The following is a 69,875-nucleotide window of genomic DNA, read 5'->3' as shown; positions in this document are numbered from 1 at the left end:
AATTTAAGTGAAAGTCGTCATAGAAACAGATTTAGCCCAGTGCCTGGCTCCGGACAAACGCTCATTGATCTGTCTATATTTTGCAGTTGTTTGGCAGGCTGACTCTCTTTGCATTGAGCAGTGCGTCTAGAAGCCATCTTTTGACTCTGGGTGGCCTTGTGGGCTTCGTTCCACCAAAAACTGCAGAGGAAGTGGCCCCGTGACCTCTAGGCTGCAGAGAAAGCTTCCTTCTCTGAGTTCTCTTGGACACTTGCCCTAGGGGAAGCCATGAGGAGATCCTCAGAGGAGCTCGCAGCCAAAGCTGACATCACCTGCTGCCAGGTGCCTGGGCCACCATGGATGTCCAGCCCATCTGGACTCGCCAGGAGCTGCAGCTCTGATTGTCACCTGACTGCAGTCCCATGAGAGCCCCAAGCAAGAGAAAATGGCTGGACTTCACCTCCCAGTGTTCGAGGGATTTGTCACATGTGGTGGGTCTGGGGCTGGTGCCTGTGGGCACTGGCACAGAAGGGGTGATGCCCAGGGAAGCTGGGTGAATGTTGCACTGGCCATGTGACCTCCCAGCTCCCTGCTGTGCTGAGCTGCAGGTGTTCGGGGTGGTGGGGAGGGACCAGGGAGCTCCTTCCTTGTGGGGTCACGGGAATCCTGTGTGTTCGTGCCTGTAAACACTTAGAATGGCACACAGCACATGAAGCCACTGAAGTTTGTCACATAAATGCATCTCACGTCTCCAGTCAGAATGTCAACAGGTTTCAGTTTTAGATGGTGTCTTCAAAGAGTCTAACATAATGTTTTCAAATGAGGTGATTAGGCTTTTTTTTTTCCTGTGGATTTTCCAAGAACTGCTTCAAAAGACAAAGCATCGTTCCCACAGCATCAGGGGTTGCTTTCTGCATGTCAGTGGTGAATCTAGCTGGGTTCATTTTTCTGTGCCAACTACTCCATTTGAAATATAATGGTTTCATATCTGCTAGGTAAGAGCCCTCCTCTCTATTCTTTCCTAAATTTTATTTTTAATATGTTATATTTATTCTTCTGGGTGAAATTCCTTTTCATGTCCAAACAGATATTCTAATCCTCTCTCGTGGCTCCAGGCAGCAGCTGACACTCCCCATCAGCACTCAACACAGGGTGAACACCGACATACCCCAACTGTTCTGGACCCACACAACCCCTCTGTTTCACTTTCAGTACAGTATTCAATAAATTCCATGAGAAAGTCAATACTGTATTAGAAAACGGGCTTTGTGTTAGATGGTTTTGCCCAACTACAGGAAATGTACGTGTTCTGAACACAGTTGAGGTGATTTCCTGGTGGCTCAGATGGTAAAGAATCCGCCTGCAGTGCAGGAGACCCAGGTTCTATCCCTGGGTGGGGAAGATTCCCTGGAGAAGAGAATGGTAACCTGCTCCAGTATTCTTGCCTGGAGAATTCCATGGACAGAGTAGCCTGGTGGGCTGTAGACCATGGGGTGACAAAGAGTCGGACATGACTGAGTGACTTTCACTTTCTTTTCAGGCTGAGTTTCAACGTTTGGTAGGTTAGGTATATTAGATGCGTGTTTGACTTATGATATTTTCAGCTTATAATGGGTTTACCTGGCTGTAAGCACATTGTAAGTTGAGAAGATCAGTATCTCCTTCTTGTGGATCATTTCTTGATTTATTTGACTTTAACTGGTTCATGGGGACACCCACTCAGGAGTGTTCAAACCATGGACATTGTCTCGTTGTTAAAAATTGTTGTCTTCATAATACATTCATTCTCTCAAAAGCTTTAAATGCATGTGGGCAGCCATTGACTAGGCAATGGTTAGTCTCTCATGGCCTAGGATGATGAAAGAGACCAGAGGACATAGCCAACTCCTAGAATTTGAACTTGATGTTTTCTTCTGTGAACACCACACTGGGACCCAAAGATGTAATGATAACTGACTCATACTAAGGCCAATGGTTTTCATCAAACCACTAGAGCGGCCAAGAGGCTGACCAAAAGGGTGGACTGTGGAAATAAATGTCTAGGCCCAAGATGGGACTGCTCTGCTGAAGGTGCCGTGTCAGCAAACTGACCTTTCACATTCTCATAAATGCTTCCTTGGACCAGGAATGCAATATCCAATCAGTCCAACCCTACTCACCAAACCACCTCTGGCTCCATGCTTATTTCCTTGTTCCTTGATCTTTCTAAATAAAGTTAGATATGCAAGCCCAATCAGTTATGCCCTGTCTCTACATTGCTGCTTCTAATGCTCCAGAAACTCTCTCTTGACCAAAATCCCTTGAGAGGGTGTACCACTGTAACCCCTAACCCAAGGATATCTTCCCCTTGAATAAAGGATATAAACTTGCTCCTAAATTGTTTTGATTTTGTCATTTGGCAATCCTGTGGAAGATTGTCAAATCTTCAAGATTGTCTGAGGGAAGACAACCCACAGAATGGAAGAAAACATCTGGAAATCATATATCTGATATGGAACATGTAGCCAGAATTTATAAAGAACTCTTACAACCAGTAAGAAGACAACTAATCCATTTATATAAATAAATAAGCTCCAATTTTAAAAATTAAAAAATAACCCCATTAAATTTTTAAAAAGAAAAATAACTCAATTTAAAGATACCGAAGAATATGGACAGACATGTCTCCAAAAATGACATGCAAATGACCAATAGGCACAAGAAGAGTGCTCATCATTAGCCACTAGGGAAACGCAAATCAAAACCAAACTGAGGTACCGCTTCACACCCACTACATGATTATAATAAGAAAGACAGACAATAAATTAGAATCTTCTTAGATTGCTTGTGGGGATATAAAAAGGTACAGCTGCAAAAGGTTAAAGGTAGAGTTACCACATCATCCGGCAAGTCTACTCCTATATAAATGCTGATATAAATGAAAATGTGACCATAAAAAAAAAATACATGAATTCTTATAGCAATATTATTCATAGTATCAAAAAATAGGAAAAGAAAAAAAACCCCAAATGTCTGTCAAATGATGAACAAGTAAACAAAATGTAGTATATCTGTACACTGACATATAATCAGACAATAAAAGGAATGAAGTATTTATCCATGCTACCACGTGGGTGAACCCTGAAAACATTATGCTTTGAAAAAAGTCAGCAACAAAACCACCACATATTGTATAATTCTGTTTATGTTAAATGGCCAAAAGAGGCAAATTTATGGAGACAGAATGGAGACTAGTGGTTGCCCAGGGCTGGGGGTGGCAGAGAGGCGGGAAGTGACTGTAATGGGTAGGGGGTTGTCTTGGAGAATAATGAAAATGTTCTAAAATTAGATAGTGGGAATAGTTGCACAATTCTATGAATATACTAAGAACCATTGAATTGTACACATGAAATGGTTGAATTGTGCTGTTTGTGAAGTATATCTGAATAAAGTGGTTATTGTAAAAATTCACTCTAAAGTTACAATTTACCCAAACCAAATGTTTACTGTGTATTCTCTTTCCAATCCCAAATAACTTCTGGCCACATTTCCAAGCCTCAACAAAATTAAACAAGTACAGTCAAACAATTGTACTCTAATGACAAGTCAACCTAGAAATTTCCACCCTGACTGGACCTCTATTATCTCATTCCCAGGAAAAAAAGCAAATTTAAGATTTCAAGGTTAACTCCTCTTGCGAAATGAAGTCCTAAGAAATTGAAGTCCAAAGGAATTAAACCCCAAATAGAGTGCTCTTGTTCTCCTGTGAGTTAAAAATCCAAAGTTTTTTTTTTTTTTTTTTTTAAAGTTCATAATCCTCCCTAAATTTTTATTCAGCTCAGGCTCAGCCAGAATCTCAGCACTGGAGGCCTGGGGCTGAGTGCTGCCTGGGTGAAGTCCAATCTCCTGCAGCAGCTCGAGGTTGTTTCCCACTCTGATTGGACGAAGGGGTTTTATTTCCCCCTGTGATTGGACGAAGGGTTTTATTTATTTATTTATTTATTTATTGGATGAAGGGATTTTAAAGCAGCAATTCCCAAAATGTGGTCTTTGGACCGGCAGCAGCAACGCCTGCCAGGAATTATTTAGGAGTGAACATTCTCTGGCTCCGGCCCTTGCCTGCTGAATGATAAAGTCTGGGTGGAGCTCCATAATCCTGCTAATTAACTGGCAGGCAGCACCCTGGCTGGTCTCTCTGACCTCCATCTCCTGAGATTCTTGCCTTCATGTAATGCCTTTCCCCTGAATATGGGCTGGACTTGGTGACTAATTTTTGTTTTTTCGGTTTAAAAAATAATTTATTTCATCAAGTTAGTTTTAAAAAGACATAAAATCAGCACATTACACAAGATAATGCATTCAGTGGAACCAGAGCCCACCTTTATAAACAAATGAAGAAATAGACAAATAAGGTCTAAGCTTCAGAAAACAGGAAGAGCAGTCTGCAAAGTTAGGGCAAATCACTGATTTCCATCAGAATATTTACAACAATGTACCTTGGTGGCTCAGTGGTAAAGAATCCGCCTGCCAATGCAGGAGACTCAGGTTCTATCCCTGGGTTGGGAACATCTGCTGGAGGAGGAAATGGCAACCCACTGCAGTATTCTGGCCTGGGAAATCCTGCAGCCCTCCAGGCTCCTCTGTCCATGGACTCGCAAAAGAATCGGGCACAACTTAGTGACTAATCAACAATAATAGCAATATACAGGATGGCAGTGTCAAATTTTAGAGAAAACAGATCATCACTACAACTGCATCTGATTTCTTGGAGAATAAAGACGTATTTTTTATTTTTTTAAAAATATAATTTTATTTATTTTAATTGGAGGCTAATTACTTTACAATATTGTATTGGTTTCGCCATACATCAACATGAATCCGCCATGGGTATACACGTGTTTCCCATCCTGAACCTCCCTCCCACCTCCCTCCCCATACCATCCCTCTGGGTCATCCCAGTGCACCAGCCCCAAGCATCCTGTATCCTGCATCGAACCTGGACTGGTGATTCATTTCATATATGATATTATACATGTTTCAATGCCATTCTCCCAAATTATCCCATCCTCTCCCTCTCCCACAGAGTCCAAAAGACTGTTCTATACATCTGTGTCTCTTTTGCTGATGTCTTTTTAAAATGCCATTTGGTTTTTAGAACAGAAAGTATTTTTCTCTTATGTTTAGGTCATCTGCTACTCCAGTGAAAACACCCCACATAACAACCTTTTAAATTTTAAAACTTAAATCTTGATCCCAATATTCCTGACCTGTCTCTTGTTATTGTGTGAAAGAAATATTTTTTTTCGTAAGTTTCAATTCAGAATTTGTACAGTTGGTAACTAGTTTTGAATGAAAGGACGATAGCAGAAGTGATGACCATCACTGCCCAATCTACCCAAAATGTTTGTGGACTGCGGCTTCCAACCTCAGACACTGGCTGGCTCAGTGTGACCACAAGGACGCTTAGGTAGCCCCTGGAGAGATGTACAGATGAGGAACCGAGGTGGGCCAGCAGCCACATGGGGCACTTGGAAGAAGTCCCCCACCAGCCAGCGCCATCACGTTTGGCCAGCGCACTCAGTTTGGCTGTACCTGAATTCCTGGGGCACAGAAACTGTGAGATAATCAGTGCTCACTGTTTGAAGTTGTTAGTTTATTTCACGTGCCTGCAAGCTCAGTCAGGTCCAACTCTTTGCAACCCTATGGACTGCAGCCCACCAGGCTCCTCTGCCCATGGGATTCTCCAGGCAAGAATACTGGAGTGGGTTGTGATGCCCTCCTCCAGGGGATCTTCCCAACCCAGGGATAGAGCTTGTGTCTCCTGGATTGCAAGTGGATTCTTTACCACTGAGCTTCCTGGGAAGCCTAATTTGTTTCACAGCAATGGGTAACTGGGCTTCCCTGGTGGCTCAGTGGTAGAGAATCTGCCTGCAATACAGCAGATGAGGGTTCGATCCCTAGGTCAGGAAGGTCCTCTGGGGTAGGAAATGGCAACACACTCCAGTATTCCTGCATGGAGAATTCCATGGACAGAGGAGGGGCGGACTACAGTCCATGAAGGGGCAAAAGTGTTGGATATGACTAAGTGACTAAGTCCGGCACAATGGAAAAGGAGTTCCCCACCCCTTACGGGCTTGTGCTGCAGGTTAATGTTGAGAACTGTGGCTTCACTGCTGGAATGGTCAGTCTCCAACCGAATCAGGTTTCTCACTCCTCCCATTGCCCTTCAGCAGGATCAGGTAAGGTTTTGATGGTCTCCTGCCCTTTCATTAAGGAGTCCTTTGGTGTCTTCTGGTTTTTTGTTTGGTTGGTTGGGTTTGCTAGTGCCAGAATAAGTCAACATTGCTGTGAATTCATTTTTTTCCTGAAGCAAACCTTGATATCTCTTGAAATGCAAGTGCAGAAGAGGGAGGAGCCCAGAGACCTGGGGAGGTGGGGACCCTGAGGGCAGAGCAGCCTCCTTAGGATTTGAGCTCTGGGGCAGGCAGTAGTTAGTAGAGCCCTGCCCCCTTGGGTATCTTAAACTTTTAGATAGAAAGTCTATAGGACAAGTGCCACAGACCACTCCTCGAGTGAGCCCTGGCTATCACCAGCACCATCCTTTCTTCCTGTCCTGCTTCTCACCTGGACACCCTGTGGAGGACACCCACAAAGAGGAAGGCCTCCCCCATCCAGTCCTCCTGCCCATGCCCCACCCCACATCACTCTGAGGGGGGCTCACAGCTTCTCTTCGCATTCACAGGGAAGCAAAAAGCTGGGAACCATTATTTCCTTTGTTCTCAAATTCAAATCAACTCATGACAAATGTACAGAAGAGCAGCCCCTTTGTGGCTCCAAGCTGCCGACCAGGCCCCGGGAGCAAGTCACTATGTCCCAGTTCCCCCAGGGCCTCCCTGTGGCTGGTCTGGTTGCAGGCTTTTTTGTTGCTGCCCTGAACTGGCCGGTATCAGACTGCCTGTGTGATCTCTGATATGGAAGGGGTGGTGGACCCACACAGGATGGCCCTCCCCTCCAGTGTCTGGTGCTCATGTATTGGTACTACTAAGTACCAATACTACAAAGCACTACATGTGCTTTGACTGGAGCCTCTGTGTGTGGGCACTGTGGAGGTAGATTCAAGTCTGACTAGCCCAAGTTCATGTGGGTGGTGGGAGGCTTCAGAAAGTTTTGCTTGGTGGAGAACAGCTGAGGTGCCTGAAAAAATAAAGAAGGTAGAACATGGATGGATCAGTCTTTGGATCCCTGAAAGGGAGTGTCATCTCCACACCAAGTTTGATGTGTGATGTTTCTAAAATAAGCACCAGTGTAGGGCCTGACTGCCAGACAATGTGAATTGAAGAAGTAGAAATTTGGCTGAATTGACAGAGACTGTGGCAGAGACCCCAAACCAACTCTGAATGAAGTCGTTTCAAGGGAAAGCAGCCAGCATCTGCGTAGGAGTAGCCGCGAAGGCGACAGGGACAAGCTTGTCAAATTGGCAGGATCTAAAAAACCGTTTTGAAAAGAGCATTGGTAAACGTTGCCCAGAGTTGTCAGAATGAAACGTCTGGAGGGCTCCACATGGCGTGAGAAAGTGGCTCTGCCAGGACAGCCCCAAAGGCACCACAGGAGGAGCTCTGGCCAGGAGGGGTGGAGGGAGGCACTTGACTGGAGGGAGGTTGTGTGATCCCTTGCCTGATTTCATCCCAGGAGAGAACAAGAGTCCTACACTGCTGACTTGGGGGTGGTGTTGCAGTGAAAAAGAGGAAAAAGAGAGGAATGAGTTTTTCTTTTGCCCTTTCCAGAGAATAAAAATGATAAAAAGAATAGTGAGCAGGCCTGAGCATTCCTAGTTTTTTTACTTTAACTCCGCATGTCTGTAACTAAGTTTGGTTTTTCTGCCCCGTAACTCTGCAGGAGCTACAGTTCACATTTTCCCCTTTGACTCCATGCTAAATACATCCCCTATCTGGTGTTCACCCTTACAACACCCTTCCCCTTGTAGTTACATATCAGAAAGAAGGCCGCAGAGCCACCCAACTGCCAGACTCAATTATGGATTACTAACGCAAGTCGATGACTGTCTTCGAAACAATCCAAGAGGGAGAAATCCAGATCCTATCACCTCTGTTCCTCATCACCGATGACTGCGAGCCCCTCGTCTTATATAAACCCCCAGACTCCTCAAGGAGGGGGCACAGTTCTTGAGGTTTGAGCCTACTCTGTCCCCCTCTCTGCCACCTTTCTATTTCCTCCAAACTCCATCTCTGAAAATTCAGCTTCGGTGGGCAGAGAAGGCCAAGATTTTGGCCAGCAGCAGTGGGGGCAGGGACGGCAGGGTTCAGCCAGACTGAGGGATCCCAGCATAGGGATCCCTGCCACGCCCTTCGTGAACTTTGTCATGGCAATCTGAGCTCGGGTTGAAAAAGAATCTCCAGACAGAGCATTTCAGAAGGGACTGAGTTTATTAAAAGCAAAGAGTAGAGATAATAAAGGCGCTGCAAATGCAGCAGGCCAACCTCCTGACAGGCCGGGGAGAGCCGGCGATTTTCCGGCCAATTTTTATAGTCTCAAGACAAAGAAGCTCAGTTGGTAAAGAATCCGCCTGCAATGCAGGAGACCCCAGTTCGATTCCTGGGTTGGGAAGATCCCCTGGAGAAGGGATAGGCTCCCCGCTCCAGTTTTCTTGGGGTTCCCTGGTGGCTCAGCTGGTAAAGAATCAGCCTGCCATGCAGGAGACCTGGGTTAGATCCCTGGGTTAGGAAGATCCCCTGGAGAAGGGAAAGGCTACCCACTCCAGTATTCTGGCCTGGAGAATTCTGTGGACTGTATAGTCCATGGGATAACAAAGAGTTGGACACGACTGAGCAACTTGCACTTTCACTTTCAACACAAAGAAAATTCCTGCCGGAAGCCTGGCATTAGGTGACTGGGTATGGCACTATAGCATGAGCAGAGGGTGGGCATTTTCGCCTAATTTGGGGTCAGGCTGATGATGATTGGGGAGGGGAGGGGCTTTTGGCAATGGTCACCAAGGGTCTCAGTCAGTTCCCGACATGACCTTGTTTCTGGACTCCATGTCTGTGCCCTGGTGCAAGGCCTTGCACCTGTGGCCTTGGGGTAGGCTCCACAAACTTCCAGGGCTCCCCAGGCCAAGTCCAGGAAGAGGGAAGAGGCTGGGAAGGCTGAGTACCTGCCGGGGTCACAGCTGCTGTGTCACAGCCCTGTGTTCAGAACACAGGGACGGAACCCCGGGCTCCCCAGCACATGGAATTGGAAGCTGGGCAGGCAAGTTTGGCTGTCAGAGCCTTTCACCCCAATTGATTCTCCAGGAAGAGCTTTCTGGAGCTCTGGTCCTGGCATGAATCAGTCCCAGGCCAGGTAGCAAGGCCCACCCTGTGCCTGCATCTGCCCCACCTCTGGGATCTGCCAGGCACTGACGGAGCCCACGAGGCCCTCCTTTGCTGTCCCCACTCCTTGTGCTGCAGCTCAGAACCTGAGTCTCACTGCTGGTGACCAGGATGTCCGGACCAGGCCTTGCTCCTCAGGGACTCTGCCCCGTGATGAGGGAGAGGCATGGATGGCAGAGAACCGCTTGTCAGAGCCCAGCTGGGCTGAGGTCTCCACGATGCTGCCCACACACTGCCTCGTTCATCTTATCACCACCCTCCAGGCAAATGCCTGTGGTTCTCATCCTGTGGTTGTAGAGACAGAAGCTGACAGAAAGTAGAAATGTGTCCCTGGGACTGCAAGTAAGAACTGGAAACCAGACCCCAGCTCAGAGCCGTCCGCCCTGAGGGCCTCCCCGGTGGTCCTGGGCATGGCCCATCAGTGAATCCATGGAGGATGAAAAGGGGCACCTGTGTCTTTAGATGGATTGAGGCCTCACCTATTTGGTGGTAACATTTGTATTTTTGCCGCTTGCAGATTCTGTTGTAGGGCTTCTTTTTAACTTAAATTTGATGGAAACCTAAAGGGGATTCCTGAAGTGAGCAAAACTCAAAGTCACTGAAGAAAGAAATGAGGGGCCTCCAGGTAGGAGGAGAGGTGGGGCGGGGTGTGGTGGAGGGTTGCAGGGGCGCAGACCCAGCTCTGCCCCAGCTGATTCCCCTGGCCAACAAAGGTCACGCAGCTCCATTCTGAGGTATCTCTGCCTGTTCTTTTTTCTGCCATCGGGGACTTCAAGCACGTCCTTGTTTCCCAGCTCCTGGGAAGTCTGGGAGATCTCTGGCTATTTGGATGGGGCCCCAAGGGGAGTGTCAAGCAGGAGGTGTTCTGGAGACCCAGTGTGCGATCCCAGCAAGGAGACTCGAGATGGGAAAGGGAGCGGCCAGTTAGGCTAGGCCACGAGGACAGGGCACCAGGCCTTCTTGGAAGGAAGGTGTGGAGTTATGAGGTGGGTGGCAGGGAATGGCGGGGGCGGGGGGTGTGCTGGGGAGGAATGTCCTTTGTCCTGTGTAGAGATGACCGACTGCTCACCCCAGATCTCCAGAGAAGGGCTAGGGGTTGGTCCTGGCCCTGCTCTCACTCTCTGACCCTTAAAATCAATGCCTCTGAGATAGGAGGGTAGGCTTCATGGGTTCAGTCTCACTGCAGGGAGCACTTCCAGGGGGCTCCCTGTGAGACCCCTGAGGGAGCTGGGTGCCAGCAGCATGAACATGGGCACGACAGAAGCCCTGAGTCTCCTGGGAAACGGGGCCACCTGGTGCCCATGATCCTGCCTGGGGAGACAGAGTTCTTCCACAGGGCATCAGGGCAGCTTTGTAAAAGCGGGGACATCCCATCCAGACAAGAAGGATGCGTAGGCATCTTGAGAGAAAAGGCAGTCAGTCCAGTCCAGGTGCAGGCGGGGCTGGGTGCAGAGCTGTGACCGGAGACTGATGGACCCCACCAGGACAGCACACCGTCCGGGCTTCCCAGGCCCCAGCCCTGTCTGTGCCTACATCTCGGGTCCTCGCAGTCTAAGGTCCACATTCACCCTCTTTTTCTGGGTTCTGGTCTTGATGGTGCCTGTAGCTCTCAGTCTATGAAGGGGGCCTCCCCCAGACCACTATGGATCCAGGGGCTCTGCACCGCTTGTCAGGTCCAGTCGTGTCCACATGCCGTGACCTGGGCCAGCTGTGGCCAACCCAACCCGTTCTCCCCTGGACTGCATGGTGAGGACGCACGCTGGGCATGGGGATCCAAGCCGTGTGAAAGTAAGACTGTCTGTGGACACCTGCTCCGAATGCACATGGCTGCTTGCCTTCAGGACGTGACAAGACAGACTCCTGTTTTTCAGGCTTCTCCAATGACAAACTCTGAGTGGCAGCTGTGGGCATTCCTGGACTCTTTACCTGTCCAGGTATATCAGGACTCTATTCATACATGTCTCCACAGGCTCTTCCCCCTCAAATCCACTGAGATGTTGCTAAAATTGCAGCCAAATCCATCCCAACTGCATTCCTGAACACTCATTCTTGGGCGAAAAAGCACACTGACATTCCCTTCGCGGTTTCAGTGAACTTACAGCCATCCAAGAAAAGGGACAGCCTGTTGTGGAGTTTTTGATTTCACGACTTTGTGAAAGTATGATTGAGAGACAGAAGCCACACACATCCAATGTCTACACTTAAGAGTTTGGAGTTTGGGATCCGTGTGAGAAAGCTTGCACGTTCCAGGCCACAAACAGGTGACCGGCTCCCAAAGCGCCCTCCTGTACCTTCATTTTTTAAATGTTGTTCGTTTCTGGTATGGAAAGCACTCCACCTCTACCCTCTCAGCCCAGATGCACGTCCATGGCAGTGTCTCCAGGCCCTAAGTTGGACAGCACAGGTCCAGAAATTATCCATCTTGTAACTGAGACGCGTGTCCTCTGACAGTCTCCCCACTCCCCTCCTTCTGGCCCTGGGAACTCCCGCTCCACCTTCCACCTCTGTGAGTCTGCCTACTTTGGCTTCCTCACGAAAGTATAAGGATGCTTCGTGTTGCCCTCTGTCTGCCTTCTGTCACCATAATTTCCTCTTGGTCCATCCATCTTGGTGCAACTTCCCTCGGTTTTGAGGTTGAAAGACGGTCCAGCGACATGACCTCTTGGGAGTTTTCTCCGCAGATCTGGTTGCTTCTCATACTTGATCACATGGCCCCACTTCACTGTTGCAAATACTAAATGGCAAAAAGACATCTTCCGGCTAGGACTGAGTGCTGTGCTTGGAGATCAGGGCACAGTGACCACAGAATCTGCTTGAAAAGTAAAATCACAGGGAATTTCCTGCTGGCTCACTGGTTAGGACTCTGTGCTTTCATTGCCAAGGGCTCAGATTCTATCATTGGTCAGGGAACTAATATCCTGAAAGCCATGCAGCTGGCAAAAAGTAAAAAGAATAATCACAAAGACTCTCTTTCTTTGAAGAGGCTGGGGTGCTCACCTGTACAGAAACTAGGCAACAACATCTCGGGGTGGGGGGCATGAGCTGTAAGCAGTCTTGTGAATGTGGACACCCTGAGGAGAGAGAGGCGTTGGGTGGAGTTCAAAGCTCCCACCCCCTGCAAAGACCCCAACTCTTCCTCTCTTCACTCAGGCACCATCTGCTCATGGAAGCCGGGCTTCTGGAAACCCACTTTTTTCTCTGTCCCCAGGCATGGTATTCTGACTCTTCCCTTATCAGTGTAGCCCCCAGAAACCAGTCTCACGTCTGAAGCTCCAGCCCCCACAAGTGCCTGACTACTCAATGTGACTTTGCCCCGTCTACTCCCAGTAGACTCTGAACTGGGCCACCCAGAGTGAGGTCCAGAGACAAAGTTGGCACCGTCCCCTGGGAGCCGGCTAAGATGCACCTTCTCTGGGCCTGCCCGGACCTGCAGGGTCAGGATCCCAGGGATTGGCAAGACCCAGGGTCCAGGGAGTCCACAGGCCTCCATGGGTGCTGGGCCCCTCTGAAGTTCTCAAGTAGCTGTGGACAGAGCCTAAATGTCTGTTGTGGGAGCACAGGGCCAAAGTCTTGTCTGGAAAGAATGCTGTGTCATGGTCTCAGGGCTGCTTTGTGCCCCAGCTGGAGTCAGTGAGGGTCTCTTCTGTGAAACGCCCCCTCCCTGCTCACAGGGAGTTGTGTGCCACTGAGCTGAGGTCTGGCTTCCCTGGTGTCTCAGCTAGTAAGGAATCCACCTGTAGAGATTCAAGGGATTAGATCTGACGACAGAGGTTCGTAGCATTGTACAGGAGGCAGTGATCAAAACTATCCCTAAGAAGAAGAAATGCAAAAAGGCAAAATAGTTGTCTGAGAAGGCCTTACAAATAGCTGAGAAAAGAAGAGAAGTGAAAGGCAAAGGAGAAAAGGAAAGATATGCCCATCTGAATGCAGAGTTCCAAAGAATAGCAAGGAGAGATAAGAAAGCCTTCTAAGAGATCAGTGCAAAGAAACAGAGAAAAACAATAGAATGGGAAAGACTAGAGAACTCTTCAAGAAAATTAGAGATACCAAGGGAAAATTTCATGCAAAGATGGGTACAATAAAGGACAGAAATGGTATGGACCTAACAGAAGCAGAAGATATTAAGAAGAGGCGGCAACAATACACAGAAGAACTATACAAAAAGATCTTCATGGCCCAGAAAACCATGATGGTGTGGTCACTCACCTAAAGCCAAACATCCTGGAATGCGAAGTCAAGTGGGCTGTAGGAAGCATCACTATCAACAAAGCTAGTGGAGATGATGAAATTCCAGTTGAGCTATTTCAAATCCTAAAAGATGATGCTGTTAAAGTGGTGCATTCAATATGCCAGCAAATTTGGAGAACTCAGCAGCAGCCACAGGACTGGAAAAGGTCAGTTTTTACTCTAATCCCAAAGAAATGCAATGCCAAAGAATGCTTAAACTACCACACAATTGCACTCATCTCACACACTAGCAAAGTAATGCTCAAAATTCTCCAAGCTAGGCTTCAACAGTATGTGAAATGAGAACTTCCAGATGTTCAAGCTGGTATTAGAAAAGGCAGAGGAACCAGAGATCAAATTGCCAGCATCCATTAGATCATAGAAAAAGCAAGAAAGTTCCAGGAAAACATCTACTTCTGGTTCACTGACTACACCAAAGTCTTGGACTGTGTGGGTCACAACAAACTGTGGAAAATTCTTCAAGAGATGGGAATACCAGACCACCTTACCTGTCTCCTGAGAAATCTATATGCAGGTCAAGAAACAACAGTTAGACTGGACATGGAACAGTGGACTAGTTCCAAATTGGGAAAGAAGTATGTCAAGGCTGTATATTGTCTCCCTGCTTATTTAACTTCTATTCAGAGTACATCATTCGCTGGATGAAGCACCAATTGGAATCAAGATTGCCATGAGAAATATCATTAACCTCAGATATGCAGATGACACCACCCTTATGGCCGAAAGTGAAGAACTACAGAGCCTCTTAATGAAAGAGGAGAGTGAGAAGATGGCTTAAAACTCAACATGCAAAAAATGAAGATCATGGCATCTGGTCCCATCACACCATGGCAAATAGATGGGGAAACCATGGAGACGGTGACAGACTTTATATTTGGGGGCTCCAAAATCACTGCAGCCATGAAATTAAAAGAGGTTTGCTCCTTGGAAGAAAAGCTATGACCAACCTAGACAGCATATTAAAAAGCAGAGACATTACTTTTTCAACAAAAGTCCATCTAGTCAAAGCTATGGTTTTTCCAGTAGTCATGTATGGATGTAAGAGTTGGACTAAAAAGAAAGCTGAGCACAGAAGAATTGATGCTTTTGAACTATGGAATTGGAGAAGACTCCTGAGAGTCCCTTGGACTGCAAGGAGATCCAACCAGTCCATCCTAAAGGAAATCAGTCCTGAATATTTACTGGAAGGAGTGATGCTGAAGCTGAAACTCCAATACTTTGGCAACCTGATGCGAAGAACTGCCTCATTGGAAAAAAAATCCTGATGCTGGGAAAGATTGAAGGCAGGAGGAGAAGGGGACAACAGAGGATGAGATGGTTGGATGGCATCACTGACTCGATGGACATGAATTTGAGTTTGCTCCCGGAGTTGGTAATGGACAGGGAAGCCTGGCGTGCTGCAGTCCGTGGGGTGGCAAAGAGTCAGTAGATAGGATTGAACTTAACTGAGCTGTGACCGCGAGGCCCCCAGAGGGCGCCATCCCCCAGGACACAGCTCAGCTCCTGAGCACATGGGCTTCACGCTCTCTGCTTCCCCTTCACCCCTCCCCCTCCTCTGGTGACAGCCCCTGGACAAAGGGGACAGTGACAGAGGGGACAGCGAGGGCCCGCTGAGTGTCGTGGCCACCCCACCTGGGACACCTCTGAGGGAGGGTGTGTCTGTCAGCCGGCCAGGCCTCAGGCTGAGAACCCAGGAGCTGAGGGGTCATGTCAAGGGAGACTCAGGGATTCTGAGGGAAGCTCCTGGGTCCAGGACCTGCAAACCCTGCTCCTACCCGACCCCAGCACCCGCCCAGGGGCCTGGGAGCCCATGTTTCAGAACTCGAGGGCACTGGGGGCCACGGGGATGGGGGCACATCTACACCTGAAAGACCCCAGCCCTCTGCTGCTTTCTCGGTGGGGACACCCTTCATCCCTGGGCGGGCCGCCTCTGTCACCCACAGAGCTGACTGCAGGCCACTCATCCTCTTAGGTTCCGTCCCTCCTTGTCTCTCCAACCCTCACCAACTGCTGCGTCCCGGGACCTCCTTCCACTCACACTCCTTGCAACTGTGCCCTTGATTCAGTATCCAAGTCTGGGGCACTCCATAAGTCTCTGATCCCCCTGAGATGCTGAGGGGAGCGGGTGGCTGGGCTTCCTCCACGGTTTGTCCTTCCCAACCCACCCTGCCTGGGTCTCGCTCTCTCTCCTGGACAGGAGGCAATGTTATCAGCTCGGGATGGAGGAGGCAGGGTCAGACCAGAGGGGCGGACCAGGGGAGGAGTATATCCTGGAGCAGATAGACTGGGCCCACGCCCAGGGAGGCCAGGTGGGAGCCGGAGACGGGAAGGATGAAGCCTTGGTGCCTGGGGGCAGCAGCCATGATGGGCCGACAGTGGAGGTGCAGGTGGGCTCAGCCCTGGACCCTGCTCCTGCTTTTCCCCTGACAGACATGCCTGCTCAGTCCTGTTCTGGGAGACCAGTTGCTGGCTCCACAGCACCAGCAGCCATTCTCAGCTCCGAGTGTCCCAGGAGCCCTGGGTTTAGAGGAAATGCACCTGCTGCTCCAAAGGTCCAGAGACCCTGAGCAGCTGCATATTTTTAAGAGGCTCCAGGAGACACTGCTGCTTGTGGTGGGTGGGCCCATCTGAGTGGAGGCTGGAGCCCCTCCTACATTCCCCCATCCCATAGCTTCCCAGATCAGTGGATGTGTGTGAGCAAGCCCCTGGGCATGTGCTGAGGGGCCCAAGACCCTGTGTGGTCCCCCCTGCACTGAAGGTTGCCTGTCCAGCCACGCCAATGTCCCTCTAAGGGTCACGCTCATCCCATGAGGCCGGGACACAGCTCAGATGCACCTGTGCTCCTAGGTTGTGCCACCGGCAGCTGGCTCACATGTCTGAGCGGTAGACACGCATCCCCCGGGCTCAGCCAGTTGCCCTGCTGGGAGGACGGCCCCAACTACCCAGCCCCCACCCTCTGGAACCAGGCTGCACAAGGCTGCTTGCAATGCTGACGTTTAATGACCAGTTCTATGGGGTGACATGGACAGGGAGGCGTGTCCGTATGGCCCAGGTGTGACACCCAGACAGGTGCTCATCCAGAGAACAGAACCAGAGCCACTTGGACACTGAAGGGACATGACAGGGTGGCAGGGGTGCCCCCAAGGCTGAGGTGCGGTCTCACTCAGCGGAGCCTTCCAAGCAGGTGTCGTTCAGGAGTTGGAACTCTGTCTTCCAGGGTTCAGTGTCGACAGTGAAGAAGCAGGTGATGGTCTGTGGGAACAAGCACAGGGACAGAGTAGAGGGGAAGGGACTTGGGACGCTGGTGTCTCCAGCTCTAAAGCTGGCATCCAGCAAACACTACCTTCTTGGGTAGGCAGGTCACTCTGCCCTGCCAGGCCTGTGATCTCCAGAGACTCCTCCCCCTGACACCAGGATGTCCCATATGACCCATGTCCCCAGTGTCCCAGCAGGGCCTCTGACCTGTCTGTCTTATCCAGGGGCGGGGCTCACCCCCTTGTCACCTGGATCAGGAGCAGCAGGGTAGGGCCTGGGAGGGAGGGCATGGGGACTCAGCCTCCATCTGTCCAGCTCTGGGCAGGAGGACCACTCGGCCACGGACATGCTGCCCCTCCCTCACACTCTCCCTAAGGCGGGGCAGGGCAGTGGGTGACAACCAGGAAGGGGACATCTCGCCTTCCACCCAGGGGCCTGGACCACATGGTCAAGAACAGTCTAACCCTAGGGGGACCTGGGATGCACAGCAGAAATGGGACCAGTGAGTAGACAGGCCAGGGGCGTACAAGTCACCAGTGACCCCTGGGCTGGCCTGCCTGGCTGGCCTCCATGCTGCAGACGACCCTTCGGTGGACTTTGCAAAGGCGTCGTCATCACTCCCCACACCGCCTGCCCTGATGCAGTGTCCACGGCCCTGTAACCTGAGGGTGGCTGGTGTGTGTCTTACATTGTTCACGTCTGGAGTTGCTTGAAAAGGACAGTTGTCGATGTCTTCGTCAAATTTCTCACACCTGGTTCGGGCGAACTGCAGCTCCATGGAGAACACCAGGCCTTTTTCTTCTTTCTGTTCAGACTGTGAAGTGAATGCTTTCTCTTCCCATATGCACATATCCACACACACAGGCACACACACTCCTGCACACACAGGCACACACACATCCATACTCACACATCCACACACAGACACATACATATCCATACACACAGACACACACACCCACACATACATACACACACTCACACACATCCACATCCACACACAGACACACATCCACACACTCACACATACAAACACACAGATATACACATGCACATACACACACACACATACACGCACATATCAACACACACAGACGCAAGGACATAAGCACACAGGCACATTCACAGGGCTGGGACAATGACTTCAAGAAGCACCCTCCCTCTCACAAAGTGCACTGTCTTCTTCTCCACTGCCTGGACTTCAGGCCTCGTAGCGCCCCCCTACTCTAGCCCTGCCTTTATTCCCAACACCCAGAGTCAGTCTTGCACTCCAGGCCAGAGACTGCAGGCAGAGACCCAGTGAGGGCAGGAGAGCCAGGTGGGACCCACTCCTGTCCCTGGAGGGAAGCTGGAGCCGTGTGGAGAGCACTCTGCCTTCCTTCTGTCACTCAATCCAGAGGTGCAGAGAGGGTGTCGCCCCAGCATGTCTCCTCTCCCCCAGGCACTCACACAAAGCACAGGTACACATCCACACATGGCCACACACAAGACCGCAGAATGCTCTCAGCCTTTCTGTCTGCAGTGCGTGTGAAAATCGCACCCCTGGTCATGTTCTGCAGATTCCATTGCCATGAGAACATTTTAGGATTCAGAACATGGTCTGGGAAGAGTGTAAATCCTGCTTGATCCACGGAGGAGAAAGAGCCCGGAGCACATGGGGTCAGAGGAGAGGCCCTGAACACCCAGAGGCTCCTCAGGACGCGGGGCCTCCAGCGGCTTTCCCTGCTCTCTCTCTCTGTTTTCCCTAAAGGAGCCTAGTTTAATGTGATTTCCATTAAGTCGATTCTAAATCTCTAATCCAGGGTTTTCTGTCTGGCTCTTTTTTTTTAAATAAATAGTTTTATCCCCTCATAGTTTATATTTTGCTTATTCTTCATAAAACAAGGTGAAAAATGACAAAACTGAAAACACATCTCCCAGAGTTTAAAAAATTCCCATTATTTTTTTTTAATAAAAACTGAAACTAACCCAATAGGCTGTATTTCCCTCTGTTTTATGGTTGTCAAATGATGATCGAGATCCCTTGCTGACACCACCTCCTGACCCTAGTAACAGCTGGTGAGGCCAGCAGTGGGGAAAATATGGTACCTACCAACTCCAGCCACGACCTCAGTACACGCACCACTTTGTAGGCATTCATGTCCTGGCTCCTCAGGTTGTACATGTGTAAGGCATACTCCACGACGGCAGGAAGGTAAAGCTCCAAGATATTTGTGTTTTCACTATTCTTGTCCCCTTTGCGACGCCAGCCATGAGTCACCAGGAGCCGGGGACCTAAGAGAAGCAGGAGCAGAGTCCAGGGCTGAGCCCACCTGCACCTCCGCTGTCGGCCCATCATGGCTGCTGCCCCCAGGCACCAAGGCTTCACCCTTCCCGTCTCCAACTCCCACCCGGCCTCCCTGGGCGTGGGCCCAGTCTATCTGCTCCAGGACATACTCCTCCCATGGTCCGCCCCTCTGGTCTGACACCCTGTCCCTTCCCTCTCGTGACTCTGCCTCCTCCATCCCGAGCTGATAACATTGCCTACTGTCCAGGAGAGAGAGTGAGACCCAGGCAGGGTGGGTTGGGAAGGACCAACCGTGGAGGAAGCCCAGCCACACGCCCCCCCTTGGCATCTCAGGGGGATCAGAGGCTTATGGGGTACCCCAGACTTGGATGCCGAATCAAGGGCACAGTTGCAAGGAGTGTGAGTGGAAGGAGGTCCCGGGACGCAGCAGTTGGTGAGGGTTGGAGAGACAAGGAGGGACGGAACCTAAGAGGATGAGTGGCCCGGAGTCAGCTCTGTGGGTGACAGAGGCGGCCCACCTAGGGGTGAAGGGTGTCCCCACCGAGAAAGCAGCAGAGGGCTGGGGTCTTTCAGGTGTAGTTGTGCCCCCATCCCCGTGGCCCCCAGTGCCCTCGAGTTCTGGAACATGGGCTCCCAGGCCCCTGGGTGGGTGCCGGGGTCAGGTGGGAGCAGGGTTTGCAGGTCCTGGACCCAGGAGCTTCCCTCAGAATCCCTGAGTCTCCCTTGACATGACCCCTCAGCTCCTGGGTTCTCAGCCTGAGGCCTGGCCGGCTGACAGACACACCCTCCCTCAGAGGTGTCCCAGGTGGGGTGGCCATGACACTCAGCGGGCCCTTGCTGTCCCCTTTGTCCAGGGGCTGTCACCAGAGGAGGGGGAGGGGTGAAGGGGAAGCAGAGAGCGTGAAGCCCATGTGCTCAGGAGCTGAGCTGTGTCCTGGGGGATGGTGCCCTCTGGGGGCCTCGTGGCCACAGCTCAGGGACACACAACTCCCTGTGAGCAGCGAGGGGCCATTTCAGAGAAGAGAACCTCACTGCCTCCAGCCGGGGCACAGAGCAGCCCTGGGACCACGACACAGCACACTCTTTCCAGACAAGACTTCAGGCCTGTGTCTCTGCAACAGACGTATAGGCTCCGTCCACAGCTACTTGAGAACTTCAGAGGGGCCCAGCACTCATGGAGGCCTGTGGACGCCCTGGACCCTGGGCCTTGTCCATCCCCGGGATCCTTACCCTGCAGGTCTGGGCAGGCCCAGAGAAGGTGCATCTTAGCCGGCTCCCAGGGGATGGTGCTGACCTGACTGGGTAGCCCAGTTCAGAGTCCCCCGGGAGTGGTCGGGGCAGAGTCACATTGAGCAGTAAGGCACTTATGTGGGCTGGGGGCTGCGGGCTTGAGACTGGTTTCTGGGGGCATCACTGATCAGGGAGGTGTCAAACTACCATGCCTGGGGACAGAGAAAAAAGTGGGTTTCCAGAAGCTCGGCCTCCGCGAGTAGGTGGTGCCTGTGTGGGGAGAGGTGGGGCTTTGATCCTGCCAGCCTGTCCCCTTCCTGCCCCTGGCACAGACAGTCTCAGAGCTGGTGTCTTCCTAAAACTCAAAACTCATTCTCATATTTAGTCAATGCCTAAGAATTGAAAATTTTCTAATTACAGCTATTACAAGGAATCTTAGGGTGAAAATTTTTCTATACATTTTTTATTGAATTATAGTTGATTTAATATTAGTGGTGGGACAGGACTGAGCAACTAACACGCACACAGAGGTGTATATACATTGTTGCTATTGTTGTTGTTCAGTCACTAAGTCATGTCCAACTCTTTGCAACCCCATGGAGTGCAACCAGCCAGGCTTACCTGTCCTTCATATTTGTTCAAACTCATGTCCAGTGAGGTGGTGATACCATCCAATCATTTTATCCTTTGTTGCCCCCTTCTCGTCCTGCCTTCAATCTTCCCCAGCATCAGGGTCTTTTCCAATGAGTTGGCTCTTCGCATCAGGTGGCCAAAGTATCGGAGCTTCAGCTTCAGCATCAGTCCTTCCAATGAATATTCAGGGTTGATTTCCTTTAGGATTGGCTGGTTTGATCTCCTTACTGTCCAAGGAACTCTCAAGATTCTTCTCCAAAACCACAGTTCGAAAGCATCAGTTCTTTGGTGCTCAGCCTTCTTTATGATCCAACTCTCACATCTGTACACGACTACTGAAAAAAAACATAGCTTTGTCCATATGGAACATTTGTCAGCAAAGCAATATCTCTGCTTTTTAGTATGCTGTCTGGATTTGTCAAAGCTCTCCTTCCAAGAAGCAAGCATCTTTTAATTTCACGGATGTGGTCATTGTCTGCAATGATTTTGGAGCCCACGAAAATAAAATCGGACACTGTTTCCACTTTTTACCCATCTATTTGCCAGAAAGTGATGGGACTAGATGCCATGATCTCAGTTTTTTGAATGTTGAATTTTAAGCCAGCTTTTTCACTCTCCTCTTTCACCCTCATCAAGAGTACTCCACTCAAAGTTATTACAAGAAAACAAATGTATTTCCCTGTGTTATGCAATGCATCTGTGTTGCTTATCTATTGTATACTGTGTACTTCGTCTGTCTTAATCCCTTACCTCCAATTTGCCCCTCCTCCTTCTTCTCTGTACTGGTAACCACTAGTTTCTTCCTGTATCAATGAATCTGCTTCTGTTTTTCATACAGATTTGTTTGAATTAATATTGGGGGTTCCGCATGTAGGCTGACACAGAGCATGTTTCTTTCTCTCTCACTTATGTCTCTCAGCGTAATATTCTCTATATCCATTGACATTGCTGCATTAGAAGAACGGGGCCCTTTTTTATGGCTGAGAAGTATTCCATGTGTATTCATACCACATTATCTTTATCCTTTGGAGCATTAGAGCTGGTGATGGATGAGGTCTCTTTTGCCCATCCCAAGGCTCAGTTGCTATGGCGGCCACAGCACTCCATCCTGTCATGAGCTGGACCAGCGCCGTGGACTTTCTTCAAGGTGCCGTTTGACTAGTGATGGAAGTGGGAAATTGGTCCACAGGAAGGTGCTTCTGTGGATTTCTACACTTAGTGGGGACAAGTCTGTGTGCGTGTCCTAACGTGAGCAGGAACCTGGCTTGGTTACCCCCATGGTTCTGAGGTCCAGAAGGGACAGTGGCAGCAGCTCCCGCATGTGGGGAGCCCACTCTGTGTGGGGCTGAGGGGAGGGCATTGGGGTGACCCAGGTGGACAGGCTGGAGGAGGAGGGATCTGTCCTTCACTTTCATCCAGGGCTCCTGGCAACCCCCTGCCCGAGTCTTGTGCCCCACCCTCTCTTGTTAGCCTTCCCCCCCAGATGACACTCAGGGGTCCTTGATAATTATGGGGCTGAAATCACTCCTGGGGTCTTCACATGGCTGTCCTGATGAGCCCATGGGAGTGTCACGGACCTGGATGTGGCTTCTTCACATCCCTCGTCACCCCTTTGTCAGAGCTCTGTAACTGGTAGCACTCGTACCTGGCTGTGTTCATGATAAAATGACCAGGCACTGATAATGTGGTGTCTTTGGATCCCCTAGCTCCCTCCTCTGTCACTGACTCCCCTGGAATTTGATTCCCAGTCCAATGCCCAGTTTTGCCAACCCCTCTCCCCCTTCGAGGCTGCTACCACGGGCGCCCTTCCCTGGCCTGTGGCCGACGACCGCTGTCATCACCTCCTTCCTTCCTTGTGTCTCTGTCATGAGGCCAGTCTGCCTGCAGCAGGGGAGGAGCACCAAGGAAATAGAAGCCCAGGGAAGCCTGTTCCCTACAGAGACAAAGCCCCCACATTCCAGGCCAGTGATTCTCAAGCAGGCCTTTTAGAATCCTTCCCAGCCATTGCAGACCACCTTCTGTAACCCACAAGCTGACTCTGGGCCACTCATCCTCTTTGGCTCTGTCTGTCCTGGTCTCTCTGACCCTCACCTGCTGCTGTGTCCCAGGACCCTTCAGCATCCAAGTCTGGGGTACCCCAAAAGCCTCTGACCCCTGTGAAATGCCAAGGTGGGTGTGTGGCTGGAGTTTAGCAGCAGTGGACCCTCCTCCACGGTTGGTCCTTCCCAACCCACCCTGCCTGGGTCTCCCTCTCTCTCCTGGACAGGAGGCAATGTTATCAGCTTGAGATGGAGGAGGCAGGGTCACGAGAGGGAAGGGACAGCGTATCAGACCAGAGGGGTGGACCAGGGGAGAGTATGTCCTGGAGCAGATAGACTGGACCCACACCCAGGAAGGCCGGGTGGAAGCCGGAGATGGGAAGGGTGAAGCCTTGGTGCCTGGGGGCAGCAGCCACGAGGGGCCGATAGGGGAGGTGCAGGTGGGCTCAGCCCTGGACCCTGCTGCTGCTTCTCTTAGGTCCCTGGCTCCTGGGGAGTCACATCTGCGGTCCCACAGAGAAAGAGTGAAATGATGACCAGAGATTGTTGAAGAACTACCTCCCTGCCACCGTGGAGTATGTCTTGCACATGTACAACCTGATGAGCCAGGGCAGAAACGCCTACAAAGTGGTGCATGTACTGCGGTCGTGGAAGGATCCTGTAGGTACCCTCCCCTGCTGCTGGTGCATACCTGCTGTTAATGAGGGTCTGGCAAGGGTTGGGGGTGCTTAACAAGGGGCCTTGATCATCATCTGAAGCCCATAAAATAGAGGGAAATACAACCTGTTGGGGTAGTTTCAGTTTTTAGAAAAGAAATAACTTGGGAGGGTTTTAAATCTCCATCAGTTTGTTGCTGCTGCTGCTAAGTCGCTTCAGTCGTGTCTGACTCTGTGTGACCCCATAGATGGCAGCCCACCAGGCTCCCCCATCCCTGGGATTCTCCAGGCAAGAACACTGGAGTGGGTTGCCATTTCCTCCTCCAATGCATGAAAGTGAAAGTGAAAGTGAAGTTTCTCAGTCGTGTCCGACTCTTAGTGACCCCATGGACTGCAGCCTACAAGGCTCCTCCATCCATGGGATTTTCCAGGCAAGAGTACTGGAGTGGGGTGCCATTGCCTTCTCTGCTCCATCAGTCTACTCACATGTAAAATGTATTTTCAGTTTTCATTATATTTGAGCTTGTTTAAAGAAGAATGACCAAAATATAGACTGTAAGGGGATAAAGCTACTTACCTTTTTTTTTTTAACAGGCAGACAGAAAATATTAAAGAGATTCAGAAAAGATTTCAAGGAAATAACTTTAAGAGGTTAATTTACAAAACAGAGAGAGAGAAAAAGAAAGAGATAGAGATGTACAAATAGCAGGGTGGGGAGGAAAGCGCCTGGAGTGTCAGGAGCCAGGGCCCCTGGTTCTGAGGGGCCTCTGGGAGCTCACAGCCTCTCCTCGGAGTCCACATGCTGTGGGCTCCTTCTGGGCCTCCGTCTACATGGATCCAGTGTGATTTTTTAAATTAATGTATTTAATTGGAGGATAATTGCTTTATAATATTGTGATGGTCTTTATCATACATCAACATGAATCGGCCACAGGTATACATGTATCCCCCTCATCGTGAACCCCACCCCCACCTCCCTCCCCACCCCCTCCCTCTGGGTTGTCCCAGAGCCCCAGCTTTGGGTGCCCTGCTGCATGCAGCGAACATGCCCTGGTCATCTAATTTACATATGGTGATGTCCATGTTTCAGTGATCCTGTGTGATTTATAATCATCCCAGATGGCGTTCTTCATCCTAAAACATTCTCCTAGCAATGGAATCTGTACAGAATGTAACCAGGGGTATGTGGTTTTCATGTGGGCTGCAGACAGAAATGCCAAGAACATTCTGCAGAAGGAGCACTCCCGGTCCTGTGTGTGCTTGTGTGTGCCTGAGTGTGCATTTGTGTGTGAGAGCATACTGCAGCTCCATGGGGCTCCTTCCTCGCTGTAGGACAGGTGAAAGTAGTGACAACAGGGCGAAAAAGGGAATATCCATTTCTCAGCCCAGATTTATCCAGTAAGCTGGCAGTCAAGCCCCTCCTGCAAAGACCCCTGTCCTGCCCCACTGTGTGGGTCTACCTGCCAGGTACGTAAGGGGGCAGGAGGGCTATGTCCACTTCAGTGCCTGTCCAAACCCAGGTGGACATTGGCCTGGTGTTCTCCATGGAGCTGGAGTTTGCCCGAACCAGGTGCAGGAAATTTGACGAAGGCATCGGCAACTGTCCTTTTCAAGCAACTCCAGACGTGAACAATGTAAGACACACACCAGCCACCCTCAGGTTACAGGGCCGTGGACACTGCATCAGGGCAGGCGGTGTGGGGAGTGATGACGATGGCATTCCAAAGGACACCGAGGGATTGTCTGCAGGATGGAGGCCAGCCAGGCACGCCAGCCGAGGGGTCACTGGTCACTCGTATGCCCCTGGCCTGTCTACTCACTGGTCCCATTTCTGCTGCTACATCCCAGGTCCCCCTGAGGTTAGATTGTTCCTGACCACGTGGTCTGGGTCCCTGGGTGGAAGACGGGATGTCCCCTCCCTGGTCGTCACCCACTGCCCTGCCCCGCCTTCAGGAGAAGGAGTGTGTGAGGGAGGGGCAGCATGTCCGTGGCCGAGTGGTCCTCCTGCCCAGAGCTGGACAGATGGAGGCTGAGTCCCCATGCCCTCCCAGGCCCTGCCCTGCTGCTACTGCTCCAAGTGACAAGGGGGGTGAGCCCCGCCCCTGAACAAGCCCAGGTCAGGTCAGAGGACCCGGTTGGGACACTGGGGGTATGGATCGTGTGGGACATTCTGGTGTCGGGGGGAGGAGTCCCTGGAGATCACAGGGCTGGAAGGCCAGAGTGACCCAGGTGCGTCTGGGGTCAGCAGAGAGTCCCAGGTCGGGAAGATCTAGGATGAGCTTGGGGCTGCTCCCGGGGGCCACCCGGGGTAGGTAGGTAGGGTGGGTACGGCTTTAGAGCTGGAGACACCAGCTTCCTGAGGCCGCCTCCCCACACTCTGTCTCTGTGCTTATTCCCACAGACTGACATCTGCTACTTTACGATCGCCACTGACCCATGGAGAACAAAGTTGAAACTCCTGAATGACACCTGCTTGGAGGGCTCTGCTGAGTGAGACCACACCCCAGCCTGGGGGGTACCCCTGCCACCCTGTCGTGTCCCTTCAGTGTCTAAGCGGCTCTGGTTCTGTTCTCTGGATGAGTACCTGTCTGGGTGTCGCACCCAGGCCATGTGGACACGCCTCCTTGTCTATGTCACCCCGTAGAACTGGTCATTAAACGTCAGCATTGCAAGCAGCCTTGTGCAGCCTGGTTCCAGAGGGTGGGAGCTGGGCAGCTGGGGCCATCCTTCCATCAGGGCAGCTGGCTGGGCCTGGGGGTGGGTCTCTCCCCTTCACACACCTGAGCCACCACAGGTGGAACAACCTGCACAGGTGCATCTGGGCTCTGTCCCTGGCTTCAGCATCCCTGCCCCAGGGCAGCCCTTCAGAGGTAGGTTTGCTGGAGAAGCCCGTGGTTGCCTTGGGACTCTAGGTAGCAGTCGTGTGGTCCTTCTCCCCCCTTCCTTTCCTCCCTGTGTGGCCTGAGTGAGCATGCATGCTCAGTCACTTCAGTTGTGTCTAATTCTTTGTGACCCCATGGACTGTAGCCCACCAGGCTCCTCTGTCCTTGGGATTCTCCAGGCAAGAATCCTGGAGTGGGTTGCCATGCCCTCCTTCAGGGGATCTTCCTGACCCAGGGATCGAACCTGTGTCACCCGTGGCTCCTGGCATGGCAGACAGATTCTTTCCCGCTGAGCCCCAGGGAAAGCCCTTTGCCTGCGATCACCTCTCAGGTCAGTACCTGCTCCCGTGTGTGTGGCAGGCTTTCCTGGGGAAGGGGCCAGTCTCGTGGTGTGAGAACTCTTCAGCATGTGAGTGTCCTCCACCCAGGGTTGACTGGCTTCCCAGCCCGGGGCTTGGGCAGGGCTGAAGGGAGCCTGGCTTCAGGCATCCTCACTGTTGGCAGGCATCCTCACTGTTGGCGGGCACCGCTCAGTGTGGGCACAGCTGTGTGCTTGTCCCCTGCCACCTGGTCACAGACCCCACTGGTTCTTCTCCACAACCCTCCCTGACCCCTTCTTCTGCTCCTTCCAAGGCTTTTCCTGACTCCTGGCTCTTCCATCAAAGGAAGCTTTCAGGGTCCTTTAGGCACTGTGATCCCCATCATGTTTCCAAGGAATCAACCCCACTTTTCCCCTCAAGCAGCTCCTGGGAAGGGTCTCCCTGGGGTCACTCCAGAGTGGGGAAGCTGCTGGCCCTTCATGAGCTCACCCCTTTCCTGGGGCAGTGGCAGGGCTACCAAGAGGGGTACTTGTTGCCCTAAAGGTCCAGGAGCGAGCGATGAGATTGAAAACAGAACATGAAATCTGGTGCAGTGTCAGGGGACCTGCTGCCTCTATTGGACTGAGGTGCAAAGTCCACTCGGAGTCCAGCTTTTATTTCTGATTGCAGACTACAAGGCTTTCTTTGACCTATCTTTCCTAAGACACTACATTGACATAGTCCAGATCTCCTTGTTTTTACCCTGAGCTGTTCTCTTCTGGGAAATTTTTGGGAACAGTTAGCAAGTGCGTAGGCAGTGTTCATGCCTGATGCTGACCCAGTGTTCCAAGGTCCATGCTTTCATGATCCCAATCATACTCCCTTCTGGGTTTGGCCTTGGGGTCTGTAACAAGACTATTATTCTAAGAAAAACGTGGAAAATAATCATCAACACAGTTTCTTGATATATGCTGTTTTTCCAGGTGCTATTTCTATGAAATTTCCCAAGGCTGTGAAAGTACATTATCAGAAATTCCCACTATAAGTACTGAGGGCTTCGGTGTTTCCACTTGGACGACGCTGCTGCTGTCAGCCCACGGGAGTGGGGCTGTGTCAGTGGTCCTGCCTCCGCAGGGGGCTGCAGGGCCTGGCTTTGTCTGGCCCCACTGGCCCCACTTGTCCAGAAGGGAGGGCCCCTGGGAGTGCTTGGCTTTGTGAGCCCAGGTGTGGATGGAGGGACTCATCGTGGCGGGAGGAGCTCCCTCCCTGGCCCTGTGCACCTCGCCTGGGATGGCACGACCTGGCCCCTTCCTCCGTCTGGAATCTGTGTGCTGAGGAATCATGGGAGTGGGTTTCTGGCCCAGCTGTCCCTCCCTGGGCAACAACCCCATCCCCCCAGTAGAGGCGAAGTGGCTGGGCCCCAAGCCTCACCCACAGCTCAGGCAGGCGCACCCTCTCCAGAAACAAGACTGTAGAGTGGTCTCTGCCTTCCCAGCTGCTAACCTGCTGGCCCTAGGCGCCATCACCAAGGCTGACAGCAGGGTCCTGGGAGAGCCATGGAAGGAAATACAGCATCAATGGCCAATGCGTTACCTCTAGATCCTGTGATTTGCTCTGTGGCCACTTTCTCATCTGCCAGGAAACATTTCAACACTTTCCTCAGCTTTCCCAGGTGTCAGGGTCCAGGCAGAGCCCTTGCTGTTGTTCAGTCGCTCAGTGTCATGTCCGAATCTTTGTCACCCCATGGACTGCAGCATGCCACTCTTCCCTGTCCTATCTCCTGGAGTTTGCTGAAACTCATGTCCACTGAGTCGGTGATGCCATCCAACCATTGCATCCTCTATTGCCCCCTTCGCTTCCTGCCCTCAATCTTTCCCAGCATCAGGGTCTTTTCCAATGAGTCAGCTCTCCACATCAGGTGGCCAAAATATTGGTACGTCAGCCTCAGCACCAGTCCTTCCAATGAATATTCGGGGTTGAATAAATAAGGATTGAACACAAAGGAACAAGCAAGTGGAGACCTTACCTCTGCAGATTCCCTGGACCTCACCCGTGGAAACAGGGGTGGGGGCAGGGCTGTCAAGTGATGGGCAGGACCAGCTGTGGGACCTCCTTGGCCTCAGTCAGCTCCCCAGGCTGCATCTCCCCTCCTGGTCCACAGACCCCCAGGGGCCTAGAGTCACCCTGGGATTTGGACTCTGGGTTCCTCTTGCTGTAGTCAGCCCCGGAAAGCAACATGTTCTGCTGGGAAATGTGCTTGTGAGTTTTTCTTTTTTTCCCCCCAAATCCTTGATGACGTATGCTGACAAGCAGTGAAATGGCTATGACAGATGAAGAGGGACAACCTTCTAGGTATGAATGAGTCACGAAGCTGAACCATCCAGCATGGAAACACAGTCAATAATGTTGTTAATACCTTTGGAGGATAACAGATGGTAACTAGAGTTATGATGGCCATCACTTTGTAACATAGAGAAATATTGCATCACTGTAAGTTCTACACTTGAAACTAACAGTGTTATATGTCAATTACACTGTACGTTACTAAAAAAAGAACTGAGGTGTTTCTCTCCCAAGTCCTGCAATGGCTGCAGGCTCCTCTCAGGAGCTTCAGATCCCACACTGGCCAGTCTGCCCCACACAGGTGCCCACTGTGGGTTCTGCAGGAGGAGAAGTCCCAGGAGATTCACCCGGCAGTCAGGTAGGTACCCACCTGCTCCTGTGTGCTTGCTCACACTTACCTGGCTGGCCCTGACCTGCCCTCCAGGGCTGTCGTGTCCACCATTATGTTCTGGAAAGTGCTTCTTTTTCATTTGTTAATTCACTTCACCATCTCAGCCCAGCCCTATGCACAGATACACAGAGAGACAGACAGACAGACAGATACACACACACACACACACACACACATGGCGGGAGCCTCCCCTGGTTGGCATCTCCCGGTTGCCACACCTCGCAGCCCTCTCTCCCACACTGAACTGAAGTTAATCAAGGTGGCCAACAACCCAAAGAGGTGACGTTGTGTTACCTCCGACGCTGGGCCACCGAGAGCGCCATGGCTTCCAACCCGGACTTTCAGACACTCTGTCTGGGGGAAGCCGTCCGCCTCACCCAGTACACAGCGGCTGTGCAGACAGACCCTCACAGAGGACAGCAGAGACCACTTGCCCACAGCCAACACCAGCCAGTAGCCACAAGGGCAAGGCACCTCGGGAGTGGGCTCCCCAGAGCCAGGCTCACCTTCAGACCATGGCATGCCATGAGAGCCTGAGAGTGACCTCAGGAGAGGTGACACCAGCCAAACCACCCCAGACCCCTGACCCACAGACGCCACAGCGAAATAGATAAATTGCTTGAGGCACCAAGGGTAGGGTGATCAGTTATAAGGCATTAGATCATACCTCCCACTCTGTGCAAGCACACATATGAGTTGAGTACACACATACATGCACAGGCACATGCCCAAATGCAGCTTTCTCTTCCTGCACCATCACTCTCATTTCCCTGCCTCAATTCAAAAACGAAAGTAAAACACAAGTCTCCCAATCACCCAACTACCTCCCAGGTTGGATCGGGAGGGGTTAAAACTATGGCTGAAGCCATGACGCTGTGCCTTCTGCAGCCCTGGGAGGGAGCTTTCCGTGGAAATCTGTGGACAGACATTCTCAATGCATCCTCAGGGCCTTGCAGAAACTCCCCACCTAAAGCAATGGAGAAGTGGGGCTTCCTGTTAGTTCCAAAGAGCTGTCAGTGGAAAGTAATTTGTGCCCAGACCTCGGTGAAATACGGTAACAGGTTCACATTCTCTTCCATTCATTGGGAGCAGACTGTCCCCGCTGGTAAATGCACTGACCAAGTGAAAGATGCTACCCTACCAGCACCGCATCCATAGCCTTCGCGCCTGGAGAACGCACAAAAAGCAAGCAGGCCACAAAAGGGAAGTCGAGAGGTCAGATGTGTTATTTAAGTGTTTTACAAGTATCTTCACTTCTTGAAATGCACATGAGAGCTGTAGAGTGGCTAGCTGACCATTAGATAGGACTGCATTCTTTCTTTAGCATCTGGAGTTCAAATTTCCAGGGTTTGGATGCCACAATAAAGGTGCAATAAAATGCCTGGAAGAGATAAAAAGAATAATAACTCATAAGCAAGAAAAATTCCAAAAAAAAGAAAACCAGAAGGTCCTATTTCCAGGTGTCAAGATTTGGCTTAAGGAGGGGCCAGTCATGCTCCTACAGGCCCCTGAACAGTTGACCTGGTGGCTGAGGAGACAGCTTCACAACTGAGATGAGTGCCACTTGGGTTCATGTCCCTGTGATATGAGGCCATCACAGTCAGGGCTCCTTTTGCTCCAGGAGAGCAAGCATTGAAGCCCAGGATGAATTAGCCTGGAGAAATCCTCCTGTCCAGCTCTGGACTTCCCCCGCCACCACCCCACGCAGACTTCCTGCAGCCCCTGGAGACCCCGTGCTGCATGGAGGGCCCAGCGGGTCCTTCCCAGGGGAGGCAGAACCACAAGAATAATTGGGGTCCTACAGGCTTTGAAAAGGGGATAAGAATCTGGCCAGGTCCCACCAGGAAAAGCTTGCAGCTGTGGAGCTGGGAGGAGACACAGGGCCTGAAGAAGGAGCAGTGCTCCCAGCTTCTGACCTGGGTGAGATCACTCTGTCCCTCTCCTCGCCTAAAATCTTTATTCAATCAGAATGAAAATATAAAGTGAGAAAACCTCCATTACATCAACGTGGCGCTCAGTAGAACTGAAGTTGTGTAAGATACAAAGAACTAAGGGGTCAGGTAGAGGGGGAGAAAGGACCAAGCAACCAGGAACCCAAACTGGCCATGGAGGAACTGAATCCAGACTGGGGGGGCGTCCAGGTTGCAGGGGATCAGGATGAGTTGAGCTGGTTCCTGGCAGTGTTGGGGAACATATTAGTTGTTCTAGTTGTTCAGTCTCTAATTTGCGTCTGACCCCTTGTGACCCCATGGACTGCAGCATCCCAGGCTTCCCTGTCCTTCACTATCTCCCAAAGCTTGCTCAGACTCATGTCCATTGAGTCGGTGATGCCATCCAACCATCTCATCCTCTGTTGTCCCCTTCTCTTCCCACCTTCAATCTTTCCCAGTGTCAGGGTCTTTTCCAATAAGTTGGTTCTTCACTTCAGCCAGTCAAAGTATTGGAGTTTCAGCTTCAGCATCAGTCCTTCCAATGAATAGTCAGAATTGATTTCCTTTAGGATGGACTGGTTGGATCTCCTTGAAGTCCAAGGGACTCTCAAGAGTCTTCTGCAGCACCACAGTTTGAAAGCATCAATTTTTTCGGCCTTCTTTATGGTCCAACTCTCAAATCTGTACATGACTACTGGAAAAACAATAGCTTTGACTATATGGACCTTTGTTAGCAGGGTGAGGTCTCTGCTTTTTAATACACTAAGTTTGTCATCACTTTTCTCCCAAGAAGAAAGCATCTTTTATTTTCATGGCTGTAGTCTCTGTCTGCAGTGGCACTGCCCTCAAGTAACTGTACAGTTTCAGAAATTCTTATATTTTATTATTAAGTAAAAATCTAAATTATGGAATAGTATGCAGTGCAATTCCCTACTACACAAAACACAAATATAAAATATAAAAAAAACTAGGATATATAACAATAAGTTGACAGCAGTAAATTTTCCATAAGGGTAGTTATAGCTGATTTTGTTTTTTTCTTCTGTAGTTGATTTTCAGCTACTTAATACTTTGGAAAATTTTTAAATTTCCTACCTTCCATGAACCAGGCCTATAACTATTTAAAATAATACCAGGTTTTAAAACCTTTCCCCAAGGAGATCAGATAGTTACCCTTTCTTCTTTTATAAGACTCAATAAAGAAAACAGATAAGCTCAAAACCTATAGGAGATCTGAAATGGGGAATCTCTAAGAGTTGCATGAGCCCTGTAAGGGCCGAGATGGGAAAGACTATCCGGAGGCTAATGAGTGATTTCAAGCAAGATAATTCAAGGTTGCTGAAGGCTGTCTCAGCACCTACCTTCTGCATTTGGGGATCCTCTTGTGCTGAACAGTTTCCAGTTTTCCCTGAAATTTTCTTGCACTGTGTCCGCTCAATTTCGACTTCAAGAAGGTAATCCAAACTATCCGTGACCTGTCCGTGAATCATTTCAAGTTAGAGATCATCAAAGAATATGTGGCATCAGTTGTCATTTCTGACAAACAAACATGTCATTGACTGCTTGGGGCAAAGGATGTCTCCCCACCTCCCTCCCTCCTATAGTTTCTTTGGACAGAGTTTTGGGGTAACGCAGAAGTGGTCCTTACCTTGTTCTCTCTGTCTCTCTGTTTCTCGATCTTTTTCATTATGGTATTTAATTTTAAAGCAATGACAGCTCTCACCGAGATAAATCAAGAAAGCTATTTCCTAAAGACCATTTTCCTGGGAAAACTAATGGTTTGTTCACTGGAGCTTGGGAAAGAATCAACATTTTCAGTGAAATCCACTTAGAATATATTGCTTCCCTTTGGCAGTTTTAGTTATCTACACCTTATTCCATGTCATACACCCTCCCAAATTCCTGACTTTCCAGGCATCTCCCCTCACCACCGCCTACCCTGTCCAGAGCCCACCATAGCCCTGTACTCAAGGAGGCCTCACAAAGAAACCCAGATGAGCAATGGTAAATGTCCACTCCCATGACTGAAGAATGAAAAGATGCTTGACCTTACTATTCATTAGAGAAATGCAAATCAAAACTACAGTGAAGTATCACCTCGCACAGGTCAGAATAGCCATCATCAAAAAACCTACAAGCGAAAATGCTAGAAAGGGTGTGGAGAAAAGGGAACCCCTCTACACTATTGGTGAGAATGTAAGTTGATACAACCACTATAGAGATTAGTATGAAGATGACTTTAAAAAACTAAGCATAGAGTTTGCATATGGCCCAGCAATCCTACTCCTGGGCATATATCCTGAGAAAACCATCATTCAAAAAGACACATGTACCCCAATGTTCCATTGCAGCACTGTGTACAATAGCCAGGACATAAAAACAATCTGAAAAGGAAAACAAAGTTTATAAGACTTTAAGGAAAGAATATTTAAAGAGAATGACCAGGTTAGTTAGATTCTGTACCTGAGTGCAGAAGAATAAGAGATAATTCAGAAAATAGAGTAAATATTTTGGAAGTTCTGGAAAAGTCGCCTGGGCATTGAACAAAATGGGTGTAGGCAGAAATCTAAGTATGGTTTCATGAGTATAAAACATACTTTAAAATTTTCAGCTATGCACTAAGTGTATGAAATGACACCTGCAGGTGTGCCCACCAGGATCGATGTCTGTGGGGGATGTAAAGAAATCAGTGGTCACTTTCAAAACTGCTTCCAAATGTACCCCAAGCACATTTTTCAGGACTGCTGCTGTTGCTAAGTCGCTTCAGTTGTGTCCAACTCTGTGCGACCCCATAGACGGCAGCCAACAGGCTTCTCTGTCCCTGGGATTCTCCAGGCAAGAACACTGGAGTGGGTTGCCATTTCCTTCTCCAATGCATGAAGGTGAAAAGTGAAAGTGAAGTCGCTCAGTCGTGTCCGACTCTTAGAGACCCCATGGACTGCAGCCTACCAGGCTCCTCCGTCCATGGGATTTTCCAGGCAAGAGTACTGGAGTGGGGTGCCATTGCCTTCTCCATTTCCAGGACTGGATATCAAGTTTCCCAGTGCTGTTGGCATTTGGGGCTGTTGGCATTTGAATTTCTTGGCTGTGGGGGCCGTGCTATGCCTGAGGCGTGATGACCCACATTCCTGGACTCCATTCCTCAAATCTCAGTAGCAGCCTCTTCAGTTGTGATGACCAGAAACATCTCAGACTATGGCCAAAAATGCCCTGAAGAGCAAAAATCTATGCCCAACTGAGAATGAGTGCTTTGTATTTGAGTAAATTTCCAAGTGAAAATTACCAAAAAAACAGACTTCCTTAAATCATTCTCAACAACCACTGACCAACCCCCAGCCCCACCTTCGCCCCCGATTGTCCAGGAAAGGGAGGCAAATGAGGGTCCAGCTGTGGATTCAGCCACTCACTCCTGCCATGGCCAGGGCTCTCTGACTCCCCTGGCCTCTTGTGACACCATGCCCTCCTGGCTGGCTGCACCGTTGTATCTTTGGCCCAGCTGGCATCATTCAGAAGCAGTAGCATTGGTGGATTAAGAGTAGACAGCCTGGGTTTAAATCTTGGCTCTTCTCTTAGTATCTGTGTGACCCTGGCAGGTTTCTAAACGTCTCTGTGCCTGTTTTCCTCCTCTGTGAACTGGAGCTGGTAGCTACCCGTTTTTTCTTTAAGGGCCAGAGAGAAAATATTCCAGGCTTTGCAGCATGGACACAGCCCAGACAGCATTCAAAACGTGTGCCTGGCAGTGTCCTAATAAAATTGTATTTATGGACATACGTTTCAGTGTAATATAATTTTCATATGTCACAAAATAGTCTCCTTTTGTTTCTTATATTCATTCATGTCTCATGGGATGTACTAAGAAGGGCCATGGGCCAGATTTGGCTACAGGCTGTGAGTGACAACTGCTGATAAATATCTTTGTAGTTTTAACTTAAGTCATTCAGTGGAATAGAGCAATTTTCCATTTATAGGGCCTGTGGGTATTTTGTTACGTTTTATCTGAATTGTCACCCAGTATTTTTCTTTTAGCTTTTGCTTGGGGATGGTGTATTCTTCCTTACTCCTTTCTTCAATATGTTTTCAAGTGAACTTAAAACACCTCTCTCCTAGCCTCTTTTTTAACCTGTTTCCACTTGATTCTTTTGTATCCTTATCTGAATTCTAGAGCTGACAGTGAACTAAGAAATAAAATGGACATTCATGAAAAGAACCAGCGAACAGTATGAAATGATATATAAGTCTTGAGATATGTGGGTCTTTGGTTTATTTTATTATTAAATGGTGGTTTAGTCACTAAGTTGTGTCTGACTCTTTGTGACCCTATGGACTGTAGCCCGCCAGGCTCCTCTGTCCATGAGATTCTCCAGACAAGAATACTGGAGTGGGTTGCCATGCCCTCCTGCGGGGCATCTTCCCGACCTAGGGATCCAAACTTGGCCTCTTGCATTGCAGGAGGATTCTTTACTGAATGAGCTACCAGAGAAGCCCAAGAGATTAAATATCAGCCTATAGAGCAGAGCCATCTATTTCTATTTATATAAACAGAGAGCACAGATTAAGAAAAATGGACTAGTCCCAGGAAAGGCGGGAACTTCATTAAGAACAGCTATTAAATCTGAGCCCCCAGGGATGTAGGGTTTTAATTCAGCCACCCACTGGGGAACGCACTTCCTGGCCCAGGTGTTGCTTCCTAAAAACACAAAGCACACAACTGGGACCACAGAGAGAACCAGAGGGAGCCCAGGGCCGCAGCCTGTGCAGAGGGACAGGGTGCCAGGTGTCCCCACCTCTTAGGGGGTCAGGACACAGTGAAACTTTTGCCCACGTAAGGAAGCTGGAAAGGGAGGCAGGTTGGCGGTGGCTGGAAGGTGGGTAGTACAGTTTGGAGGGAAGATGGGCTGAGTGGAGGAGAGGTGTGGGTCAGGCCAGCATCATCCACAGCACATCACCTTCTGCCCCCCGTGACTACTGCTTCCTGTACCCCAACAACCCCACCTTGGGCTCCTGCATAGACAGCAGGACAACACTCTTTCTCAGGAAACACAGTGCTGGTTCCTCTAAGACAGTCCATATTCCAACCTCCAGCTGCTCTAAGAGCATCCTTTATGGCATTATTTTATTGTTTGTTTATTTATTTAGCTGCACCAGGTCTTCGTTGTGGCATGTGAAATCTAGTACCCTGACCAGGATATGAACCTAGGTTCCCTGCAGTGGGAGTACGGAGTCTTAGCCACTGGACCACGAGGGAAGTCCCTGGTATTATTTTAAATCCAAGAGACAACACAGAAACACATCTTGCCTTTATCATCATGCTTCCTAAATTTCCTTTCATGAGATCCATTTCCTGCTCTACTCCATCTTTCACAGCACTGATATTTAAATTTTTATCAATTTTTAAATTGGAGTATAATTGCTCTGCAATGTTGTGTTAGGTTCTGCTGTACAACAAGATGCACAACATCGTGAACTGGCTATATGTACACATATATCCCCTCCCTCTTGGACCTCCCTCTGACGCCCCCATCCCACCCACTACGTCATCACAGAGCACTGAGCTGAGCTCCCTGTGCTATACAGCACCTTCCCACTAGCTATCTATGTTACACATGGCAGTGTGTATATATCAGTGCTACTCTCTCAATTTGTCCCACCCTCTCCTTCCCTCTCTCTGTCCACAAGTGCATTCTCGACGTCTGTGTCTCTATTCCTGCCCTGCAAATAGGTTCATCGGTATTATTTTCCTTGAAATCTGCAGCACTGATATTTTGAAGTGGTCTTAGAGAATGCCCCATAATATACTTGTGTGTGTCCTCAGCCAGTTCAGTTGTGCCCGACTCTTTGCAACACCATGGACTGTAGCCCGCCAGGCTCCTCTGTCCATGGGGATTCTCCAGGCAAGAATACTGGAACGGGTTGCCATGCCCTCCTCCAGGGGATCTTCCTGACCCAGGGATTGAACCTACATCTCTTACGTCTCCTGCATTGGCAGAGGGGTTCTTTACCATGAACACCACCTGGGAAGCAGCACCTGTAACATGGACTTGTCTAATTGTCCCTCACGAGCACCCTCACATTTGGGGCAGAACACGGTATAAAAGTGATGCCACGTCCTTGCACTGATGTCCCATCAGAGGCACGTAGTATCAGTTTGTCCAGCGTGTTCTGGTTGTAATTAATTAACAAGCAATCCCTGTAGCTATGGCCCCTTCCCTTTACTTCTCTCCATCCTGGGTGGCAGATCCATTGCTGATCTTTGCCTGAGTTTGTTATTACCATGGTGGTTGCAAAAGGTGATTTTCTAGTTTCCTATTCTTTCACATTTCTAAGTAGGCAGAAGAGGAAGCTTCCCTTCAGCCCTGATTCCTACTTACAATGAAAGCTGGGTGTGGAGTTTGTTTGCTTGTTCACTGTGTTATAACGCATTCCCTTCAACACTCAGGTGGATGATATCTGCTCACACCATCCCAAACGTGGCCCCTTTAAGAGCCCCTCTGTGCTCTTACCTGTTTTCTGATGTGACTATAACTACTTTTAAGTTATTTGAATGGATATATTATGTTTTACCCCAGAATTATAAAAGAGAAAACTTAATTAACTTTCTTCCCCAAACCCCTAAAGTTTATAAATTTTGGCTCCAGGTATCTCTCAGCTGCTCTCAGCTGACAATGGCCCTCCCACAAAGGTGGGCACAGGGACAAAGGGTGGGAAGTGAGAGCCACTAACCTGCTCCTGGGACCTCAGAACGTTCATCACCTTGTAGACATACGTGTCCTTGCTGGCCTTGTTGTACTCCTTCATGGCAAACCACAGCGCCTGCTGCACGTACACATAGGAGGCTGGGATGTCTTGGAATTCCCTCGTCACCTTCTTCGAATCCCAGGCTTGGACACCTCTGGACGCGAGGGCCGCCACGGTCATCCAGAGCAGCAGGCCAGGGCAGATCCTGGCCATGGCTCCTCAAATGGGTGTTCAGGCCGAGTCCCTCCTGTCCTGCCAAGGCTTAGTGGGCCCTGCTGCCTCCACACCGGCCCCTCCCAGTGCTGCTGCAGGTGGAAAGTGGAGAACAACTGTTAAAATCATCTGCCCCCAAAAAAGCCACCTGCAAGACATGTAATTCAGTCCATTTGCCCAGCACGGATGCTTCCTTTTTGGAAGGACACACACCTCTGTGTACACATACACACACACACCCCTGATCTTCCTAATGGCTGCCTATTTGTGCTGGGACCTGTCTGCTGAGTGGGGGTGAGTCTCTCCAGCCCGTGGAAGGCCCTGCACATTGTGTCCCCATCTCTCCGAGCCCCGTGGAGATATCCTTTACACTCAGGAGGCAAGAGTCCCAGGACTGAGCGTCTGCTTTAGCCCAGGGCTGTCTGGCTCAGTCTCGCCCACATGTACGAGGGATGGCATGCCACTTGTGAAACGCCTTTGCTTTAGAGGAATCCCTCCAGCCAACAAGGACCCATAGGACGTAGCTCTCGAGGCCGAAGCAGAGGTTCGGGTGTCGGGGGCAGACCAGGAGCCTGCAGCCTGAGCCAAAGCTGAATCCATGGGGGGGGGGGTGCGTTTGCCCAGAGAAGTAAGGACCGAGTGTCCGGGCTGAACAGAGGATGTGGTGTCTAAACCAAGAGACTCCTGGGGCCTAGGTATAGACACCCAGCACCAAATACTCCCAGGGTCTTAGTTCAGCTGCCCATCTGGGGTTGCCATGTGCCCTCTGCCAGGAATCACCAACCAAACCTGTGCCTCCCAGAGACTGACCTGTGGGGAGGCTGACGCACACAGATACAGGGTGCCTACCCTCCCGGCCGGCAGTAACCTATCCCTTCCTGCCCTGGCTCTGCTCCACGGCAGCTTCAGTGTGACGCACGAGGGGCAGGGGTGACTCTCCTGCTCCATGTGCCCGGGCACATGGGCGGCCGCCCGGGGCCGTCTCCTGCCCACCAGGGCTACCCCCAGACCCACCTGAGCACCAAGGCCCTTTCCACAATGCTGTGGCCGAGCCCTGAGCTGGCCACCGGCCTCAGGCAGCTTCTCCCCCTCCCCAGGACCTGAGCACGGTGGCTCCTGCCTGTGGCCAGCTCGTTTCCGGCCCACTCAGTTCACAGCCATGTGCCTGCTCGGGGTGTCTGTCAGGGCCAAGGTCGAATGCTTCTGTCCCCAGCTGCCCTCCCTGCCAGTGGTCACCTCTGTGGCCCCTTTGTGACCTAAGCCCTGCCCCACTGATGCGGCCCAAGTGACCAGCCCCTCTGACGAGGGACCCTCTGCCTTCAAGCCCATAGACTCACTGGGGAGCCCACAGCATCTGCCACCAGTACTGAGTTCCCATCCTGTCCCAAGCCTCTGGACTTTCTAAATCTCTGTGCTTTGGATGGGCAGCTGGAAGTGAAGCCACCTTCAGCGAGTCTCTGTCAGGGTCTCATTGTGGGACCCCTTGGTCTTAGAGGCAGGAGGAGGCGCCAAACAGCCAGGCTCAGGGGCCCTGGGCCTCCTCGCTCAGGAGGGGAGCCCAGGGCTAGTGCCAAGGACACGAAGCCAAAGGCTGGCGATGGCCACAGGTGTGTGACCCTCCGTGGGATGGACAGATGGCAGCCATCTCTCCACATCTCCAGGCTTGTCTCAGATGGGCTCCCTTGGTCCAGTTTCCTCCCCTGTGTGTACTTCTCATCCCGAGTCAGGCTCCCCTGACGGTCACGACTCCGTCTCTCTCAGCACAGGGCCCTGGTTCAGCTGTGGTGAGGGACTTCCATGAACTCAGACGTTGGGAAATCACTGTTTCTCTTTCCAGGATAACATACAGCCCAAGGAGGATCATACCTGAGACCTGTAAGATGAGATCCAGACAGGGCATGTGAGACCTGAAAGTTACCTGCTGAAGGGTCAGATGTCTGAGATGGAATCCTGGGCTGGAATTCAGGAGCCCTTTCTAAGCTCATCTCACATGTTAGCAAAGTAATGCCCAAAATTCTCCAAGCCAGCCTTCAACAGTAAGTGAACAGTGCACTTCTGGATGTTCAAGGTGGATTTAGAAAAGGCAGAGGAACCAGAGATCAAATTGCCAACATCTGTTGGATCATCGAAAAAGCAAGAGAGTTCCAGAAAAACACCTACTTCTGTTTTATTGATTACACCAAAGCCTTTGACTGTCTGGATCACAACAAACTGTAGAAACTTCTGAAAGAGATGAGAATACCAGACCAGCTGACCTGTCTTCTGAGAAATCTGTATGCAGGTCAAGAAGCAAAAGTTAGAACTGGACATGGAACAACAGACTGGTTCCAAATCGGGAAAGAGTACACCAAGGCTGTATATTGTCACCTTGCTTATTTAACTTACATGCAGAGTACATATAACTTATATGCAGAAACAGTGACAGACTTAATTTGGGGGGCTCCAAAATCACTGCAGGTGGTGACTGCAGCCATGAAATTAAAAGACGCTTACTCCAGTGGTCATGTATGGATGTGAGAGTTGGACTGTGAAGAAGGCTGAATGCTGAAGAATTGATGCTTTTGAACTGTGGTGTTGGAGAAGACTCTTGAGAGTCCCTTGGACTTCAAGGAGATCCAGCCAGTCCATTCTGAAGGAGATCAGCCCTGGGATTTCTTTGGAAGGAATGATGCTAAAGCTGAAACTCCAGTACTTTGGCCACCTCATGCGAAGAGTTGACTCATTGGAAAAGACTCTGATGCTGGGAGGGATTGGGGGCAGGAGGAGAAGGGGACAACAGAGGATGAGATGGCTGGATGGCATCACTGACTCGATGGATGTGAGTCTGGGTGAACTCCGGGAGTTTGTGATGGACAGAGAGGCCTGGCGTGCTGCGATTCGTGGGTCACAAGGAGTAGGACACGACTGAGCGACTGAACTGAACTGAACTGCATATGTGTGTACTGTGTTATATCTATCCATTCACCAATGAGTGGACATGAGGGTTGTGTCTACTTCTTGGCTATTATGACTAGTATTGCTCCAAGCATCTTTATTCGGGCTTTTGTGTGGACGTATGCTTTTATTTCTCTCAGGTATACACTGAGTTACTGAGTTACCTGAACTCTGTATTTAACTTTTTGAGAACCTACTAGGTGATTTCCCAAAATGGCTATAGCATTTTGCACTCCCATGGGCAGTGTCTGGGGGTTCCAATTTTACATCTATGCCAGCACTGGTTATGACCTCTGTTTTTGATGATCACCATTTTAGAGTCCCTTGGACTGCAAGGAAATCCAACAAGTCTATCCTAAAGGAGATCAGTCCTGGGTGTTCATTGGAAGGATTGATGTTGAAGCTGAAACTCCAATACTTTGGCCACCTGATGCAAAGAGCTGACTCATTGGAAAGGACCCTGATGCTGGGAAAGATTGAAAGCAGGAGGAGAAGGGGACAACAGAGGATGAGATGATTGGATGGCATCACCGACTCATTGGACATGGGTTTGGGTAGACTCCAGGAGTTGGTGGTGGACAGGGAAGCCTGGCGTGCTGCAGTTCTTGGGGTCTCAAAGAGTTGGACACGACTGAGTGACTGAACTGAACTGAAATTTTAGTGGGCATGAAGGGAGACAAGTGGTAAGAACTTGACAAGTGTGATGTAGAACATTTCAATTTTCACCATATCAAGGAGTTTTTGGAAGTAGTCTTTAAAAAGACAAGAATCTAATAGGAAACTTGGAGAGAAGTCATCAACACAGAAAAAGAAATATAAATATCTCTAAAACACACGTGAAAACATGCTCAGCGTCTTTAACAGAAATTCTAATTAATCCAGATCAATGAAGTATCACCATTCCCCTACTCTTTGGAAAAAGGTTGAATGCAATGACAGTGCCTAGTTGATAAGCCACCTTCATCAGCATTGGTACCTGGGGATCCAACAGTCTTTGTTCACAGTGATTTAGCAATCTCTGTCAAACATTTAAAAGTTACACAGTCCCCAACATATCTGAATCCAGGAATTTGTCCCACAGAAATTTTTGTCTATGTGCACAACAGAGCATGGCCACCCTGGTTTTTCTTGGCTGGAATAGAACTGTTATTACCTAATTCTTCTGCTTTGATAGACTGCCCCTATCCTGGACTTTTGGCTGCAAAGAGCAGGCTTGTGTTGGAGTGAGAAAACACACAACTGTTTACAAAACAGCATCTTCACCAGCGTTGTCAGCACAGACCACTTTTGAGGTCCTAGACTGGGCCTGGGGCTTCCCAGGTGGCGCTAGTGGTAAAGAACTCACCTGCCAATGTAGAGACATAAGAGACGCGGGTTCAATCCCTGGGTTGGGAATATTCCCTGGAGGAGGGCATGCAACCCATTCTAGTATTCTTGCCTGTGTGGAGAATCCCATGGGCTGCAGTCCATAGGATCGAAAAGAGTTGGACACGACTGAAGCGACTTAGCACAGCACAGCACAGGCTGGGCTTGGGTGGAGGGGAGGGATGCCTGGTGGGTCCTTGGTGAGGAGGGAGCTTCACAACCTGCATCAGAGGCTGTGTTCCTGGGGCTCACACTGATACAGGTCCCAGTCTGAGGCCTGCAGGCCGGGGGAGGCTAGAGGGTTCAGTTGAGGGCCTCAGCCCATTTCACTCCATGTTTCCAAACATCAGTACCTTCTCCACTTCTTCCTGTGGATGATTGAGTCTTTCCAGCTCTTGTATAAACCTGGGAGATCCTCTCCTACCTGGATCAATGTGGGTGAGCCCTCCTAAGCAGGATCTCTGGACCCACTTGGGCTATAGGGCCAGAGAACGTTACTGAAATAAGTTGTTTGGAGATTTAGTCTTCCTTTCTCTAGGCCTCTGTCCGTCCACTCTGAACCACTCCCCGCAAAGTTCTCCACCATCCACCTAAAGCCATTGGCCACCTGCAGGACTGAGGGTCTGCTTGGAGGTGGGGAGGGTGAGCTCTCGGCCAGACAGAGGCCACCACGAAAGGCTGTGCTGCTGAGGCCCAAACTTAAACTCAGGCTCAAAAGCAAAGAGCCTGGAAGGAAAAAAGCCAAATCACCTTCCTCCCTAGTCACATTTGCTGGTCGCTTGCCAAGGCAGAGGCTGAGCGAGACACACAGGAGACACCGCCCAGGGCTGGACAGTTCAGTTCAGTCGCTCAGTCATGTCCAACTCTTTGCAACCCCATGAACTGCAGCACGCCAGGCCTCCCTGTCCATCACCAACTCCTGGAGTTTACTCAAACTCATGTCCATTGAGCCAGTGATGCCATCCAACCATCTCATCCTCTGCCATCCCCTTCTCCTCCTGCCCTCAGTCTTTCCCAGCATCAGGGTCTCTTCCAATGAGTCAGCTCTTCGCATCAGGTGGCCAAAGTATTGGAGTTTCAGCTTCAACATCAGTCCTTCCAATAAACACCCAGGACTTATCTCCTTTAGGATGGACTGGTTGGATCTCCCAGCAGTTCAAGGGACTCTCAAGAGTCTTCTCCAACTCCACAGTTCAAAAGCATCAATTCTTCAACACTCAGCTTTCTTTATAGTCCAACTCTCATATCCATACATGATTACTGGAAAAACCGTAGCCTTGACTAGATGGACCTTCGTTGAAAAAGTAACGTCTCTGCTTTTTAATATCTAGATATTAAATATTTAGATATTTAATATCTAGATAGATATTTTAATATCTATATTTATTTATCTATTTATATATCTATATTTTTAATATTTTTAATATCTATCTAGGTTGGTCATAACTTTCCTTCCAAGGAGTAAGCGTCTTTTAATTTCATGGCTCCAATCACCATCTGCAGTGATTTTGGAGCCCCAAAATATAAAGTCTGACACTGTTTCCACTGTGTCCCCATCTATTTGCCATGAAGTGACGGGACCGGATGCCATGATTTAGTTTTCTGAATGTTGAGCTTTAAGCCAACTTTTTCACTCTCCTCTTTCAGCAAGAGGCTTTTTAGTTCCTCTTCACTTTCTGCCATAAGGGTGGTGTCATCTGCATATCTGAGGTTATTGATATTTCTCCCAGCAATCTTGATTCCAGCTTGTGCTTCTCCCAGCCCAGTGTTTCTCTTGATGTACTCTGCATAGAAGTTTAAATAAGCAGGGTGACAATATACAGCCTTGACGTACTCCTTTTCCTATTTGGAACCAGTCTGTTGTTCCATGTCCAGTTCTAACTGTTGCTTCCTGACCTGCATACAGGTTTCTCAAGAGGAAGGTCAGGTGTTCTGGTATTCCCATCCCTTTCAGAATTTTCTAAAGTTTATTGTGATCCACACAGTCAAAGGCTTTGGCATAGTCAATAAAGCAGAAATAGATGTTTTTCTGGAACTCTCTTACTTTTTCAATGCTCTAACATGTTGGCAATTTGATCTCTGGTTCCTCTGCCTTTTCTAAAACCAACTTGAAGATCTGGAAGCTCACGGTTCATGTATTGTTGAAGCCCGGTCTGGAGAATTCTGAGCATTACTTTACTAGCGTGTGAGATGAGCGCAATTGTGAGGTAGTTTGAGCGTTCTTTGGCATTGCCTTTCTTAGGGATTGGAATGAAAACTGATCTTTTCCAGTCCTGTGGCCACTGCTGAGTTTTCCAAATTTGCTGGCATATTGAGTGCAGCACTTTCACAGCATCATCTGTTAGGATTTAAAATAGCTCAACTGGCATCCCATCACCTCTGCTAGCTTTGTTCATAGTGATGCTTCCTAAGGCCCACTTGACTTCGCATTCCAGGATGTCTGATTCTAGGTGAGTGATCACACCATCGTGATTATCTGGTTCATGAAGATCTTTTTTGTACAGTTCTTCTATGTATTCTTGCCACCTCTTCTTAATATCTGCTAGGTCAGACACCTGGCTCCAGTCCTAGTTTGGGAAGGTTGCCATTGCCCTTGACTGGGCTGTCATACATAATTCCAGTTTGGTTCGTCTCATTTGGTGGCTCTTCTTTGCAGCAATGCCTTTTGTTTAGTCTTGCTCCAAGGATGGCCTGAATGGGTGAGATCCTACAGAAATCACCCTCACTTTATTACAAACCTCCTTTTGTCTGAAGGGAGGATGGGGTCCAGCCCCCGGCACTTTGGAGCAATCCTCTGCTCTGTAGCCTTGCCCTGTACCTGGGCCTCTCTCGCGGGTTAAGTTTGCTGTGACACTGAGAGGGTGAGGCTAAGTCCTTCACATAGCAAGCTCTCCATCTTGGCAATGGGCACAGTCCCACCTTCTTGTCTTTTGCACAGACAAGCTGAGGGGGAGCCAGTGATTGCAGAAGGGCTTTCTCTGCATTTCTCTGTGGGGGGCTGGATGTGGTTCTGAGACAGCGTTCTAGAAGCAGGGCCATGGGCATGTGTACACCTTGGGCTGAGCCCACCAAGTCAGACAGCTCAGAGGCCCGTCCCTGCAGTATCCATGGTGGGGCACCACGTGGGGCCATAGACTAGGTCATTGCCACTGATAATTCTTTTCCTAAGATCAGTCCCCAGAGTCACATTCCTGTTCGTGGGAGGGGAAGGCTGCACGCTGCAGGTGCCTGGTGTCCAGATAAGAGCGGGGGTACTCCTCAACCCAAGCGCTCCCACCCTCTATACCCAGGACTTTCTGTTCTTTGGGGAAGTGCCTTGCAGTCTGTTTTGTCCCTGGCCTACTTAGAAGTGGAAACAGTCAATCTGTGTGTCAGTTCAAGAACAAAGGTGACCTTAGAAATAACGCTTTTCAACTGTAGATAGGAAGCGGTTGACAGTAAGAAGTGGGAGGGACCTGCAGAGATAGGGCTCAGGCCTCTGCTGCTCATTGTCCCCAAGGCCACCGTCCAGCCCAGCCTCAGCAGAGACCCGCAGATCCAAGTGTCCCAGCCCTGATAGCTGAGCTGGAATGGTCAGGCTCCCCGGCCGGGATGTGCAGAGCAGCTGACCCAGCACACCCCTTGTTTCCATGGACCCGCTCACAGAGGTGGGCATGCGGTCCTCCAAGGTGAAGGCAAGCAGCCCCAGGACCCAGTTATACAGGAAGGACTGAACTAGACGGCGACAGTGTTGGGATAAGAACTTCATCTTCCGAGCTGGCCTGTGGCTATACCCCACCCCCTGCAGGGGCCAGCAGCCCCCTAGCTCAGGGGTGCTGGTGTCTGGGAGGTGGTCATACAGCTGACCCTGCTCCTGGCTTCACTCCCTTCACTGGGGGGCTCTGTGGACCACCCAGGACTCGGGACTCATTTACTTGTGCTCAGACACATTTATGTCCGAGAATGGAGGCCATTAGCTGGGACTGGTCCCCAGGTAGCCAGGCTCTGCTCGTAGGGTCAGTTAAACACTGTGGTGAGAGGGCCTTCCCTGGCCAAGCCTGATCACAAGCTCCAGGTGCCCACTTGCCCTGGGCACCCCCACCTCTGTTTGCCATGGCTTCCTGAGCTTCCATCCTTTCCCATCAAAGGCTGAACTCATGTGCGGCAAGGAGTGGGGAGGCTGCCCATCATGGAGGCCAATCCCACTGAAGGTGGGGACATGGTGTGTGAGTGCTGAAAGCTGGGGGTGGTGAGCAGCCCAGAGTGGGCATGCCACCTGTGTGGCCAAGCCATGGATGGGGAATAGCAGGAGGGAAGTTTTAAAAATGCCCTGGGCACTGTAGACAAAGTGGGCACACAAGGGCATGTCCGGTCCCCACTGGCATCATCACTGGGCTGTAGAGGGGCCATCCAGGCCCCTCGAGTCACATCTCCTTCCACTCTGGTCAGTCCACAGGAGAAGACAGCTCCTCAGGGAGGAATTGAAGAGCCTCTGGCTGGCCCTGGGTGACGTCGATGGCTGCATTGACCTGGCCCCACATGTCCAGGAGAAACCTGGTAATGGGGACAGAGACTGCGGGAGGAGGTGAGTGTCCCGCCCGGTCTATTTTGTGATGACTCTTGTGGGGTGGCCCTGGCTGAGACTAAGGATGCCCGAAGGCAGATGGTGCAGTGGCCTGCTTCTGTCCAGGGTCATCAGGGAATCTGGGCACCCCCATGGTGGACCTGAGGGGAGTGGGCTTCACCAAGGAAATCAGCCAGGCAGGCCAGGGACCCTCAGCCACAGAAGGGCCATCTCACCCTCTGGGCCTCCCCTCTGGCTGTAGCACCCTCCTCCTGCTTGCCCATCCTCTGCCCTGGCCGTGTCCATCCATCTTGAGAGAGGACCCAAATCTTTATCCCATAAAACAAAATGGCTTTGTATTTTGATCCCAGGGTTGGAGTGAGACCCCCTTATATTTGCCAGCCTGGGTCCATCCCAGAGCTTGCACGTGGTCATCCCACCCAGCCCCCTGCACAGGGTGGACAGTGGTGGCCGCTCCACACGCTTCCAGTGTCTGGATCTTGACCCTTTGTCTCTGACTCCATTGGAGACCCTAGAAATGCACCCACCGAGTCTACACGTACCAACCACGTAGAAAGGGGGACTCTCCCAAGACGCATATGGAAGCTGAGCCTGTGTACCCACATGGCTTCCCAGTCCAGCAGGACCCAGGAGCCAGGCAGTCCCTAGCCGGCCCGGCTCAAGGCAAGCAGACCTGCAGTGTGTCAGGGGTAAAGGTGTTACAGGGGGACACGGCAGAGCTGGTGCGGCGTTCATGTCTCTGAGACCAGCACTGGGCCGCATTCTCCCCGCAGCCCCCTGGGCCCTTTCCCAGGTTGGAGGCCCTGCACCCCCTGCCACTGCAGCCCGAGTGGTCCCTGGGATGCCTACAGGCCCTGAGAGCTCTGCCTCCTTTCCCCCAGCCCCACCCAGGCCTGGGCTGAATGGATTCCTTGTTCTCACTTAGAATGGCCATGACTGCTCACTGGGTGGAAAGACCTCAACCCCCGCTGAGCCCTGGACCGGTCTTGAGAATGGGCAGCCTCTGAGTCCACCTGGGCTGCCTGGTTGGGCCCCATTTCCCTCGTCTCCATGACTTCCTGGGACCGCATGCTCCGGGGTCTCAGAACAAAGTCCAGGACGCAGGTGGGCTTTAGCAGGATGAAGTAGAGGCTGCAGGTCAGATCTTGGGGGCTCTTTCCCTCCCCTCCCCCTCAGGGGAAGTAACTACATGTGTGTGTGAGAGAGAGAGAGAGAGAGAGAGAGAGAGAGAGAGAAACTCCAGGGACATCTTAGCAGAAATGACATGAAACCTAGCAAGAAAAAGCGAGGCCTGCTTGGCATCATTTTTCATGTGAAGAGAGAGAAAACGAAGAGCCTTGGAGAGGTAGGTTGGAAAGAGGTGAGGTTAGATTAAATTTTCTTGTTAGTTAACACACACTTAGAAATAGGCCTGTATGAGGCATCTCTCAGCAAGGCACACCTGTAGCACCCCCGTGGTGGTCTGGCTGGCCCCACACTGTCCCCAGGCCTGGTTGAACACCGGATCCCCGTGGTTTCCACACAACAAGCCTGAAGGAAGGACCATCCCAGGGGCTGATCCCAAAAGGTCCTTCCCAGGGCACCCACGTGTGCCTCTGGAGCCGGGGGGACAGGCAGGCGTCTGTGGGCTGACCTGGGCACCGGGCTGGGTGGGGGCTCTGCTGCTCCTCTGGGGGGCGTCCCACAAGGGTGTCAAGGGGCACTTTTAGATGGAGCCCCCTGGCTGGTGGGAAAGAGTAGTTTTCAATCAGGGTATGAGAATTAGGTTGACGTAGAGCCTGTTTCAGGTCTAAATCCTGGGCCCTTAGTTGGTGGAGGCTCCTGGTGGAGAGGGGGGCAGAGCAGGGGCTGTGTATAAGGAAAGTGGGGGGCACAGGGCTGGGCCTGGAAGAGAGACTGTGGGGACTGACGGGGGTCGGGAGAAGGGACAGTGGAAGGAGAGGGAAGGGCTATGCCAGGCGAGTGCCCGGTGTCACCCTGGGTAGCGTGATGGTCCCAACTGAGACCTCCACGTTTCCGCTTAAGACCTCAGTTCAGAAGAACCAGAGACGAAAGCAATGGCTCTGGGGTCTCGTGGCCTTCTATCGGGCAGCAACACTGCTTCCCCATCATCCACCAGACCCTGAGGAGAAACCCTGACCTTTGGGAACACAGTTGTCATCCCGAATTGTACCCAACGCCACCTTTAAAACAGGCTAGTTACTTAAAAACATTTTAATTGTGGCAAATATATCTATATATAACCTCCTGTCTTAACCATTTTCAAACAGACATTTAGTAGCACTGAGTATATTCAGGCTGTTGTGCCCCTGATCTCCACAAGGTTTTCACCCTGCAAAACTAAAAACTGTATCCATCAGAGAATCCTCCCGCTTCTGCACTAAAACTGTATCCATCAGAGAATCTTCCCGCAGACACACCTAGTTATTTATTTATCACTGGGCTGGGTCTTCATTGCTGCACAGGCTTTTCTCTAGCTGAGGCAAGCCAGGGCTACTTTCTAGCTGCTGCGCACGGCCTTCGCACGGTGGTGACTTCTCTTACGGTGGAGCACGGGCGCTGGGGTGTGCAGGCCTCAGTAGTTGCGTCACATGGACTCGGTAGTTGTAGCTCCCGGGCTCAGGAGTGCAGGCTCAGTAGCTGTGGTGCATAAGCTTAGTTGCTCCATGGCAGGTGGGATCTTCCCAGGTCAGGGATCAAACCTGTGTCTCCTGCATTGGCAGGTGGACTCTGTATCACTGAGCCACCAGCGAAGCCCAGCCACACTTATTTTTAATGACTGCTTTCTTTGAGGGAGTTTTATCTCCTACTATCAACCAGTCCATTCTGAAGGAGATCAGCCCTGGGATTTCTTTGGAAGGAATGATGCTAAAGCTGAAACTCCAGTACTTTGGCCACCTCATGCGAAGAGTTGACTCATTGGAAAAGACCCTGATGCTGGGAGGGATTGGGGGCAGGAGGAGAAGGGGACGACAGAGGATGAGATGGCTGGATGGCACCACTGACTCAATGGACGTGAGTCTCGGTGAACTCCGGGAGTTGGTGTTGGACAGGGAGGCCTGGCGTGCTGTGATTCATGGGGTCGCAGAGAGTCGGACACGACTGAGTGACTGAACTAAACTGAACTGATCATCCCTGTACTTCTTTCACAGACCCCTACGTCCTCTCTGTCACTTTGCACATACACAACTGCATACCCAACTGCATACATAGTATAACCTGCACACATATGCACACTCGTGCACACTTGTGCACACACGTGCACCCCAGACACATGTGTACTTCAGCTTCCCCTGAAGCTTTATTGCCCTCATCTCTCTCTATCGGTGACCACTGTTGACATTTACATATAATGAAGAATAAATTCTCCCAATTCTCAGAGCCCCCGCAGGGGAGGGCTGACGCTTCTGCCAGGGGGTTTCCCAGCCCCCTGGGGGCCCATCCACTCAGGACCCAGGGAGGGAGGAGTCTGGGAGCCTCATCTGGCGTGAGTTAGCACCCACTGTATTCAGCCCTCTGTGTGTGTACGTCTGTGTGTGTGTGTGTGTGTGTGTGTGTGAGGGGTGTTATCCAATCAAAAAGTGATTCCTTCCCATGTGTGCGGTGGAAAATGGAATCAGCCTTCACTCCACCCTTTGTGCTGAGGGACAAACGTTCCTTATTCCTAGTGGCATGCCATCATGTCAGCCAAAGGCAAGTGGCCTCCTGTGAGGCCAGGAAGGAGGCATGGGTCTTGCCCACCTTTCATTACCACATAGTAAGAAACTAGAAAGTAGAACAGCAAGCAGGGACACATGTGTGAGGAAAACATGTTGGTAACGGCTCACAGGCCATCACTTCTTCACAAAGCGAGGGGTGGTGGCGGGGTGCCAGAGCCTCTAGATGTCCACACACTGCTTCTTCATCACAGTGAAATAGCCGTGCCATGGGAGTGCGCCCACACAGAAGGTGCACATTTGTCTCTGAAAAAGACCACCACCACAGCAAAAGTCAGCAGTGTGCCAAGTGCGAGAGAAAAATCAGTTCTGTTACCGGGTGCCAGCGCAGGAGCTAGGTGCCAGCGTTGGGGCTAGGTGCCAGCATAGGAACAGGCCAGAAGACGGGTCGCCACCTGTCAAGCAACACCCCACAGAATTTGCCGGCTGGAGGCTGCAGACCCTTGTAGCCACCAGAAGTTACATGGAGGAGTGTTTGTCCCCATCCCATCCGTGGATAGACAGCAAATACTAATCATCGTATTTTTGGTGGGAGATCAGACATAAATTTGATTTTATTTTTATAAAATAAAATATTAATATTTTCTATAATGTAAATACTGTAGTTCTGTGCCAGGTATAAACTAATATGTGTCATCTTAATAATCAAATAATGCCTTTTGCTCTGACAACAAATACATCAGATAAGAGCAATGTAGAGAATTCTAGGACCTAACATAAATTTTATTCCAAACCTCCCCCTTCTCCCTTTAAAAATGTCATTGAAATGACAAATGAAAACTTTTATTGTGGGTAATAGATGGATGAATGGGTGGAAAGAGGCTTAGGCAGATGGACGGGCAGGTAGACATCCTAGAAAAACAGCAATGGCCGTCTTCGATAAATGACTGGAAACACAGGGGCATTTCAGAAGTGAGGGGCAAACAGTGTCAGAGAGAAGGACGTTAGGTTTTGGCTGAATTCTGACACATACAAAGGAGGATTATGGGGTCTCCGTCCCCACAAACCCACAAGATACCAAGTCAAGATGATTTTATGGGCAAATTATGTCAAACCTTGGGAATCCAAAGCTCTTTTGGTTTTTAAACTGATCTAATTGCAGAAAAAAGTTGAAAAGCCCCTGTTCTCATTACACCAGACCTGAGAAACCCTGAAGCCAAAACACAACCAAGAAATAACTGTAACCCAGACTTACCTAGTAAAATGAAATGTAATATCCTTTTAAAAGTCAGCAAATTAAAGGCAGCATAGTGAACAATTGCTGGCCCTCGTGCAGTGCTCTTCAGCGTTCCCTTGACATGAAGTGTGTACAGTGTCTGTATCTGGACATTCTGATTCAGTAGGTTTGGGATGAAGCAGTGGAATCTGTGTGTGTGTGTGTGTGTGTGTGCGTGCGCGCGTGTGTATGTGTGTGTGTGTATGTGTGTGTGTACCCCACACTCCAAGTCATTCTCTGGGGAGTTTGAGTGTACTTAATATTGATATATAGAAAAGCAAAATTCATAAACAAAAAGTGGCACACTAAGCCACCAGGCTTCCCTGGTGGCTCAGACAGTAAAGTGTCTGCCTGCAACGTGGGAGACCAGGGTTCAATCCCTGGGTCGGAAAGATCCCCTGAAGAAGGAAATGGCAACCCACTTCAGTACTCTTGCCTGGAAAATCCCATGGACAGAGGAGCCATGGTAGACTACAGTCCATGGGTCACAAAGAATCGGACACGACTGAGTGACTTCACTTCACTAAGCCCTCTATATTCTCAGAGAGGAGGGCAGACCCCACCCATGCCACTGCTTCTTTCCAGCCTGGACCCGGCAGGATGGCTCCCACAAAGGGAGGTGACAAGAAAAAGAGGCTGTCCTGTCAACAACAAAGCAGTGACCTGAGACTAGCCACCCACATGCACAAGTACATCCACGGAGTGACCTTCAGGAATTGCACCCTTGCAATCAGACAGAACTAGAAATTTGCCATAAAGGAGAGGAGGATGCCAGATGTGTGTGTCCATAGCAAGCTCCACAAAGCTGATCGGGTCAGAGGAACAAGGACGGTCCCCCGCTGGCATGTCCAAGTCCAGTTGTCCAGAAACCCTGCCAAAGATGCGGCTTCACCCAGAAAGTCTGCACACCCTGACCTGTGCGCCTGACACCACTCTCAGTGCAGATGAATTAACCACGACACTCAGTTACAGAACAACCGAAAAAAGACATGTACTTCCTATTCCAGACACATAAGGATGACTCAATACTAGGGGATCTATTATTTGAATTTATTTTAGTAATGGGTCAAAGAAGAAAAATTATTCAATATACTTGGTAGATGTTGAAGGAATAATTAATAGAAGAAAACATCCTTAATTAAAAAAAATAACTCTTGGTAAAGAGGGAGTTGGAAGAACTTTGGAAATCAACACCTGATATAGTATTTACTAATAAGGTATAAATACTGAAAAGAACCCCATTAAATCCTCCAGGAATGAGACACCACCCAGCATGACTCCTCTTCAGCATTATTCCAAACACTTGGAAAGAAAGGAACAAAGGTTTGTTCATCGATAAATGTGTGCTCTAAAACCGAGATGGGCCATGGAAACTTTACAAAGAATAAAAGAGCTTCCTGGAGACAAGTTTCCTAATTAATCTTAATATTAATTCTTTAATATTTTCTACAAACAGGTAAAAAGTAACAACTCTCCTTTATGCTCAAGGCACCCAGTAGAAAATATAAACTTCAGCCCACGATATTTCTACTACCAGGAAAAGATAAAACTAAAATAGAAGATCAAATGGTATCCCGCATGCTCCCTGCTTGAATGTTTGTCCTGAGGAGCCTCTGCTCTGCTGGAAGTGATGGATTTGTTCACAGCAAGCCCACAGAGGAAGTTTTAGGTTCTGGTCAACTGACCTTTGTGTTTCCCACCGTGACTGCATGCCAGAGCAGTTCTGAGCATGGTCCCAGGACCCCCACTGCAGGAGCTCATTAGCAAGGCCAGTTCTTAGATTCCTCTCCAGACCTACTGAGTCTGATTCTGCAGGGGGAACCCTGTCATCCTCGTGTGTCAAGGCCGCCAGGTGATTCTGACATGTCTCATGTGAAGGACCATGGGTGTGAAGGAAGGGGCCACCTCCACCTGCAGAGAGCCCGGGGGGAAATCAGAGGAAGCCCTCAGGTCTACCCCGGATACTCCCACCCCGAGTCAGAAATACAGGCTTGAGGCCAAAAGCCCCCAGGCCATGTCAGCCCTCTGCTTCGAGCCTGGGGCTCTTCCCATGGCTGAGCCTGGGAGGCTGGGGACACTCCTGACCTGGTCACTGCTTAATCTCCAGCACCCAGCATAGCACCTGGGGCCAGGTAAGCTTTGATGAGCAGTTGAGTGAATGAATGGACTTCCCTTTGTGCTTTCACAAGGATGGGCAACCTCGGGTCAGGCCACAGCAGAGTGGTACCTCCAGGTCCAAGAGGGTGGACCCAGTGAATGTGTGTGAGCAAGTTTCCCTGCACCAGGAACCCAGAGGAATGGAGTGCTTGTACTGAGAGTGATCTTGACAGCACCGTGTCCCTAGGCTGAGGTTTCCTCCACGTCTGCTGTCCTGCACTGTCTGCTACGAGGGCCGCAGGACTGACCACTTTGGGGCTCCGCCCTGGGAGAGGCGCCGACCACTCAAAGACAAGCTCTGGGTACCGCGAGTTCTGCCTGGGGCTCAGAGCAGCCAAGACTGCCGCAGACAGTTGGTGTGTCCCCTACCTTTTCCAGTTTGGAGGTGTTCTTAACCACGCAATTCTCGTTACTGTTTGGAAGCTTTCTGCAGTTGGTGCGGGAGATTTCAGCGTCAATAAAGTATTCCAGACGATCTGTGACCTGTTGATTACCAGTCATGCAATTTTGTTCAAAAAAGCCTTCTTCTACTTTTTAATGTTTTTAACAAACCCTGAAAAAACTGCTCTTCCTTTTATTCCCTCTCCTTATCTCCTCCTCCTCCCTCCTCCAAACATATCTTTAGGAGATGGCCTGTGGAGCCACCACACAAAGATACCCCTACCTGGAGCCGGATTCCCTGGGGCAGAGGCCCCATCCAGTGTGGGGCCTTTCTGAAGGCAAGACGTTCTACTTAAGAACAACCGGCTTCTGCGCCCAGGGTGTTACCCGTTCACTTGGGCCTCTTGGGAACAGGACCCTCAGCCACATGGGATCCCCTCCTTGAGCCCCTTTCCATACACACACACACACACACACACACACACACACACCCTTCAGATTTTGTCACCTGAGATCCCCTGCCCATTGAGGCTCCTCCACCTAAGACCCCTAGCCCCACCCCAGGGCCCCGTGTAGCCAGGCTTGTCTTCCTGTTCTCTGAGTGTTTAGGAAGCAGAACAGGAGTGGTTGACAGAATTCATGAATGAATGAGTGAGGTGAAGGCTGCTGTATGTAGATTTATTAATAAATCTGCTCCCATCTGGTTTTAAAAGATTACGGCAGGGTTTAGAGATGGCCAAGCCTGCCATGCAAAAAATACTTCTCCCATCAGCTCTTAGAGCAGGAATAGATAAGGGCAGTCCTTCCACAGTGGTGTCCCAGACCTTTGTAGGTGGGGTCCCCGGATCAACAGCATTAGCATCACCAGGGAAGTGGATGGAAATGCAGGTTTTGAACCACTGAGTCAGAAACTGCTGAGGGGGTGGGGTATGCACAGTCAGTGTCTGAACAAGCCTCCAGGTGATTCTGATGGCCAGGGGAAGCAAAATAAAGCAAAGAGGAAGAAGACAGCAAGAGACAGGAGTGTATCTGCAGCTTGGGTCCAGGTTCCCCTGGATTCAACCTTCGATACCAGGCTTTCCCACACTGCCTCTCCAGCCTTAAGCAAGGAGATCCTACCAGTCCATCCTAAAGGAAATCAACCCTGAATATTTATTGGAAAGACTGATACTGAAGCTGAAACTCCAATACTTTGGCTACCTGATGCAAAGAGCAGAGTCATTGGAAAAGACCCTGATGCTGGGAAAGATTGAAGGTGGGAGAAGAAGGGGATGATAGAGGATGAGATGGTTGGATGGCACCACCGACTCAGTGGACATGAGTTTGAGTAAATTCTGGGTGATAGTGGAGGACAGGGAAGCCTGGTATGCTGCAGTCCATGGGGTCGCAAAGAATCAGATGTGACTTAGCGACTGAACAACAACAAGTGACGTCTTAGTTTTGTTCCAGAGAACTAACAGGGAGACTGGGCTGTCATGGGAGAAGCTGGTTGGCCAGCTGGCGGCCAACCCAGGACTGAGACAGAAGCATCGGACGTGGAACACGCTCTCCCGCTGCGGTCCTGGCCTCGGCTCCTCCGGCCACAGGAAGGCAGAGGACGACCTGATTCCAGGAAAGTGGCGACCCTTTCCAGAGGTGAGAAAACCAGAATGGCAGATTGAAAGACCACATCTGGTCACAGGGATCCCAAGAACTCCCTGACCTGATGCCCCTCTGGCTTTCAGTCTTCCTAAGACAGCCTGAACATCTCGCCCACAGTCTGGGAGGCCCGGCCTGGCCTGGTCACAGCCCACCCATCTGGCCGCTCACACCGGTTCCTTAGGGCTAGGAGTCAAACTCCTTCCCCCCTCCTGCACCCCTAAACTCTCCCTGCTGACCTCCTGTAGCAGAGACTGTTGATGGGGGCCCAGGCACCCACCTACTCTGCTGCTTCCCGGGGCTCCCTGCTGCCAGATGGAGCCAAGGACCCTGGGAGCAGCTCCCAGCCAGTGACAGGCGAGAGCTGGTGGGAGAGGAACCCAGCTCCCCTCCTGCAGGCGGCCCAATCCTGCACAGGTGTTGCACCATCTCCTTGAGGCTCAAGGGACACGGAGTCCAGATGCCCTCAACAGTCAACATGCTCAGTGACTCCCCTGCACTGGCCACTTCCCTGCCCCCTCTAAATCCCCTCTGACCACCAGGTGCTTCCTGGATGGCCTCTCAAATAAACCACTTCACTGAAACACTAGTCCTAGAAGCTGCTACTGAGAAACCCCCAAAAAACCACCACCTACCAGCCTCCTCTCCCTGTAGCCCATCTGCCCTCGGGCATCACCTTCATCTTTCCTTGGGGAGGCAGGTCTCAGTCATGACTGTGCAGGGGACCCAGGTCCCACCCAGAGACCCTCACTTAATTGGTGAGGGTGTGGCTGGTGCAGGAAGGGGACTCACCAACTCTCTAAGGAAGCCCCACAGGCAACGTGCCATAGGCGGCATCCCAGCTCTCCAGCTTGGCTCAGGGTTTTGTTTTTTTTTTTAATTTTTTTCATCGTCTTTGGCTTCCCTGATGGCTCAGATAGTAAAGAGTCTGCCTGTAATGCAGGAAACCTGGGTTTAATCCCTGGGTCAGGAAGATCCCCTCGAGGAGGAAATGACAACCCATTCCAGTATTCTTGCCTGGAGAATCCCATGGTCAGAGGAGCCTGGAGGTCTAGAGTCCGCGGGGTCACAGAGAGTCAGAAATGAATGAGCCACTAACTCTCTCTTTGATCAACATGTCTTGGCTGAGAGTAGAACCTGATTTCCAGTGAAAGACAGCTCTTTACTTAATTAATTAATTTATTTTTGTTCACATTATGCAGCATGTGGGGTCCTAGTTCCCCAACCAGAGATCGAACCTATGCTCCTTAAAGCAGGGAAACTCAGTCTTAACCACTGGACGGCCAGGGAAGTCTCGCAGTTTGTCTTCTAACTGGTCCCCTGGCTTCCTAAAGGCTGTAATCATTTGTTTCCATCTCAGCCTCATCTACAGCATCTGGTACTGCTTGTTGCCCAAGCTACTTGGGTCCCAAAGGAGAAAACCGTGAAGGGCTTTGCTTCCTGTGCAGAAGTCACAGGACCCAGGAGCCTTTACTGTGAAGGGTGATGGCGGTGCCCCTGATGGAGCGTGCAGTCGCCAGCATCATGTGTTGGGGACACTGGGCTGATGGTGCACGTGTTCCTGGAGACAGGGTCACATGTAGACTGGCCCCGCTCCTGCCACAAGAAAGCCTGGAGTCCAACACCTGGCCTGTCTGCTGAATGTCTTTGCAACACATCCTTGCAAATCTCCTGTGCACTTACACCCCAAACACACCCCAAACACCCGACTGAGGCTAGAAGTCTGCAGAATTCTAACACCAAGGACCTCTTCTTGGACTTGGCAGGTGAGGATGGAGCGTCTCCCACATGGATATCAGGTGATTGATGACTCCCAGCACTGGGTCACCTGAGGCCCTGTAGGGAGGGATTCCATGGACAGAACCACTGTCGCTAAAATGATGTAGGACTGAGAGCATGAAGGGATCTGGGAGCAGGCACTTTATGAGCCTCCCTATTCCATGTCAACCCACATTCCACGGGATATGGGGAGATTGAATGTCACTCAGGGTAGCATTATTGTAAACATATTCATGGTGCTCAGTTGTCTCCCAACCTTAGCAAACATGGATCACAGATGTGTGATTTGCCATTTGGGATGTAACCGAGTTCATAGGTTGGGGCCCCTAGGACAGCCGTCATGGCACTTAAGAAAGGGAGCTGGCCGTGGGGCTCAGCACCACTGGGTTCCAGTGCTGCTCACGCACCCTCCCTCTCATTCTGGCTTCGGTCTGTGCTGCCAGGGGCAAGCAGGAGCAAGTATGCAAACTGGGAGGAAGCGCCCTTACCTGCATCTGCACCCGCAACACCTTGACCACCTGGAAGAAGAATTTGTCCTCGCTATCCTTGTTGTACTCCTGCATGGCGAACCACAGGCACTGCTTCACGTTGCCGCTTGAGCTGCTGACGTTCTTTAATTCCCACAAGACCTTGTCCGTGTCCTTGTATACAAGCGTGTTGCCCCCCAGGGCCACCAGGGCCACCAGGAGGGCAAGCAGGAGCTGGTAGGTCCCCCAGAGTCTGGTCATGGTCCCTTCTTTTGGGGACACAGGTGAACGTCTCTGTCCTCCCAGGGAAGGAGCTGCGAGTGGTGTGGGGTGGCCGCTGCTGGCACGCCAGTTTCCAGAGATCTTACCCAGAAAGAATCAGCTTGGATCAAGACAAAAGCATCAGGGTCAGCTGGTGGGACTATCCCCGTCTTCCAAGGAGCCCCACCCATGAGAAGCCAGGTCAGAATCCCCACCTGCCTGCTGCCCTGCTCCTCTTGGGTGACTCCTCCAGGGAGCTCACTTAGAGCCCCAGGTCCACACCTACCCCGTGTGCCTCCTGTTTCTGTGTCTCTGGCTTGTAAGAGGTGGCTGTGAAGGGTGTGGCGGCCCGAGGTTTCCTACTCTGGCTCCCTTTCCTGCCGGCTCCCCGTCCTGGGGGTTGCGCTCTGACCTAGTTCCAGCCCAGAGTTCTCCTATGAACCCAGCACTCTCAGCTGCATCAACGCCCTAGTCTGGGGCTTTCTTGCTCCTGCTCCCTGGTCTGTGGTCACCTGCGACCTCCGTGCCTCAGAGGGCAGTCCCACTTTGTGATGTAATCCCACACCTGTGACCCTGTCTCAGAGGGCGCCTCGCCCCTGCTGGCCCCTGGTCCCTGGTCCCGGTGGTTCACATGGCACGCGAGACCCTCCTGCTTCTGCCCTTGGAGTAGAAGGCCGAGCACACTATGACCTCAGCTGCCTAAGCGTCTGGCCTCTGACCCCTTCTGCTGGGCACCTTTCCAATATCTTTGCGAAATTATGCAAGTATTTCTGCATAATAAAAGACCAGAGATAGAATCAATGCAAAGCATTAAATGAATTTAAATTTAGTGAAAGAAAGTGAAAGGTACTCAGTCATGTCCGACTCTTTGCAAACCCATGGACTATACAGGTCCATGGAATTCTCCAGGCCAGAATACTGGAATGGGTAGCCATTATCTTCTCCAGGGGGTTTTCCCAACCCAGGGATTGGACCCAGGTCTCCCACATTGCAGGTGGATTCTTTACCAGCTGAGTCACCAGGGAATGGCCTATTGCTGGTCACCTATTGGTACAGTTGACTCTTGAGCAATGCAGGGGTGAGGGGCACCTACCCCCAGTACAGTCAAAAATCCACATAGACCATCTGATTCCCCCAAAACTTAACTACTAATAGCCTATTGTTGAAATTTGTTTACAGTCCACATATGCATTAAAAAAAAAATATCCATTTATAAGTGTACCTACCTACTTTAAGCCAGTGTTGTTCTGAGGTCAGCTCTAATGCATTCATGATTTTTAAATTTTGCTACATATTAAAAGCACCAGGGGTATTTTAAGAGTTTCCTACCTTTAGTAAATACGTGTGTTAGTTGCTCAGTTGTGTCCAACTTTTTGAGCCCATGAACTGTAGCCCAAGAGGCTCCTCTGTCCATAGGATTCTCCAGGCAAGAATACTGGAATGGGTTGCCATTTCTTTCTCCAGGGGATCTTCCCAACATAGGGACCGAACTCAGGTCTCCTTCATTGCAGGCAGATTCTTTACCATCTGAGCCACCAGGGATACAAATGCATTATGATTTGAATAAAAGGAGCCTCTTCAGTTCAGTTCAGTCTCTCAGTCATGTCCAACTCTGTGACCCCATGGATTGCAGCATGCCAGGCTTCCCTGTCCTTCACCAACTGTGTGAGCATGTGATGTGCGTGCATGTGTGAGTGTGTACTGTACAAAGTGTGTGGGCCAATTGATTCTTATTCTCCATCTGGCTTCTGTGTTTCCTATGACCTTAGAAGTTCAGTTCAGTTCAGTCGCTCAGTCGTGTCTGACTCTGCAGCCCCATGGACTGCAGCATCCCACGCTTCCCTGTCCTTCACCAACTTCTGGAGCTTACTCAAATTCATGTGCATCGAGTCGGTGATGCCAACCTACCATCTCATCCTCTGTTGTCCCCTTTTCCTCCTGCCCTCAATCTTTCCCAGCATCAGGGTCTTTTCAAATGAATCAGTTCTTTGCATTAGGTGGCCAAAGTATTGGAGTTTCAGCTTCAGCATCAGTCCTTCCAATGAATATTCAACACTGATTTTCTTTAGGATGGACTGGTTGAATCCCCTTGCAGTCCACGGGACTCTCAAGAGTCTTCTCCAACACCACAGTTCAAAAGCATCAATTCTTGGTCGCTCAGCTTTCTTTTTAGTCCAACTCTCACATACATGACTACTGGAAAAACCATAGCTTTGACTAGATGGAAATTTGTTGGCAAAGTAATGTCTCTGCTTTTTAATATGCTGTCTAGGTTGGTCATAGCTTTTCTTCCAAGAAGCAAGCGTCTTTTAATTTCATGGCTGCAGTCACCATCTGCAGTGATTTTGGAGCCCCTCAAAATAAAGTCTGTCATTGTTTCCATTGTTTCCCCATCTATTTGCCATGAAGTGATGAGATCGGATGCCATGATCTTAGTTTTCTGAATACTGAGTTTTAAGCCAACTTTTTCACTCTCTGTTATGGTGACTTAAAAATTGATATTTGGCAAAACTAATACAATATTGTAAAGTTTAAAAATAAAATAAAATTAAAAAAAAAAGGCATAGTATCTGCACAGGCAATAAAGCAAAATGCAATAAAACAATAAAAATTGTATTTAAAGAATTGTCAACAGTGCTGGAAAATGCTTATTGAAAAAGTTGTGCACAAGATGCAGAACACTAAATATGATTCACTTGTTCATAAATAAAAAGTGTGTTGTTAGGAAAAAGCAGAGAATCTTGTTATTAACCTTGTAGGAGAGTCTTGATCACCCTTCAGCTGCGGGTGCCGCCTCTTCACGCTTGGCCCTGGGAGGCCCTCCCATCACACTGAGCCCAAGGCCAGTGCCTCGCCTGCCCCACAGGGCACAGCCTCCTCTCGGGGTCCGGGGGTCCCTCCCTCACCTCCACTAGCCCCTCATCCCAGCTTATCCCCCTGCCAATCTCCATACAGACTCCCCCCAAGTCTCATGTGCCTCTCCAGGCTCCTGTTTTCACCACCCTCTTTGTTCTTCCATGTCATCCATCGTAACCTACAGTTAGTTACCCGTGAGTATCTTGATGGCCCGTCTTTCCCCATGAGAAACAAAATGGACTTTCTAAGAGCAGGGAATCCTTCCTGCCACCCAACACGTCTCCACCAGAGCCAGGCCAGGCATGGAGAATGTGTGACTATTTGAGGAGTTGATGAGCAATGCTTTTGCTTTGGTGGAAAAGCACTCATTTCTGATTTTTCTTTATAATGTTTCAAGTGTTCTACATTATAGATGAATTAATTATATACTATATATTATATAATTATATTATATTTATATATTATATAATATAAACATATAATTATAATAAATATATACAGAAATATAATTATATAATTATAATATAGTTATGTAAATATACATATAATTTATATAATATAATATATAACATTATATATAATTATACATTATAATTATAGTGAATTATAATTCAATAATTATAATTGTTGAAGAATATATTCTTCAATAATTAGGAAGAAAAAGAAAGTAGATAAGCTTAGCAGGGGTATGATGGTAAATAAATGGAAATGGGTTAGACCAGAGTGCAATTCCTGTACTCACAGCAGAAGACCAAGGAGGAGCGGGACCTGAGGGCTGACAATCTGTCACCCCGAGGGAGTCAGCCACACCTGCCCCTCCGCCCCTGGGCTCAGGAGGCCTCAGGCACCATAGCTCAAGGTCTGAGCCAGGGGAGACCCCACTCTGGGGGCAGATTAAGCACCAGAGACCACAGAGCCTCTTCCTTGGGCCTCCATGTCCCTCCCTCCTGGAACACCTGGGCCCCCTCCCAGTTCTGTCATGGCCAAGAGTATACTGGAGACAGGTCTTCTCCTACATATGATGGTTCCCACAACCCAGGGACACAGGTGAGCAAGGGCCCTTGGGAGGGAAGTCCAAGCAGGTTGGGAGGCACCCAAGGCCCCACTGAGCCCCTCAGGCCAGGGGTGGGGGTCATAAAGGGCAAAACCCAAGACCCAGCCCAGCAAATGTGGAGCCCACATCAACGGTATTCAGTGGATGGGGGTGGAGTCCCCCCTCCCCTAGGTGCTCAGAGACTTGGCTGACGGAGTAACCCCAACCCTCAGCCCTTGTCCAATCAACTACCAAGTTCTAAGCACATGCTGGACTTTTCTCTGACACCAGGGTGCATTTGAGGTTTCTCTTGGCTTGTCTTTTCTTATGAACCCTAGTTGCCCAGAGCCAGGTGAAATGTCATCTGTCTTGGTTCGGAGCACTCCTGGCATGGGTACAACACGCTGGACACCCAAGCATCCATCACCCAGACCAGGAGCCGGAGTGTCATAGGTCTCTCACATGTGCTCCTCAGCTGTCCTGTGACCCCACCCTGGATGCTGTGTTTCTCATCCTTGCCTTTCCTTAGCACGTAGTCACTGGTGTCTGTGCCCCTGCCATGCCCAGTTCTGCTGGATTTCCTACTTTGGGGAAGAACAGATGTCCATCACCACACATGCAACCCTGGGACCTGGGTTGTCCGCTCCAGGTTATGGTACCAAGACTTTTACAGAGAAGCATTGCTGTGGTCCTTGTCCCTTCCCTAAGATTAAGACCAGCTCATTTGCACCCTTTGCCCTGACCGCCCAGCCTCCTGCAGTGGTGGGCTGGCACGTGACTGCTGTCTGCCTATGCAGTGGAGGCAGGGTTGACAGCATCAGGATGAGGTGTGAAGATTCCTCCTCTCTCTGGTGGTCTCCCAAGGTGAGGGGGCCCTGGGAGACCCTAGTCTGAGAACATGTGATATGGGAGCTTCTAGGGTCAGGCACCTGGTCTGGACCCCAGAATATGTAGACCCCACCCCAGGGTGAGCCCAGCTGTGCTGACCTAAAGGAAAGCCACACAGCCATGACTCTCGGCCAGTCTCAGACCCTGACCTGATTATGGACTCCTGCTACAACTCAGTGCTGAGGTCAAGGTGATGTCAAGGTGAGGGGAAGGGGCAGGTTGTCAGGCAGTATTCCTGTGCCAAGAGCTGACTGCTGCTGCTGCTACTGCTAAGTCGCTTCAGTCGTGTCCGACTCTGTGCGACCCCATAGATGGTAGCCCACCAGGCTCCCCCATCCCTGGGATTCTCCAGGCAAGAACACTGGAGTGGGTTGCCAGTTCCTTCTCCAAAGAGCTGACTAGCACACTAAAATTCACCCAACTGAAGCAATGTTTCCAGAGTTTGGATATTTTGTGGAAAGAAGTGATTACTGTTGTTGACTTTGTAAAAGAACCAAATCCTATGCCCCCTAACACTCTCATAATCCTTTGAATTTCACAAGCACGTGCTTATACACACATGCACCATCAGCATGTTAATATTACCTAGAAGAGTTTGCTTCCCAAGTGGCTCAGTGATAAAGAATCCACCTGCCAAGCAGGAGACGTAAGTTTGATCCCTGGGTCGGGAATCCCCTGGGGAAGGAAATGGCAACCTATTTTAGTATTCTTTCTTTTATTTTACTCCAATATTTTTACCTGGGAAATCCCATGGACAGGGGAGCCTGGTGGGCTACAATTCATGGGGTTGCAAAGAATAGGACACAGGAAAGTTTAATCCTGGGTGGCCCTGAATGTAATCAGAGACGGTCCCCCTATTTGGCATACTTGTCAGGAAGGATGAATGCTTCCTACTATGTGTGATATTTTGAGGGTGCTTCTTATGCAGTTAGAACTAACTGATACAAAATCTTTTCATTGTGTCTTCCTTTAATTCTGAAAAATGTATCTTCATTATTTCTTATAATATTTCTATCTTTTTACTTTTCTCTTCTAGGGTTTGTAGGTTTGCAGTTCTACAGATACTTGGACTTGTCCTTAAAGCATCCAAGCTTCTCTCTTCATCCTTTCCGGCTGCCTCCGCATACCTTCCCCCATGATGAGATGGATTAACAAGGAGCTCAGCACATATATCCCAAAGGGCCCTGCTTCTCCAAACCAGGTAATCCGAGAAAACATTCTGGGTTTCATGGAAATCAAGGATTTTTAAAACCAATGCATCCATTTTTCTACTGTGTGCTTGTACTCTCTGTATATTTTCCCTCCCTATTGATTTCAGACTAGGCTGAATCTGGAGAGGTCCCTCCAGGACAGGGACATGGGACAGGCCACGGTTGTGACTGATGCAAGGAAGTAAGTCATCACCCACAACCTGCTAATGTGGTTTCACTGATGACAACAGCAGTGGGCGTGAAATTTACCAGTCCCCTCCGCAGGCCCTCTCAGAGCCTGTGACCGTGAGCTTCAGCTCAGTGGATGGGCCATGGTTTTACTCTGATAAATCTGCTCCAGAGAGCAGGATCCAAATGCAGAACACAAGCCACAGACAAGATACCTTCATGGGATTCACACATCTCTAAAGATCGGGCTTCCTTGGAACCATTTCCCAGATCTTGGGCACAAGCACCAACCACCTGGGGACCTTGTGTCTCTCTGATGTCAGGTCACAGAGATGGGCATGAGTGGGAGAGGAGAGGAGATGAGAGAAATGAAGCCAGAGGGATTTCCAAGACAGAAAACTACCGTCATATAATGAAACAGAGCAGATGTCAGGCCTTCCCCAGGGGCGTGAGGGTTCAGGTGAAGATGCTCACCTGGGGCAGAGCCAGCCGACCCTCAGGGAGGGCCTGCTTGTCCCAGGCCAGTGTGGGGCCCAGAGCCACAGCCCTCAGAACCAGGAGCTCTGAGCCAAGGGTGGGCAATAGGCTGGCTTAGCTGACCACAGACTTACCCTGTCAATGTGTACATGCCCCTGCCAGACCGTGAGGATGTTACAGGATCTACACACAGGCTGGACAAGGAGCCAAAGCGGAGCAGGCCACTGTCTTTGTGATGTGGCTGGTAGAGTTGTCCTCGGTAGTCTTGGGAAAAGCAGTCTCATCAGGGCTGATGACCCCTTCAGGGGAACCAATTGGCCAGGAAAGAGACAAGCTAATGACCACGGACAAGAAAATCAGATCCCCAAGCTCAAAAGGCAGAGGAAAGACCCTTCAGCCCCTCCCAAAGTCCTCCTCCAGACAGTGTCCCATGACCTCTCTGTCCCAGTTGGGCCCCCACACCCTTGGACACTTCAGGGCAGCCCCTACCAGGACCCAGGGAGAGAGACATGCTTGTAAAGAGTTCTGTCACCCCAGGGCCCGTCCTAGGGCTAGTGATCTATGTTGACAGCCTTGGAAGACAGGCTGGGCTCCAAAGGGGAAACACAAGGGTCAGGGAGTGGGAGGGGATGGGGGGACTGGAGCTGCCATCTTCTGAGCCATCCCCAGAAACTCTGAGAAGACATTCTCATCCATCATTGAGCTCCAGGGCAGTTGCCCTATGGGGCTCCACAGAGGACAGAGCCTTCCATCATCTTAGTCACCCACTTCCCACCCCTGTGCCTGGGCATCCTCCCCCCTACCCCAACCCAGAAGGACCATCCACTGTGAGTCTGGCTTCAGAGATGGACATGGAAAGGACACAAGTGGCTGTCACCTGCAAAACTGTCTGGATTCTTTTTGAGTGGAATGGATGGAGGGTGGCGACATTGGAACATAAATAGAAAAAAGAATGGAAGAATGGATAATGGAAGGAAGGATGGAAGGATGAAAACACGGGTGATGCAAGGATGGATGCACGCATGGCTGGACAATGCATGGAAGGATGGCTGGATGAGTGAATAGATGTGTGGGGAGATGAATGGAAGGATGAGTAAATGGATGGATGGAAGCGTGCGTGAATGGACAGGTGATAGACAAATGGAGAATATATGAATGAATGAATATACAACACCAATCCCAAGGGCCCTGTAGGACCCATGAAGGACAAACTTCCGTGAGCAGAGGAGTTTGATTAACTCAGGACCTGCTCCTGCAACCAAGGTGAGACCAACGATAAATTCTCCATCGCTCGACATTGGCAACAACATCCATGGAAATAAATCATCAGAGAGAAGGAAAAACTGACAGGGACCCAGAACATGCTCTAAGATGCCTTTAATTGCCCTGGTGCCATGCAGACCTAGGACTCCAGACCCTCACTCTTCAGGGGAAGAGGACCTGCCGTGGGAGTCCGGAGCTCATTCCCCTACATCTGCTGGCAGGTGCTGTTCAGGAGGGTAAACTTCGTATATAAGGGCCTTGAGTCCACAATGAAAGTGCAGTTCACCTGAAAATAAAAAAAAGTAAATCTATGTAAGACATAAAATAAGAACAATGTAACAATGAGGGTGCAGAAAGGACTTAACAGGAGCTCAAGGGACATTAAAAACTAAGAAGAAAGAAAAGCAGAATCAAACAGTAGCCTGGGGCTTGGTTCTGGAGCTCAGCTCTCCATGATCAAGGCTGGGAGTTCCTGAGAGGGTGCCTGGCGGAACCATGACCTGCCCCTCAGGGTCCTCTCCCCCAGGGCATGCGATGCCTGAAGGGCTCTGCCCAGTGAGCTCCCGGGGCCCACAGCCTGCCCAGGAGATGGTTCAGGTGACACCCCCCCGCCACCCAACAGTGGCTGCAAACCCACCCCTGCGGAGGCAGCTCCAAGGCTGGGTCCAGAGAGACCCCAGCCCCACTGAGGGCATCTCTCTGACTGGGACCCATCTTCAAGATCTCAGTCTAACCGACCAGACGTCAGCCCATAGGGTGATGACATGAGGACTGATTGACTGAGCCTTGTCCTTGCTGGCCAGGAGACCAGGAGGAGGGTGGGAGCGACCAGCAAACTAATCAGTCCTCCCATCCAGAAGAATCGGAGCAGAGGAAGGAGAGGCCCACATGGAGAACTGCATCTGCCTGGACCCAAGTTCGTAGGAAGCTGGAGGCTGGGGAGCCTCCATCCTGGAGGGAAGGGCCCAGGGGGGTCTGTAGGAGTCTCTGGTGGGCCAGCCAGGCTGTGAGCACAGGGCCCAGCTTGCTGCTGAGCTGGGAGCATCTCTGTGCAGGGGGAGCCCTGGGACCTGGCGGGGAAGGGCCTGACCCTGCATTCTGTTCCAGGGTCAACACTGATGCCTTCTAAGCCTCCTCACACACCCTCCTTGACATTCTTTTTCATTCTCTGAAGATTTGTGATGCTTTGGGTTGATTTTACTCTCGAACCTTTTTCCCTTCAGGGCCTTCTTGCAAGGGGCAGTTGTCGATGTCTTCATCGTGTTTTTTACAGATTGTGCGGCCCAGGTGCAGGTCCATTAAATACGTCAAAGAGAACTTCTGTCAAAGGGAGATTGTAGAAACTTCTGTGAGTATACACTTTGCAGTAATGAGAAAAACATGGAGATTCGGATAGAAAATGGGCAAATGGTGTGAATGCGCATGTGTGAATCAACTGGGACAAACCTAGGTGCATATTCTTATTTTTTTATTATCAGTTTATATTTTTCTTTTTCATCCTAAATCTCTATTTTCTTACAAAAAGATGCCCCTGAGTGCAGCTCCTGCAGCCCTGGAATTTCCCCTGCCTCACTCCTCCTGATGGTTGGCACCCAGGAGCCGCATCACCAGCACATGGCATTGGCGGGGCAGGGGGGGGGGTGTTCCAGGACGAAGGGCCCTGGCATTGACAGTACACGCACAGCACACCTGGCATCACCCAGCTCTCAATCACATTATCCAGACACCCGGAGGGCATCACACGGCTCCTTCTAGGGAGGGGACCAAAAATGCTCATCCGCTGAGCCTCTGTCAAAGCCATGCTGTCCCTTTAGGGGGCAACATCCAGACCAGGACGGGAGCCCGGGGGCTGGATGTTCCCTCTCTCCTGGGGCAGCTGTGACACCCAAGGGCTCATCTGGCAAACCTTCATCCAGGTGGATGTTTGTGACCCAGGTGCTGCTCTGTGTATTCATCAGCTTCTCTAAGAAGTCATCATGAGATAGAATCTCATCTCTTATGGAGAGGCAGTGAGAACTCGGAAGAACTCAAACATGGAGAGGGATGTAGCCAGAAACCTCCCCAGGGAGGAAAATGCCTCTGGGGCACTGACCTAGAAATTTCTAGAAAACTGGCTTCCTTAGGGGTACAGGAATGCCTGCAGCTGATGCAGCCCACCCCCCCAACACACACACACACATGCCCAGTCTCTTGCACTGCGGCTGGACCCTGGGCAAGGACAGGTTTGGGATGGATCGGGGGCAGCAGTGGCCACACGGATGCTTGAGGCGCTCTTGGCCTTGCCAAGTCCGGGGCTGGGACTCAAGCCAGGGAAGGACCAGCTGGTCAGGAAATGAGGGCATGTGAGGGAAGCTGGGGCTGTCTGTGTAGGAGAAGACCCTCCCATCAGAGCCCTGCTGACTCAGGTCGACTTGGGGCTGGCCATCCAGTGTCAGGCTTGGGTCTGGGCTCAGAACAGCTGGACAACAGTTAATCCAGACGAAATGTACAGGCGGGGGAGCAATGCACATCAGTGGGAAAGTGCCGCCCGGCCGAGCGCTCAGGACACCATGCTCCCCTCTTCCCCACCCTGATGCTCTGTAACCACAGTCTTCCTGACCTTCCCAGGCTGCCTCGGGGATACCCGACCTTCTTCCTGTCTCCCCCGCCCCTCTCTGTGCCGTCTGCCCATCTGCTCAGCACAATGACCTGGGGTCCACGTGTGACACCCTACCCATACCCCACATCAAGTTCCAAGCAGACTCAGAAGCCAGCTCTCCTCTGCCACCCGGAGACCAGGGCAGGGCTCCTGCACCCTGGTCTCAGCTTGCACCCAGGCTGAGACACCCATTTCTCTCACAGTGTCCAGAGAGACGCTGGACAAAGCTGAGCAACCTCTTCTTCTGAGTCCCTGATACTCTGAGGGGAATATCCTGACCGGCCACCAACACACCCACACCCTGCGTGCTATCACCTCCCGCCCCCCACCCCCACACCCCCTTCTCTGCAACACAGACCTACAGACTGCAGCCT

At 50.4% G+C, this 69,875-nt stretch overlaps 4 protein-coding genes across 4 annotated transcripts in view; all 4 read right to left on the bottom strand.

Moving 5' to 3' along the window:
• Window positions 1–16,590: 16,590 nt before the first annotated feature.
• LOC102269413 (cystatin 9 like) lies at window positions 16,591–19,237 on the bottom strand. The gene is made up of 3 exons (XM_005888996.3): window positions 18,943–19,237; window positions 17,539–17,664; window positions 16,591–16,847 (listed from the first exon to the last, which is right to left on the bottom strand). Exons 1-3 carry the CDS (start codon window positions 19,186–19,188, stop codon window positions 16,755–16,757), a joined length of 465 nt encoding a protein of 154 aa, XP_005889058.1. The 5' UTR covers window positions 19,189–19,237; the 3' UTR covers window positions 16,591–16,754.
• An 11,576-nt stretch (window positions 19,238–30,813) lies between these two features.
• Window positions 30,814–38,725, bottom strand: LOC102271766 (cystatin-13). Its single transcript, XM_005889003.2, has 3 exons — window positions 38,262–38,725; window positions 32,903–33,016; window positions 30,814–30,991 (listed from the first exon to the last, which is right to left on the bottom strand). Exons 1-3 carry the CDS (start codon window positions 38,487–38,489, stop codon window positions 30,908–30,910), a joined length of 426 nt encoding a protein of 141 aa, XP_005889065.2. The 5' UTR covers window positions 38,490–38,725; the 3' UTR covers window positions 30,814–30,907.
• Window positions 38,726–51,230: 12,505 nt separating this feature from the next.
• CST8 (cystatin 8) lies at window positions 51,231–58,967 on the bottom strand. The gene is made up of 3 exons (XM_070382011.1): window positions 58,728–58,967; window positions 54,811–54,924; window positions 51,231–51,314 (listed from the first exon to the last, which is right to left on the bottom strand). The coding sequence occupies exons 1-3, from the start codon at window positions 58,965–58,967 to the stop codon at window positions 51,231–51,233; spliced, it is 438 nt and encodes a 145-aa protein (XP_070238112.1).
• An 8,003-nt stretch (window positions 58,968–66,970) lies between these two features.
• Window positions 66,971–69,875, bottom strand: part of LOC102269698 (probable cystatin-15) — a 4,350-nt gene continuing 1,445 nt past the window's right edge. Inside the window, exons 2-3 of the mRNA XM_005888997.3 lie at window positions 68,073–68,183; window positions 66,971–67,149 (exon numbers count right to left, since the gene is read on the bottom strand). Of these exons, the coding sequence (XP_005889059.1) occupies window positions 67,069–67,149; window positions 68,073–68,183 (192 nt within the window). The 3' untranslated portion in view covers window positions 66,971–67,068. The remainder of the gene's footprint in view (window positions 67,150–68,072; window positions 68,184–69,875) is intronic.

The sequence above is a fragment of the Bos mutus genome, chromosome 13 (genome assembly GCF_027580195.1).
Source record: "Bos mutus isolate GX-2022 chromosome 13, NWIPB_WYAK_1.1, whole genome shotgun sequence".
In the NCBI taxonomy this organism is placed as follows: domain Eukaryota; kingdom Metazoa; phylum Chordata; class Mammalia; order Artiodactyla; family Bovidae; genus Bos; species Bos mutus.
The sequence above is the reverse complement of the archived record's forward strand: the minus strand, read 5'-3'. Positions and strand labels throughout refer to the sequence as shown.

Coding starts and splice junctions, on each gene's coding strand:
- LOC102269413 (XM_005888996.3), bottom strand. CDS start 19,188: ATGATGGGCCGACAGCGGAGGTGCAGGTGGGCTCAGCCCTGGACTCTG. Junction 17,665..18,942: donor TGAGGTCGTGGCTGGAGTTG/GTAGGTACCATA, acceptor TTCACTTCACAG/TCTGAACAGAAAGAAGAAAA. Junction 16,848..17,538: donor CAACTCCAGACGTGAACAAT/GTAAGACACACA, acceptor TTGTTCCCACAG/ACCATCACCTGCTTCTTCAC.
- LOC102271766 (XM_005889003.2), bottom strand. CDS start 38,489: ATGGCCAGGATCTGCCCTGGCCTGCTGCTCTGGATGACCGTGGCGGCC. Junction 33,017..38,261: donor TTCTGAGGTCCCAGGAGCAG/GTTAGTGGCTCT, acceptor ATTCACGGACAG/GTCACGGATAGTTTGGATTA. Junction 30,992..32,902: donor AGGATCCCCAAATGCAGAAG/GTAGGTGCTGAG, acceptor TATCTCTTCCAG/GCATTTTATTGCACCTTTAT.
- CST8 (XM_070382011.1), bottom strand. CDS start 58,967: ATGACCAGACTCTGGGGGACCTACCAGCTCCTGCTTGCCCTCCTGGTG. Junction 54,925..58,727: donor TGTTGCGGGTGCAGATGCAG/GTAAGGGCGCTT, acceptor GGTAATCAACAG/GTCACAGATCGTCTGGAATA. Junction 51,315..54,810: donor ACACCTCCAAACTGGAAAAG/GTAGGGGACACA, acceptor GGTCTTTTTCAG/AGACAAATGTGCACCTTCTG.